Source organism: Loxodonta africana, chromosome 3 (genome assembly GCF_030014295.1).
Source record: "Loxodonta africana isolate mLoxAfr1 chromosome 3, mLoxAfr1.hap2, whole genome shotgun sequence".
Taxonomy (NCBI): domain Eukaryota; kingdom Metazoa; phylum Chordata; class Mammalia; order Proboscidea; family Elephantidae; genus Loxodonta; species Loxodonta africana.
In genome coordinates this window covers 90,579,331-90,640,278 of record NC_087344.1, presented here as the reverse complement: position 1 = coordinate 90,640,278, position 60,948 = coordinate 90,579,331, and the positions used below count along the sequence as shown (strand labels likewise).

Below are 60,948 nucleotides of genomic sequence, written 5' to 3'. Positions count from 1 at the left end.
TCAGTGGCTAGTGAGTCTCCTTGCTCATTGCCTTGCATTTCCAAGGCAAAGCCCAAAGCCATTATCAAAGTCAGGATGAGAAGAACAGCTAGGAGACAGGAGTGGCAGTTGGCATCCTGCCCTAAGTTTCCCTTGCTATCAGCTTAAAAAAAAAACAATAATAGCTAACACGTTGTGCTTTCCATTTGCCAACACTGTTCTAAATACTTCACATGCAGTAAGTAATTTAATCCTCCCCCAAACCCTGTGAGGTGATACTACTATTATCCCTGCTTGTAGGAATGAGAGATCGTCACTAGGCTATATTGACAACTCCCATCTGTAATTAACAATAAAAGTCTTTGTAGCACGTTCATGTTTATGAAGAGAGTTCATATCCATCACCTCATTGAACACTTACAATAATCCAGTGAGGGAGGATCAGAGAGAGACTTTATTAAGGCCCACAGAGTCAGGAATTGGCCAAGTCTACACTCTGGAGTCTGTGCTTGGATCGCTAACCATTAATTCTCAGTCATTCATTCATTCACTCTTTTATCCATCTAAGAAACTGAATGATATAAACATGGCTGGCCCCTGTGCACACTGCATTCCCTCCCATTCCATTCCTCAGAGCAGGAGAGGCTCACTTCAGGAACGGGGTCACCACCTTCTAGGTCCTGATCATTTCCCCAAAGCCAAAAACCCCAAACCCATTGCCATTGAGTCCATTCTAACTGATGGTGACCCCATGTGTGCAGAGTAGAACTGCTCCATAGGGTTTTCAAGGCTATCGTCTTTTGGAAGCAGATTGCCAGGCCTTTGGGTGGGTTCCAGTGGCCAACCTTTTGGTGAGTAGTTGAGCACTTAACTGTTTGCACCACCCAGGGGTTCCAATAATCTTCCCAGGGGCTCTGAAACACACCTGCTTTGAAGCAAGGAGACCAGATTGTAATTCTCTGACACCTCCAGACTAAGTTAGCCTCCTCTGAGCCCCTCACAGGGCCCAGGCTTCTCTCTATGACAGCCTTGCTTGCATGGGGTCCCCAGTAAGTCAGGCAGAGCAGTATAGCTGAGTCCACAGCAGGACCTGGGCAGGTTTGCTGGGAAAAGCCCTAATTTACCTTGCTCTGCTCCAAAGCCCTTTTGATTATACCTTACCCCACCTTTCACCACACAGAGACTCTAAAAGAGGACGGTGTGGAGACATTTATTGAATGTTTATGGCGCTGGTCCATGTGAGTCTGAGGTGGGGACAGGGGCCTCCTCAGGACTTCCTGGAATGTCACTGGCGGTCACTGTGGCCATGAAGCAGTGCTGTAGGAGGTGCTTGGGATCCGGAGCCTACTCCTCATTGCAGTCCAGTGGTCGGTTCAGGAAAGGGTAATTTTGCCCAAGGGGGTGCATTCCTGTCACCTCCATGGCGATGCCTGCGTTCCCATCTTGGTGGTCAGGGTGTGCCTCCTCAGAGCCTGTAAAACAGCAAGCTGAAGACATGGGGCTTTCTCCTGCAGCCCCTTCCTCCCCCAGCAGGTTCACACACCCCAGCTAATTTCACAGAGTTCTTACCTTGTGCATTCATGACTTATCTGATACAATTTACTTGTTTTCTGCCCCACTACACCTTAAAATTTTTTGTCACTAAATCCCAAGAACACTTCTAAATCCTCATCTCACTTGACTTAGCAGGAGCATATGACAGAGTTGAGCATCCCTGCCTTATTGGATAAAAAAGTACATCAGGTGCTCAAGCCAGGAATTCGAGTCATCTCTCATACCTCCTCTCCTACACCTTCACAAAACCTAACACTTCACCAGGTCTTTGGTTTAGGGGTAAGCACATGACGTAAGGCAGTCCAGTCAGAGTAGAGCTCAGGCCTACCTCATCATCATCCACAAAATCTGCCTACTTCACTCCAGCCTCATGGCCACCGTCTTAGGTCTGACCTTCATCTTCTCCTGTCCAGACCCCAGGAACAGCCTCCTTTGGGGCCCCTTCCAACCCTTCCTGCATGCTGAGGTCAGAGAGATCTTTCTATGAACAAGCCAGTCTATATACTGTTCTTTCTCAAAAGCCTTCAGTGTCTTCTATTATCCGTGATCCTTGATGTGGCATTCAAGGCTCTTCATGAACTGGCCCCATCCCTTCTCTTCAGCTTCATCACTATCACTCTTCCCTCAGGAACTCTGTTTTTCCACACCAAAATTTTCACTGTTCCCAAGAAGACAAAAGATTCAATTAAAAAATGGGCAAAGAACATGAACACACAGTTCCACAAAGATATTTAGGCGGCTAACAAACACCTGAAGAGATGCTTGTAACTATTCGCCATTAAAAAAAAAAAACCAGATCAGCGCCTGATCTCTAAAATCTACATGATACTGCAAAAACTCAACTGCAAAAAGACAAATAACCCAATTAAAAAATGGGCAAAAGATATGAATAGACACTTCACTAAAGGAGACATTTAGGTAGCTAACAGATACATGAGGAAATGTACACGATCATTAGCCATTAGAGAAGTGCAGATCAAAACTACAATGAGATTTCATCTCACTCCAACAAGGCTGGCATTAATCCAAAAAGCACAAAATAATAAATGTTGGAGAGGCTGTGGAGAGATTGGAACACTTATACATGGCTGGTGGGAATGTGAAATAGTACAACCACTCTGGAAATCGATTTGGCGTTTCCTTAAAAAGCTAGAAATAGAACTACCATACGATCCAGCAATCCCACTCCTTGGAATGTATCCTAGAGAAATAAGAGCCTTTACACGAACAGATATATGCACACCCATGTTTACTGCAGCACTGTTTACAATAGCAAAAAGATGGAAGCAACCAAGGTGCCCATCAACAGATGAATTGATAAATAAATTATGGTATATTCACACAATGGAATACTACGCATCGATACAGAACAGTGAGGAATCTGGAAGACATTATGTTGAGTGAAATTAGTCAGTTGCAAAAGGACAAATATTGTATAAGACCACTATTATAAGAACTTGAGAAATAGTTTGAGAAGAAAACGTTCTTTTGTGGTTACGAGACGGGGAAGGGAGGGAGGGTGGGAGAGGGGTATTCACTAGTTAGATAGTGGATAAGAACTACTTTAGGTGAAGGGAAAGACAGGACACAATACAGGGGAGGTCAGCACAATTGGACTAAACCAAAAGCAAAGAAGTTTCCTGAATAAACTGAATGCTTCTAAGGCCAGCATAGCAGGGGCAGGGGTCTGGGGACCATGGTTTCAGGGGACATCTAAGTCAATTGGCATAATAAAATCTATTAAGAAGACATTCTGCATCCCACTTTGAAGAGTGGTGTCTGAGGTCTTCAACGCTAGCAAGCAGCCATCTAAGATGCATCAACTGGTCTCGATCCACCTGGATCAAAAGAGAATGGAGGACACCAAGGACACAAGGCGATTACGAGCCCAAGAGACAGAAAGGGCCACATGAACCAGAGTATACATCATCCTGAGACCAGAAGAAGTAGATGGTGCCCGGCTACAACCAATGACTGCCCTGACAGGGAACACCACGTAGAACCCCTGAGGGAGCAGGAGAGCAGTGGGATGCAGACCCGAAATTCTCATAACACCAGACTTAATGGTCTGACTGAGACTAGAAGGACCCTGGTGGTCATGACCCCAGACCTTCTGTTGGCCCAGGACAGGAACCAATCCTGAAGCCAACTCTTAGACATGGATTGGGCTGGACAATGGGCTGGAGAGGGATGCTGGTGAGGAGTGAGCTTCTTGGATCAGGTGGACACTTGAGACTATGTTGGCATCTCCTGCCTGGATGGGAGATGAGAGGGTAGAGGGGGTTAGAAGCTGGTGAAATGGACACGAAAAGAGAGAGTGGAGGGAGAGAGCCAGCTGTCTCACTAGGGGGAGAGTAATTGGGAGTGTGTAGCAAGGTGTATATGGGTTTTTGTGTGAGAGACTGACTTGATTTGTAAACTTTCACTTAAAGCAGGATAAAAATTATATTAAAAAAAAAAACAACAACCAAACCAGACCCACTGCCGCCGAGTCAATTCCGACTCATAGCAACCCTATAGGACAGAGTAGAACTTCCCCATAGGGTTTCCAAGGGGCCCCTGGAAACCAGGGTTAGCAGCTGAATGCTTAACCACTATGTCACTAGGGTATCCCATTACCCATTAGCCATTAGAGAGATGCAAATCAAAACTACAATGAGATACTATCTGACCCCAGCAAGAATGGCACTGATCAAAAAACAACAAATGCTGGTGGGGTTGTAGGGAGATTGGAATTCTTATACACTGCTGGTGGGAATGTAAAAATAGTACAACCACTATGGAAAATGTTATGGCACTTCCTTAAAAAGCTGGAAATAGAAATACCATACGATCCAGCAATCCCACCCCTAGGAATATATCCTAGGGAAATAAGAGACATGATACGGATAGACATATGCGCACCCATGTTCATTCCAGCATTATTCACCATAGCAAAAAAGATGGAAACAGCCTAAATGCCCATCAACAGATGAATGGATAAACAAACTGTAGTACATAACACACAATGGAATACCATGCAATGATAAAAAATAATGATGAATCTGTGAAACATCTCACAACATGGATGAATCTGGAGGGCCTTATGCTTGCTGAGTGAAATAAGTCAACCAAAGGACAAATATTGTATGAGACCACTATTATAAAAGGTCAAGAAAAGATTTACACACAGAAAGAAACATTCTTTGATGGTTACCAGGGGTGGGAGAGGGAGGACGGGAAAACGCTAACTGGATAGTTGATACATGTTAACTTTGGTGAAGGGAAAGGCAATACAGAATAAGGGGGACATCAGCACAACGTGACCAAGGCAAGGGAAGACACTGAGAGGTATGCAAGAATAAAGGCAACTATGGTAAATAACATATATAATCCTGTAAGGTATAGGAGGGTAGATGGGAGTACACCACATATGTATTTGTATGTGCTGCATGTATATTCATATATATAATAGAGCACACATGGGCACAGTCATGGAAACTTCCTAGACATAACCAAATACCTCACTTTACTGGGCTTGAAGGCTGAGAACCATAATCTCGGGGGATGTCTAGGTCAATAGGTATAATGCAGTTCATAAAGATAATGTCCTGCATCCTACTTTGGTGAGTAGCATCTGGGGTCTTAAAAGCTTGTGGGCAACCATCTAAGATACAATTATTGGTCTCTGTCATGGATTGAATTGTGTCAACTTGGTTAGGCCATGATTCCCAGTATTGTGTGGTTGTTCTCCATTTTGTGACTGTAATTTTATGTTAAAGAGGATTAGGGTGGGATTGTAACATCCTTACCAGGTCACATCCCTGATCCAATATAAAGGGAGTTTCCCTTTATATCCCTTATCAAGAGATAAAAGGAAAGGGAAGTAAGCAGAGAGTTGGGGACCTCATACCACCAAGAAAGCAGTGCCAGGAGCACAGAGAGCGTGTCCTTTGGACCTGAGGTTCCTGCACTGAGGTGCTCCCAAACCAAGAGAAAACTGATGACAAGGACCTTCCTCCAGAGCTGTCAGACAGACAAAGCCTTCCCTTGGAGCCAGTGCCCTGAATTCGGACTTGTAGCCCACTGGACTATGAGTGAGTAAACTTCTCTTTGTTAAAGCCATCCACTTGTGGTATTTCTGTTATAGCAGCATTAGATGACTAAGACAGTCTCCTTCCATACAGAGCAAAGGAGAGTGAAGAAAACCAAAGACTCAAGGAAGCAATCAGTCCAAAGGACTAATGGACCACAGGAACTACAGCCTCCACTAGCCCGAGACCAGAAGAACTAGATGGTGCCCAACTACCGGTACTGACCTTTTTGACTAGGATCACAATAGAAGGCCCCTATTAGAGTGGGGAAAAAAATGTAGAACAAAACTCAAATACATAAAATAGACTAAACTTACTGGTTTGATAGAGACTGGAGGAACCCCCAAGATTATGGCCCTTACACACCCTTCTAACTTGGAACTAAAGCCATTCCCAGAGATAACCCTTCACCCAAAATAGGCCTATAAAATAAATAACACCCATAAAGAAAGTACTCCCTAGAACAATTATCGATATGAAACCAAAAGGGCAACATCTGCCCAAAAAGAAAGATGAGAAGGCAGGAAGTGCAGGAAAACCAGACAAATGGAAACGGGGAACTCAAGGTGGTAATGGAGAAAGTGCTGATACATCACAAGGATTGCAACCAACATCACAGAATAATTTGTATATAAATTATTGATTGGGAGACTCATATGCCCTGTTAACCTTCATGTAAAGCACAGTAAAATGTTCAAAAAAAATTTTACTGTTCCCCAAATGGGTACATTCCTTCACATCTCTGGGCCTTTCCTGATCTTTCTTCTTGGAATGACATTTTACACCTTCTTTGCATAGCAAACTCCTATAATTTAATATACATTGATGGAGAGTATTCAAGAAGAACGGTGCTTCTGAAACGAAGGGAAGAATGAATTTCAAGAAGGAAGTTGTATAGGACATTGGGGTTCGCACCCCAACATTCATTCCATCCCTTCTCACCTTGCATGGGATTGACCCCATCCCAGCTCTAGGAGTGAGGCAAGATTGATCTGAGCCAATCAGGTAATACCATTCCTCTGCTACATTGATGGGCAATCCCAGAAACCCAGTGCCGTTGAAATCAGTGCACAGTATTCCCTGGTCACAATAATTGGTTTAGGGGTGGGCACATGCCCTAAGATGGTCCAATCAGAGTAGAGCTCAGGCTTTTTTTTTCCCCCTTTCTGGTAGAAGGAATAGACAGCGCCCTCTTTCTCTTCTTGGCTAGATAGGGAAAAGAAAGCATATAGTTCCAGGGACTGCTGGCAGACAACTTACTACCATGAGAAAAGCCAGCCTGAAAAGAAACCCAACACAATATAGAGGGCGGAGCTGAGAGGACCTCAGAGAATAGAACTATAAGTCTGAGGGCATTGTGAATTTTATTCAAGCCATGCCTTAAGACCATCTTACTCCTGCACTTTTCACCTACTAAGCCAATACATTTCCTTGTTCGTTTGCTTTTATTTTTAACTTTTTATTTGGAAACAATTTAGTACTCAGAAGACATTACAAAAATAGTACAGAGAATTTCTGTGTACCTTTCACCTAGCTTTCCCCAGTGATAATGTCTTACATAGCCACAGTACACTTTCAAAACCAGGAAATTGACATTGATAGAATACTATTAACTAAACTACATATCTTATTCAATTTTACCAGTTTTTACATGCATCTTTAGGGATGGAGGTATATGTACTATGAAATTTTATCACATGTATAATTTTATACAAACGTTGCCACAGAACTGTTCCATCACCACAAAGAACTTACTCATGCCACCCCTTTATGGTCAGACCTTCCCCCTAACCTAATTTCTGGCAACCACTGATCTGTTCTCCATTTCTATAATTTTGTCATTTTGAGAGTGTTATGTAAATACAATTATACAGCATTATGACCTTTTGAGATTGGCAACATAATACCTTTAAGATCCATCGAAATCGTTGTGTGTATCAATAGTTCATTTCTTTTAATGGCTGCATAACATTCCGTTGTACGGATGCACCATTTGCATATTGAAGGACTTTTGGATTATTTTCAGTTTTTTCCAATACAAACAAAGCTGCCATGTACATTCATGTACAGGTTTTTGTGCCGACATATACTCCATTTCTCTAGGATAATTACCTGGGAGTGTGATTGTTGGTTTGTAAGGTAAATGTATGTTTAACTTTTACGAGAAACTCCTACACTGTTTTCCAGAGTGGCTGTACCATTTTACATTGCCACCAGCAAGGTATGAGATTCTGTTGTCCCACATTCTCATCAGCACTTGGTATTGTTAGTATTTTTTACTTTAGCATTCTGACAGCTGTGTATTGGGAGCTCAGTGAGGCTTTAATTTGCATTTCCTTAATGGCAATAATATTGAACATATTTTCATGTACTTACTTGCCATTCATATATCTTCTTTGGTGAAGTGTCAGTTCAAGTCTTTTGCCTATTTTCTAACGGTATTGTTTGTTCTTTGTCAGATATGTATTTTGTGAATATTTTCTTCCAGCCTGGGGCTTGTCTTTTCATCCTCTTAACAGAGTCTTTTGCTGCACAAAAATTTTGAATTTTGATGAAGATCCATCTATCAATTTTTTTCATTTGGGGTCATGTTTTTGGTTTTTTACCTAAGAACACTGCCTAACCACAGATCACAAACATTTTCTCCTACAAGTTTTTTTTATAGTTTATGGTTTACATTTAGATCTATGATTTATTTTGAATTAATTTTCATTTAAGGTTTGAGGTTTAGGGAAAGGTTTATTATTTGCCCAAGGAAGTCCAATTGTTTCAGCATCATTTATTGAAAAGTCTATTCTTTCTCCATTGAATTCCTCTGTACCTTTATAAAAAATATGATGGGCATACTTATGATGTGAGTCTGTTGCTGGGGTGTCTATCCTGATCTGGGTGTTTGTCCTGATTACTGTAGCTATATAAACCAAAAATGAAACCTGTTGTTGTCGAGTCGATTCTGACTCATGTTATACAAAATCAAGTAGTGTGATTTCCTCCAACTTTATACAGTTCAAAGTTCAATGTATATAGGAGCCCTGGTGGTGCAGTGGTTAAGAGTTTGGGTGCTAACCAAAAGGCTGGCAGTTTGAATCCACCAGCCGCTCCTTAGAAACCCTATGGGGCGGTTCTACTCTGTCCTATAGGGTCACTATGAGTCAGAATCAACGCAACTAGCTATTCTAGTTACTTTGTCTTTCCATATAAATTTTAGAATCAACTTGTCTGTACATACTAAAAAGCTGCTGTGATTTTGATAAGAATTTTGTTACATCTATAGATCAATACAGGAAAATTGACACCTTTACTATCTGAGTCTTCCAATCCATGAGCACGGTATACTTCTCCATTTATTTAGGTCTCTCTCTCTTTTTTTTTAATTTCCTTCACCAGGAAGCAATTTCTGAAAATTTCCTAATGTGTAATTTTCAGTATACAGATCCTGTACATGTTTTGTTAGATTTATGCCTAAGTATTTCTTTCTTTTTTTTTGGAACCACTGTAAATAGTACTGTGTTTTTAATTTTGATTTCTAACCATTCATTACTAGCACATATAAATGCTATTGCTGTTTGGCTCTGCCTTTATACACTGTGACCTTGCTGAACTCACTTATTAGTTCTAGAAGATTGTTTATTGGTTGGTTTTGTAGATTCCTTAGGATCTTTTGTTATTTTAACTTGTGTTTTAAGGCATCCAACTAGTACAGAGGAAGAGTTTAATCTTCTATTCAGTGCAAGAATCCCCTCAGCTGAATCCCATATTTAGTCTTTTTCTGATGACCCTAGAGGGATGGGGCACTCTTTACAAGAGTATTTCAGGTCACATTGTAGGAAAAGTATACCTTTATTGAATCAAAGTCTGCCTCCCTGTGGCTTCCTCCACTGATCCCAGCTCTGCTCTCTTGTTGCTCACAAAATGTCTGCTCCTTCTGCCCCAGGACACCCTTGCAGAAATTTGGGGCCCTAGCTGTGAGCTCTGAGTCTCCTCTGCTCCAGGCCAAACATCCCCAGCTCCTCAGCTGGCCCTCATATGACCTGGTTTCCAGACTTGACCTGGTCACCTGCCTCTGGTCACCTACTGGTTGATCAAAGTCCCTGTTAACGTATGGGAAAACCATTTGGCTTCCAGGAGCTTCAAGACCCAGGATTCAGTCTTCATTATGCTACTAAATCATTGTGTTAACTTGGGCTAACCCCTTTCCCTCTCTGAATCTCAGTTACCATTCTATAAAATGGGGTAGAATAGTAGGGCCGGCCTCGTTTTTCTATTTCTTCTCCCTTGAGCTTCATGTTTTAAAGGATTCAGTCAACATAATGTACTACATTTATTAAGTACTAATTTTTCCCTATTTTGTATTAATCAAAGAGCTCTGATCAGCAGGAGAGAGCCCCTGCTAATTACCACGCTGAGGTGATATTCTAGTTCAAAGCAAAGAAATTGATCCCAGTAAAACCTTTGAAATGTTGGAAATTGCTTGAGAATTACAAACTGCTATATTTGGGGCTCTCAGGTGACTCATGTTCTGGACCCCACTCAAAACTAGTAGTTTTTTGAGTTGCTTGATAAATAGGCTGGAGTAGCACACCCAAATGAGGGATATGTTACCTCCAAAATCCAAGGAGGCCCACCAGGCACTGTGCCTCCTTTTTAGTTGTGGGAGGGGCCAGATGCAATAACTTATCCTTCACTTTAGAAGGAATATCTCAACATTCGCCACACCACTGGATAACTAGAAATTTCACTGAGGTGGAAGGTCACTGAATTTTTGTGGAATTCATTTTCTACCCTCTAGCATGCAAATGTTTTACCAGTAAGTCCAGAGTCATTGACACTTCTTCCTTACTTGGTCCAGTCTGCATAATGTCACCAATGTAATGGACCAGTGTGACATCTTGTGGAAGGGAAAGATGATCAGGGTCCCTGCGGACTAAATTATCACATAGGGCTGGAGAGTTAATATACCCCTGAAGTAGGGCACTGAAGGTAGTATTGCTGGCCTTGCCAGCTGAAGGCAAACTGCTTCTGGTGGTCCTTCAAAACAGATATGGAGAAAAAGGTATTAGCCACATCAGTAGCTGCTTACCAGGTATAAGGAAATTTATTAATTTGCTCCAGCAATGAAATCACATCTGGAACAGCATCTGCAATTGGAGTCACTGGCTGGTTAAGTTTTTGATAATCCACCGTCATTCTCCAAGATCCACCAGTTTTTTACACAGGCCAAATAGGTGAGTTGAATGGGGATGTGGTGGGAATCAACACTCTTGCATTCTTCAAGTCCTTGATGGTGGCAGTAATCTCTGCAATCCCTCCAGGAATGTGGTATTGATTCTGGTTTATTATTTTTCAAGATAGGGGCAGTTCTAATGGCATCCGCTTGGCTTTTTCTATGATAATAACCTTACTCCACTTTTCAAGGATCCAATGTGGGAGTTCTGCAAATTGCTAAGTATATCTATTCCAATTATACATTCTGGAACTAGGTAAACCATTACAGAATAGGTTCAGGGACCCAGTGGACCTACTGTGAGATGAACCTGAGCTAAGACTCCATTAATAATCTGACCTCCATATGCCCCCACTCTGAATGGTGGCCATAGTGATGTTTTGGGTCTCCTGGAATTAGTATCAGTTCAGAGCTAGTATCCAGTAATCTCTGAAAAGTCTGATTATTTCTTTTTCCCCAATGAACAGTCACACTTGTAAAAGGCTCTACATACCCTTGAGGAAGGCTGGGAGAAAAATTAACAGTATAAATTTTTGGCAGTGTAGCAGGGTTCTTCCTCAAGGGAACCTGGCCTCCCTTTCATTCAAGGGTTGTGAGTCTGTAAACTGGCTCAAGTCTGGAAATTGATTGAGAGGCCATGACTCTATTCTGGTGATTCAAGTTAGACTGCTGTTCACTTGACCTAGAATTCGTCTGCTTGCACAGATCAAGTAAATATTTAGTAGACTTCCCATCCATTTCACTGTGACTAAATAGCTCAAGCCATAAGTCCACAAGAGTCAGACTATTCTGATTACTGCTTTGACTCTGTTGTCAATTATGGTAACCATGCCCAACTTGTCTTTGTCAATTGAGTGACACCACTTAGCCCCTTCCACCACAGGGTTCAATCAGCCCCATTGTAGTTAGGTGTCTTAATTCAGTTAGGGCAGTTTCCACTGTCAGATCTGACTTACATAAAATAGCAATCACGGAAGTCTTCAAGGATGCTGGGGCTCCCTTCACAAATTTGTTCCACACAGTGTGGTAAAAGACGTATCCTCTAGTCACTCTATGTGTGGGTCTATGGGTCTACCTTGATAAATCCGCTGTAACATGCCAATTTCCCCAAGCCTTTGGATACCTTCTTCTACAGTATAGCAAGGTAGGTCTGGTTACTTCAACTTGATTTAGTGTAGGCCACTGCATAATCCATGCTTCAGCTAATCGACCAAAGAAATTATTAGATCTTTTCCTAACCTCTTGAGCTGAAATACTGAATGAAGAATCTGTGCTTAGTGGGCCCATATCAATAAGCTCAGACTGTTCCACCTTTATGTTCCTTGTACCATTATCCCACACCCTTAACAGCCATTCCCACATACATTCCCCAGGTTTCTGTTTGTACATGTTAGAAAAGTCAAGCAGTACTTTTGGAGTGTATTATACCTCCTCCTGGGTCAAACTTTGTGCTTGACCTTTTGGGTCTTGCTGGGACTTAAGCCTAGTTATAGGTCTAGAAGCAAAAACGGGTAGTGGGGATGTGTTCTAAGAACATTCAGCAAAGTTTTAGAAGGCATCTGCCTCACTCAATGCCCCAGGCACTGACTCAGATGCCTCCCCAGGCAATGACTCAGACTCTATTCCAGGTGATAGACAAAAGCTCTTCAGACACAGCTGGTTTAATCTCATCAGATAGGGGTGGAGGGGCTAATAGTTTTATTGGGGGAGTGACTTAGCAGACAAAAATGAAGTAATCTCTTCAGATGGAGTGGGAGAGCTGGTTCTGTTGACAAGAGTGATTCAATGGAATTTAGAGGCTCAGCTTCCTGATGAAATGCCCAAAGGTCTCCATCCCAAGTTTCAGGATCCCATATCTTCCCAATCAATGCCTTCAATTTAACTTCAGATACCATTCAAGGTTGGAAATTCATTCACATTGTAATTCAGCCACTGTTATGATAACACTCTGGATTTGGTTTTCAGCAACATCAGCTCTGATACTACAAGAAATAAGGCTTTCTTTCTGGTACAAGTGGAAACTTTGAGGTCATTCATGTGGCACTTGAGTTGTGACTCTGAAGTCCTGAGCTCATCTCTTTCTTTCACCACTTTGTCTAATGAAGAAAGGACCCAACCAACCAGCTTCCTTATACTTCTCATTCTCACAAAATTGTAGGAAAATACCAAATATGTGATTACCTAGAGCCTCACCTCTCACCAACACTTGATCTATTGGTGGTGGTATTTTACGTATTTCTTTCACCATCTCACACCATGGATTAGCAGTGCCTTCTTTACTACTGGAAGCAGAGTCATCAACATCTTTAAGACTAACCGGACTTGAAAACCAATTTAGAAATCACATTCTTACAATTTTGTTTCTCTAGAACCACTCTCGGTATGAAATATCTTAGGCTGGATTCTCTAGAGAAGCAAAACCAGTAACGCGTATCTGTCAGTTTGTTGTACGGTGGGGGCTTGTGTGTTGCTGTGATGCTGGAGGCTATGTCACCAGTATTCACATACCAGCAGGGTCAAGCATGGCAGACAGGTTTCAGCTGAGCTTCCAGACTAAGACAGACTAGGAAGAAGGACCTTGCAGGCTACTTCTAAAGAGAATTAGCCAGTAGAAACCTTATGAATAGCAGTGGAACATTGTTTGATATAGTGCTGAAAGATGAGCCCCTCAGGTTGGAAGGCACTCAAAATACGACTGGGGAAGAGCTGCCTCCTCAAAGTGGAGTTGACCTTAATGACATGGACAGAGTCAAGCTTTCAGGACCTTCATTTGCTGATGTGGCACAACTCAAAATGAGAAGAAACAGCTGCAAACATCCATTAATAATTGGAACATGGAATGTATGAAGTATGAATCTAGGAAAATTGGAAATCATCAAAAATGAAATGGAATACATAAACATTGATATCCTAGGCACTGGTATTGGCCATTTTGAATCAGGCAATCATATGGTCTGCTATGCTTGGAATGACAAATTGAAGAGGAATGGCGTTGCATTCATCATCAAAAAGAACATTTCAAGATCTATCCTGAAGAACAACAGAAGGGGATGTGGAACCAGGGATATCATTGCTGATGTCAGATGGATCCTGGCTGAAAGCAGAGAATACCAGAAAGATGTTTACTTGAGTTTTATTGACTATACAAAGGCATTTGACTGTGTGGATTGTAACAAATTGTGGATAACATTTCGAAGAATGGGAATTCCAGAACACTTAATAGTGCTCATGAGGAACTTGTACATACATCAAGAAGCAGTCATTCGAACAGAACAAGAGGATACTGTGTGGTTTAAAGTCAGGAAAGGTGTGTATCAGGGTTATATCATTTCACCATTTTTTTCTGGGTAATCTGTATGCTAAGCAAATAATCCAAGAGGCTGGACTATATGAAGAAGAACAGGGCATGAGGACTGAAGGAAGACTCATTAACAACCTGCATTATGCAGATGACACAACCTTGCTTGCTGAAAGTGAAGAGGACTTGAAGCACTTACTGATGAAGATCAAAGACTATAGCCTTCAGTATGGATTACACCTCAACGTAAAAAAACAAAAACAAAAGTCCTCACTACTGGACCAATAAGCAACTTCATGATGAACAGGAAAAAGATTGAAGTTGTCGAGGATTTCATTTTACTTGGATCTACAATCAATGCCCATGGAAGCAGCAGTCAAGAAATCCAAGAATGCACTGCACTGGGCAAATCTGCTGCAAAAGACCTCTTTAAAGTGTTCAAAAGCAAAGATGTCACTTTAAAGACTAAGGTGCATCTGACTCAAGCCATGGTGTTTTCAATCACCTCATATGCATGGGAAAGCTGGGCAATGAATAATGAAGACCGAAGAATTGACATCTTTGAGTTATGGTGTTTGCAAAGAATGTTGAATATACCATGGATTGCAAAAAGAACGAACAAATCTGCCTTGGAGGAAGTACAGCCAGAATGCTCCTTAGAGGCGAGGATGACAAAACTTCGTCTCACATACTTTGGACATGTTTGCAGGAAGGACCAGTCCCTGGAGAAAGATATCATGCTTGGTAAAGTAGAGGGTCAGTGAAGAAGAGCAAGACTCTCAACAAGATGGATTGACACAGTGGCTGCAACAGTGGGCTGAAGCATAACAACCATCATAAAGGTGGCATAGGACCGGGCAGTGTTTCGGAACCGACTTGACAGCACCTAACAACAACATATCTGTATCTACCTATATGTATATATATATAGAGAGAGATTTATCTCAAGGAAATGGCTCATGCAGTTGTAAAGGCTGGCAAGTCCCAAGACTGTGGGTCAGGTGTCAGGCCTGAGGCTTCTCCTGACTCACATAGTTGCATAGGCTGAGGAACCCAAGATTGGCAGGTTAGACAGCAGGCTGCTGGTTCACAGGCTGTGGAGGCTGACAAATCCCAAGATTGGCAAGTAAGCTGGTAGCTCAAGTCCCACGAACTGGAAGTCAGATGATAACAAGCTGGGTGTAGGATCCAGAGCAAGAGCCTTGTTGGAACATCCATTTATATACTGGAGGCAGGCCAAACCCCAAGGAAACTCCCTTTCAACTGATTGGCTGCTCATAGCAGATCTCATCATGGAATTATCATTACATAACCACCAAACTACATCATAATTGCCAAACCACTGAGAATCATGGCCCAGTCAAGTTGACACACAACCTTAACCATTGGGAGTAGGTATAATTGTCCACATTTTATGGATTAAGTTAGCCTTGGAGAGAAGTGACTTGCCTAAGGCCACACAATGGAGTGACAAAGCCAGGACAGAGCCAGGTTCTCTGGTGTTTTAGCCCAGGGCTGTGCCTACCCCTTCTCACCCTTCACCAAGGACATACTTGTCAGCTTCTGTGGACAATCTCCCCGCCGCCCTTTGTCTGGGGCCATCAACTCATAGGTCCTGGGCAAACAGGTGGATCCCATTTCTAGAAACTGCTTTTCCATCCCCACTCTGCTCTTGCCAATGCACTCCCTGCTCCACCCTTGCCCCCAATTCAAGATCCTTAATTACAGTACCATGAGTACAGGCTTTAGGGTCTGGGAGACCTGGGTTGACATGGAAGCAACATGCCCTCACTAGCTGTATGGGCTTAGCCAGTTCAGTTCCCCTGGTATAAAATGGGGGTGATGATCTCTTCTCTCCATGCTTCCTAGGAGTGTTCTACTGAAGACCAAGAGAGAACAAGTAGAAATGAAAGTCTCAGTAAGGGACAAAGTTCTGATGAAGGAAAGATAATGGGTCTGTAAAGTGTCTCAGATGCAAGAGGAGGGGAAGGAGGCTCTAGGGATGCTACCGTGGGTTCAGAAGGAAAAAAAGAAAATGAAGAGGGAGAACTAGGAACTGAGTTTGAGCCAAAAGCAGAGAGAGCTAAAAACTATCTTTTAGTGAAAGGTCAGGAAATACATTTTCCATCTTAAAAACAAGAAGCAAAGAGCAAGAGCACAAGCTGCCTCAAACCCTGTCTACTGAAAAATCCTGCTGGCGACTAAACAGTGAAAAGCAGAAGGGTGGCTTTCATTCATGGGACCAAGGGATGCACTGAACTCTCCTTGAAGCCAGAAAGGCTGTGTGGAGGTGAAGGGGAAGGCACAGGAGGGCAGGACACAAGCCAGAGCATCCCACAGACCTGGCCTGGTGAAATGAAAAGAGTAGGGCTTGAAGGTAGAAAGAAATGGGCTTGAATTTCAGCTCCACAAGCTGTGACCCTTTGGGCAAGTTACATAACCTTTTGGAAACTTGGTTTTTGTATCTGTAAATGGGTCATAATAATTGGTACCTCACCAGGGTGGCGTGGTGATTAAGAACTACAGCTACTAACCAAAAAGGGTGGCAATTTGAATCCACCAGGTGGTCCTTGGAAACTCTATGGGGCAGTTCTACTCTGTCCTATAGGGTCACCATGAATTGGAATCGATTCGACGGCAAAGGGTTTGGGTCTTTTTTTTTTCTTTTTCACCAGGGTAGTTGGAAAAATTAGATGAGATAGTGCATAATGTAAAGTTTCAAACCACATAGTAAGAATTCCCCTTTCACAGCAATAGGCATAAGAGAAGAGGTGAAGCTGGCGCTGTCACTTATGCTTCAGATGACTTTCGGCCTCAGTTTCCTCATTTGTAAAATGTGGCAGTAATAAGATCTACCCTGACTATTGTGACAAGCAAAGGAGAGGAAACATTTAGAGCTGATTCATTTCAACTGCTGTATAGTATTTCATTATTATGCTCTACAACATTTTACTTATCCGTTCTTCTACTGATGGGCATTTAGTTTGTTTCCTATAGGATAAGCAATGCCATTTAGATGGGAATTACTGAGTCATAGGGTATATACATTTTTGGCTTAAATAGATGCTGCCAAATTGCTCCACTAAGGGGCTGTACCAATGTATACTCTTCACCAGCAGTGTGTGACAATATGCATTTCCCCCCAACCTTCTCACTTTTAATATAATCCCTTTTTGGATTTTTGCCAATGTAAAAAAAAAAAAAGGTACATCATTCGTAAACTGCATTCTCTGATTATTAGTGAGGTTGAATATCTTTTCATGTGCACTGGTTATTTGTGTTTCTTCTTTTTGGATTACCTTTTTTTCCATTTGCTTAAACGTATACTTACATATTCTAGGTATCAATTCAAGACTCTAACATATACAGATATATATCTTTGATGTTCATCACCTGTCTTTTAATTTTACTTATGATGTATTTTGCATTAGAGATATAGACAAAATTTGTATTTGGTGCAGGCAAATTTGCCAATTTTTTTCTTTTTAAAAATGAAACATTTTATTTTGAGATAATTGTAGGTTTGTGTAAAAATGGTGTCACAGTGGCGTCTGACCTCCTCTAATTTTACTAGGGGGAAGGAGAATCAAGATCAACAGCCCAAGGCTGATTCCTATGAGGCAGAGGTCAGACATGCCTCCACCCTCCAACCCTTTCACCAATTCTGACACCAACCATCCCTCCCAGGGTACTCTCTACTTCTTTGCTTGGTTTTATAATTTGTTGCAATGGCACACAGAACTCACACACAATACTCACCATTATGGAGTTTATTAGGGAAGTAACAAGTTACAATTCAGGCTCAACGCTCAGGATACAGTTCTTCGATCAGGACAGCTGCTTCTCAGCCATGCCCACAGGCATGCCTCTCTCTGGTCCCTGGACTCTGCCCTGCTCGGGCAAGTGTTACAAAGCTTTTTTAGCTCTGCCGTTAAGTGCCCACAGGCACCCCATTCCACCAGTAAGCCTCATCCCGAAGCTCTCAGCTCTCTATCTGTGGGTTGGCAAGCCTAGCTCCACCACGTGCTCAGAGGCACCCCTCTCTGCCAGCAAGCCTCTGCCTGAAGGCACTTAGCTTTCTCACTCTGTGGGCTGGGAAGCTCACAAGGCTGTCTCCTGCCAGTGTCCTGCCATTCTCATTGTTCTGCTGCCTTGCTGCTGCCATTTCTCTGCCACTGCTTCTTGCTGTCTCACTGTCTTCAGTGTTACAGCTCTCTCTCTGTGTCTCTTGGATCTAGGAGGGTCTCAATGCAGGAATTCCCGGTCTAAAGGATGTGCTCCACTCCTATCTCCTTCTGGTGGTAGTCAGGTCCCCCCCTGCTCTGGGATTAAAAAAAAAAAAAGGATTGGCTCTCTTTTAATCCTAGCAGGATGGCAAAACTGACCAATCATTAGAGTTCCAAACACCTTATTTGCGTGGCCCCACCCTCGCAGGGTTTCATGCACCTTATTTGCATTATTAGTAAGCTATCCAATCTCCCTTGGTGGCCCACAAGCATCTTATTTGCATAATCCCACCCAATCATTGTGTGGGAGTCACAAAGACTATGGCTAGAAGGGCCATATTAAGTAACTTATTGCATCACAATTCACATGTAGTTGTAAGAAATAACATAGAGTGATCCCATGCACCCTTTACCTAGTTTTTCCCAAGGTAAATATCTTTCAAGATTAAAGTACAATATCATAACCAGAATATTCACATTAATACAGTCAAGATACAGAGCTTTTCCATCACTACCAGAACCCCTCATGTTGCCCTCTTATAGCCACACCCAACTCCTTCATGCCCCCACAACACACACACCAGACCATCTTTATACCCCAGCAACCACTAATCTGTTCTCCATTTCTATAATTTCGTCATTTTGAGAATGTTACATAAATAGAATCATTTGTATGTAACGTTTTGGAATTGGCTTTTTTTTTTTTGCTTTGCTCAGCATAATTCTCTGGAGATTTATTCAAGTTGTTGTATGTATCAATAGGTAGTTCCTTTTTATTGCTGAGTAGTAACTGTATTCCGTGGTACGGATGTGCCATAGTTTGTTTAGTCATTTATTTGTGGATGGAAATCTGGGTTGTTTCCAGTTTTGTCTATAATGAATGAAGCTTCTATGAACATTTGTATACAGGTTTCTCTGGGATAAGCCTAGGAAGGCAACTGCTGGGTCATTTCTTTATGGTAGTTGCATGCTTAGTTTTTAAGAAGCTACCAAACTGTTTTTCAGAGTTACTGTACCATTTTACATTCCCACCAGCAATGTATGAGTAACCTAGCTTCTCCACATCCTTGCCAGCATTTGGTGTTGTCACTATTTTTAATTTTAGCTATTCTGATAGATGAGTAGTTTTAATTTGCATTTCCCTGCTAGCTATTGATGTTGAATACCTTTTCATGTACTTATTTGCTATCTCTATATCCTCTTCGGTGAAATATCTGTTCATGTCTTTTGTCCATTTTTTTAATTGAATAGGTTTTTTTTGTTTATTTATTTGTGTTTTTACTTTTGAGTTTTGAGAGTTCTTTATATATTCTAGATACTAGTCCTTTGTCAGATACATGGTGTGTCAATATTTTCTCCCAATCTGTGACTTTTCATCCTCTTAACAGTGCCTTTTGTGGAGCAAAAGTTTTAAATTTTAGATGAAATCTAATTTATCATTTTTTCCTTTATGGATCATGCTTTTGGTGGCAAGTTTAAAAACCCTTTGCCTAGGCCTAGGTTCCAAAGATTTTCTCATTTTTTTTTCTAAAAGTCTTATAGTTTTATGTTTTACATTTAAGTCCATAATCCATTTTGAGTTAATTTTTGCGTAAGTCGTGAGACTTAGATCAGGGTTCATTATTTTGCCTATGTATGTCCAATTGCTCCAGCATCATTCGTTGAAAAGGCTATCCTTCCTTCATTGAATTGCCTTTGTACCTTTGTCGAAAATCAGTTGGGCATATTTCTGTGAGTCTACCTATGGGTTTTCTATACTATTCCATTGATCTTTATCTATCCTTTCACCAGTACCACACAGTCTTGATTACTATAGCTATACAAAAACTCTTGAACTCTGGTAGAGTGATTCCTTCCACTTTATTCTTGATTTTCAAAATGAACTTAGCTGTTCTAGTTCCTTTGCCTTTCCATATATATTTTACAATAATAACCTTGTCTATATCTACCAAAAAAAAAAAATTCTTGCTGAGATTTTGATAGGAATTGCTTTAAACCTATATATCAATTTGGAAATAATTGACATCTTTACTATGTTGAATCTTCTATCCATGAACATGTATGTCTCTCCATTTATTTAGATCTCTTTTATTTATTCAGTGTTTTATAGTTTTTGGGTTTGTAGTTTTCAGCATGCACGTCCTGTACATATTTTGTTCAATTTATGTCTATTTCATTTTTTTTAGTGATTTTATATGGTATGTATTTTTAATTTTGGTGTCCATATGTTCATTGCTAGCAGTTAGAAATAGAGTTGTGTGTTTATTTTGTATCCTGTGACCTTGCTGAACTCACTTATTCTAGGAGTTTTGTTTTTGTTTTATTAGATTCCTTGGGGTTTTTACTTTATAATGAATGATGTTGAATTTTGTGAAATGTTTTTTCGGCATTCATAGGCCATCGTATAATCTGCAAATAGAGACAGTTTTATTTCTTCCTTCCTAATAGGTATGGCTTTTATTTCCTTTTCTTGCTTTATTGCACTGGCTAGAACTTCTACCATTATGTTGAATTAAAAGTGGTGAAAGCAGACATCCTTTCCCTTGTTCCTGATCTTAGGGGGAAAGCATTAAGTCTTTCACCATTAAGTACAATGTTAGCTGTAGGTTTTTTGTAGACGACCTTTGTCAGTTTAAGGGAGTTCTCCTCTATTCCTAATTTTCTGAGAGTTTTGATCATGAATGGGTGTTGAATTTCATCATATGCTTTTTCTGCATTTATTGATATGATCATGTCATGTGATTTTTCTTCTTTAGCCTGCTAATATAGTAGATCATATTGATTGATTCTCAAATACTGAACCAGCCTTGCACCCCTAGAATAAACCCTACTTGATTGTGGTATATAATTCTTTTTTTATATTGCTGACTTACATTTGCTAATATTCTGTTAAGGATTTTTATGTGTGTATTTTTTTATTCATGATGGATATTGTTCTGTAGTTTTCTCTCTGTCTTTTTTTTTGTTGTTGTTCTATCCTTGTCTGGTTTTTGGTATCAGAGTAATAACAGCTTCATACAATTAATTGAGAAGTGTTGTCTCCTCTTTTATTTTCTGGAAGAGACTATATAGAATTGGTATTAATATTTTTTTAAACGTGTGGTAGAATTCTCCACTGAAACCATCTGTGCCTGGATATCTCTTTTTGGAGACTTTCAAAATTACAAATTCTATTTATTTAATAGTTATTAAAAAAAAAAAAAAAACCCGTTGCCATCAAGTCGATTCTGACTCATAGCAACCCTATAGGACAGAGGAGAACTGCCCCATAGAGTTTCTAAGTAGCACCTGGTGGATTCGAACTGCCAACCTTTGTTAGCAACTGTAGCTCTTAATCACTACACCACCAGGGTTTCCATCAGCCCTATAAACCAAAAAATCAAACCCGCTGCCATCAAGTCTATTCTGACTCATAGCGACCCTATAAGGGCAGAGTAGAACTGCCCCATAGAGTTTCCAAGGAGCACCTGGCGGATTCGAACTGCTGATCTTTTGGTTAGCAGCCATAGCACTTAACCACTACGCCATCAGGGTTTCCAACTGGCCCTATAGACCTGTCTAATCTTTGGCTGAAGGGTGAACCTCAGGAGTGACTTCAGTACTGAATCAAAAGTGTGTCATGGGGGGCATATTCTTAGGGTTTCTCCAGTCTCTGTCAGACCAGCAAGCCCGGATTTGTGTGTGTGTGTATTTGAATTTTGTTCTACATTTTTCTCCTGCTGCATAGGACCCTCTATTGTGATCCCTGCCAGAGCAGTCGGTAACCCAGCACCATCTAGTTGTTCTGGGCTCAGTCTGGTGGAGGTTGTGATAGTTGTGGTCCATTAGTCCTTTGGACTAATCTTTCCCATGTGTCTTTGGTCCTCATTCTCCTTTGCTCCAGCAGAATAGGACCAGTAGATGTAACTTAGATTGCTGCTCGCAGGCTTTTTTTTGTGTGTGTGTGCTTTAAGTGAAAGCTTACAAATCAAGTCAGTCTCTCATACAAAAATTTATATACACCTTGCTATAAACTCCTAATTGCCCCCCCCCCAATGAGACAGCACACTCCTTCCCTCCATAATCTCTTTCCGTATCCTTTAGGCCAGCTTCTGACCCCCTCCGCCCTCTCATCTCCCCTAGCTCACAGGCTTTTAAGACCCCAGTCGCTACTCACCACAGTCAGATGTAGAACATTTACTTTATAAACTATGTTATGCTAAGTGAGCTAGATGTCCCCCAAGACCATGGTCTCTAGTCCTCAGCCCCATAGCTCAGTCCCTCAGGGCATTTGAATGTGTCTGTGAAGCTTCTATAACTTTGCCCTGGTCAAGTTGTGCTGACTTCCCCAGTATTGTGTACTGTATTACCCTTCACCAAAGTTACCACTTACCTACTATCTAGTGTGTTTCTCTACCCTACCCTCCCATTCCTCATAGCCATCAAAGATTGTCTCTTTCTGTGTGGAAACATTTTCATGTGTTTTTAGAATAGTGGTCTCATATGGTAGTTGTCCTTTTGTGATTGCTTATTTCACTTAGCATAATGCCCTCCATATTCATCCATGTTGTGAGATGTTTCACAGATTCATCATTGTTCTTTATCATTGTGTAGTATTTCATACCAGAGTTTATTCATTCATCTGTTGATGGGCACTTCGATTGTTTCCATTGTTTTGTTATAGTGAATAATGCTCAGTGAACATGGGTATGCATATGTCTATTCCTGTGATTGCTCTTATTTCTCTAGGATATATTCCTAGGAGTGGGATTGCTGGATCGTATGATATTTCTATTTCTACCTTTTTAAGGAAACACCATATCATATTCCAAAATGGTCACACCATTTTGCATACCCACCAGCAGTGCATAAGAGTTACAATCTCTTTGCAGCCTCTCCAACCAACACATGCTATTTTCTGCTTTTTTTTTTTTAATTCATGTTGGTAATGTCAGGGTGAAATGGTATCTCATTGTAGTTTTGATTTGCTTTTCTCTAATGGCTAGTGATTGCAAGCATTTCCTCATGAGTCTGTCAGCTGCCTGAATGTCTTCTTTGGTGAAGTGTCTGTTCATAACCTTTGCCCATTTTTAAATTGGATTATTTGTCTTTTTATTGTAGAGGTGTTGGATTTTCCTATAGGTTTTACAGATTAGAACTTTTTTGAATATGTCATAGCCAAAATTTTCTTCCCAGTCTGTAGGGTCTCTTTTCCTCTTTGGTGAAGTCTTTTGATGAGCATATGTGTTTAATTTTTAGGAGATCTCATTTGTCTAGCTAATCGTGTTAATCTTGGTTTGTATCCTGTTTGTGCTATACATTACAGCTTCTAGTGTTGACCCTATTTTTTCTTCCATAATCTTTATAGTTTTTGGTTTTTATATTTAGGTCTTTGATCCATTTTTAATTAGTTTTTGTGTGTGGTGTGAGGTATGGGTCCTGTTTCATTTTTTTACAGATGGAGATCTAGTTTTGCCAGCACCATTTGTTAAAAAGGCTATCTTTTCCCCCATTTAATGAACTTGAGGCCTTTGTCAAAGATCAGGTCGCCACAGGTAAATGGATTTACATCTGGGTTCTTGATTCTGTTCCATTGGTCAGTGTGTCTGTCATTGTACCAGTACCAGGCTGTTTTGACTACTGTAGCTGTATAGTTGGTTCTTAGGTCAGGTAGTGCGAGGTCTCCTACTTTGTTCTTTCTCTTCAGTAATGCTTTACTTATCCAAAGCCTCTTTCTCTTCCTTATAAAGTTAATGATTAGTTTTCCCAACTCATTAAAGAATGCTGCGGGTATTCAGACTGGGATTAAATTGTATGTGTAGATTGCTAATTGTTGTATTTAGACAGTTTATATTTAATGCAATTATTGATACAGTGGGGCTTAACTCTGTCATTAAAATATTTGTTTTCTCTTTGTTTTTCATTTCTGTTTTCTTCTTCCTGCCTTTGTGTGGGTTAGTTGAACATATTTTTTAGAATTTCTGATTTATACATAGTATTTCTGAGTGTATCTCTTCATATAACTTTTTTAGTGGTTGCTGTAGGTATTACATTATATATACATAACTCATCATAGCCTATTGGTATTGACATTTTCCCAGTTTGAGTAAAGTATAGCTACCTTATCTCCCTTGATCCTCACTGGCTATAATACAATTGTCTTAAATATTTCCCCTACATTCATTTAGAACTGCATCAGACAGTGTTGCAATATTTGTTTTACCCATCAAACATTATTTAGAAAATTCAAGAGGAGAAGGAAAATGTATTTACCCATATTTTTACTCTTTCTGTTGTTCTTCCTTCCTGCTGTTACAAAATTCCTTCTTTTTTTTTTCAATTATTAACTTTTATTAAGCTTCAAGTGAACATTTACAAATCCAATCAGTCTATCACATATAAGTTTACATACATCTTACTCCATACTCCCACTTGCTCTCCCCCTATTGAGTCAGCCCTTTCAGTCTCTCCTTTCGTGACAATTTTGCCAGCTTCCAACTCTCTCTATCCTCCCATCCCCCCTCCAGACAAGAGTTGCCAACACACTCTCAAGTGACCACCTGATATAATTAGCTCACTCTTCATCAGCATCTCTCTCCCACCCGCTGACCAGTCCCTTTCATGTCTGATGAGTTGTCTTCGGGGATGGTTCCCGTCCTGAGCCAACAGAAGGTCTGGGGAGCATGGCCACCGGGATTCCTCTAGTCTCAGTCAGACCATTAAGTATGGTCTTTTTATGAGAATTTGGGGTCTGCATCCCACTGATCTCCTGCTCCCTCAGGAGTTCTCTGTTGTGCTCCCTGTCAGGGCAGTCATCGATTGTGGCTGGGCACCAACTAGTTCTTCTGGTCTCAGGATGATGTAGGTCTCTGGTTCACGTGGCCCTTTCTGTCTCTTGGGCTCTTAGTTGTCGTGTGACCTTGGTGTTCTTCATTTTCCTTTGCTCCAGGTGGGTTGAGACCAATTGATGCATCTTAGATGGCTGCTTGTTAGCATTTAAGACCCCAGACACCACATTTCAAAGTGGGATGCAGAATGTTTTCATACTAGAATTATTTTGCCAATTGACTTAGAAGTCCCTTCAAATCATGTTCCCCAGACCCCCGCCCCTGCTCCGCTGACCCTTGAAGCATTCATTTTATCCCGGAAACTTCTTTGCTTCAAAATTCCTTCTTTTATTGTTTCCTTTCTGTTTAGAGAACTTTCGTTAGTCATTTTTTTAGGGTAGGTCTACTGGCAATAAATTCCCTTAGCTTTCCTCTGACAATGTCTTCATTTCCCTTTTATTCCTGATAGTCATTTTTGCTGGATATAGAATTCTGGGGTGGCAGCTTTTTTTCTTTCAGCACTTTAAAAAATATTATGTCACTTCCTTCTGACCTCCATGGTTTCTGATCCCTACTCTGCCTTCTCTGATATACCCCAGTCTGTGGCTATGGGAATGGGGCAGCTCGTTATAGTCTGCTGAGGATGCAAGCTAGGGTCCTCACTTGGCCTTTCCTGGTATGAGTGGGGGCAAAGTTACTGTTTTTTTCTGTAGTGTTTGTGTGGTATAGAGCAGTCATTGTGTAAAAGTCTTCTGTCTTACTAGGGTGTCTCTCCCCTGGTTGTTTGGCTAACTGAGGAGCTTTTGTCATCTATGCCTGTTTGCGTTTCCAGGTTGCCGGCTTCTTCAGCTCCAAGTCTGGGATATATGAGGCACAAAGAAAATGCAGGATGCTTACCACTGTCATACCTTAGGACTCAAGTGCTTATCCAGTCTGCCTTCTTCTCTCCACCTTCCAGAGTCGTTTTATCTTTGTTTTATGTATAATGTTTTGGATCTTAGTTGTACTTAGGAAGAAGAATAAAGAAAACTACGTCTACGCCATCTGCCTGGAAGTGAAAGTCTTTTATGTTTTATTTTCATTTTTGAATTTTTATAAAGAAATTCTTCTTTATGCTGAGGTCATAAAAGATATTTTTTATTTTCTTCTTGGCTTGCATTATTTGCATAAAATATGGTAATGTATATATATGTACAGATAGATAGATATGTGTGTGTATACGATTTTTTTCTCTTTCACATATAAGTCTTTGACTTTCCTGGATTTTATTTTTGTGTGGTATGAGTAGCATAAGAAATCCAATTTTATATCTTTCGTATGGATATTGCTTGTCACAGTACAATTTTTTAAGTCTGTCCCCTTCCTACTGACATGAAATGCTGCCTTTATCATTAATCAAATTCCTATATTTTCATCAGTCTGTTTCTGGACTGTCTGTCTATTTTTGAGTTTCTCGATCTTGGCACTATTGACATTTTGTGCCAAATAATTCTTTGTTGTCAGGGGATGTTTATTTTAGGATGTTTCCCCAATTGTGAAAATAAGAAATGTCTCTAGATGTGGTCAAATGTCCCTTGGGGCAAATTTGCACCTGACTGAGGACAACTGCATTTCCTGATTGTATCTATCAATTTTTGTGCCACTATCACACTGACAGATTCTTACAGCTTTATAAAATATCCTGTTACCTCTTGACGAAGGCCTGGTGGCACAATAGTTAAGCTAACTGAGAGGGTGATGGTTCAAATCCACCCAGTAGCTCTGCGGGAGAAAGACCTGGCTATCTGCTCCCATAAAGATAACAGCCTAGACAAACTTATGGGGCAGTTCTGCTCTGTCACATGGGCTTACTATGAGTCAAAATCTACTTGACAGCACCTAACAACAATAGAGGCTTTTGGTGGCCTATACTAATGATGGACTTGGTAGTCCAAAATATGCATTATCAAAAAATATCGTATTTAGTTTCTGAATTAACGGAATTTTGGGAGCAGCACATTTTCTTTTTAATTCTATATTGTTTGGGGTAATATTACGAAAAAAAAAAAAGTAAGACCTTAAGTATATCCCACCTGAATTTAGAGACCATCTCAAGAATAGATTTGGCCCGTTGAAGACTAATGACCGAAGACCAGATGAATCGTGGAATGACATCAAGGACATCAAACATGAAGAAAGCAAGAGGCCATTAAAAAGACAGGAAGGAAAGAAAGAAAAGACCAAAATGATGTCAGAAGAAACTCTGAAACATGCTCTTGAACGTCGAGTAGCTAAAGCAAATGGAAGAAATCATGAAGTAAAAGAGCTGAACAGAAGATTTCAAAGGGTGGCTAGAGAAGACAAAGTATTATAATGACATGTGCAAAGACCTGGAGATAGAAAACCAAAAGGGAAGAACATGCTCAGCATTTCTCAAGCTGAAAGAACTGAAGAAAAAATTCAAGCCTTGAGTTGCAATATTGAAGGATTCTATGGGGAAAATATTAAACAATGCAAGAAGCATCAAAAAAAGACGGAAGGAACATCCACAGTCACTATACCAAAAAGAATTGGTCGAAGTTCAACCATTTCAGGAGGTAGCGTACAATCAGGAACTGATGGTACTGAAAGAAGAGGTCCAAGCTGCACTACAGGCACTGGCAAAAAAAGAATGCTCCAGGAATTTATGGAATGCCAATTGAGATGTTTCAACAAATGGATGCATTGCTGGAAGTGCTCACTTGTCTATGCCAAGAAATTTGGAAGACAGCTACCTGGCCAACTGACTAGAAGAGATCCATATTTATGCCCATTCCCAAGAAAGGTGATCCCACTGAATGCAGAGATTATCGAAAATATCATTAATACCACCAAACCAAAAACCAAACCAAACCCAGTGCCATCGAGTCGAGTCCGACTCATAGCGACCCTATAGGACAGAGTAGAACTGCCCCATAGAGTTTCCAAGGAGCACCTGGTGGATTTGAACTGCTGACCCTTTGGTTAGCAGCCATAGCACTTAACCACTCTGCTACCAGGGTTTCCATTAATATCACACACAAGTAAAATTTTGCTGAAGATCATTCAAAAGCGGATGCAGCAGTACATCAACAGGGAGCTGCCAGAAATTCAAGCTGGATCCAGAAGAAGATGTGGAACCAGGGATATCATTTCTGATGTCAAATGGATCCTGGCTGAAAGCAGAGAATACCAGGAAGATGTTTACCCATGTTTTATTGACTATGCAAAGGCATTCAACTGTGTGGATCATAATAAATTATAGATAACATTTTGAAGGGTGGGAATTCCAGAGCACTTGTGTTCATGAGGAACCTGTACACAGATCAAGAGGCAGTCATTCAACAGAACAAGGGGACACTGTGATTTAAAGTCAGGAAAGGTGTGCATCAGGGTCGTATCCTTTCACCATACCTATTCAATCTGTATGCTGAACAAATAATCTGAGAAGCTGGACTATATGAAGAAGAATGGGGGCATCAGGATTGGAGGAAGACTCATTAACAACCTACATTACACTGATGATACAAACTTGCTTGCTGGAAGTGAAGAGGACTTGAAGCACTTACTGATGAAGATCAAAGACCACAGTCTTCAGTATGGATTGTACCTCAACATAACGAAAACAAAAATCTTCACAACTGGACCAATAAGCAACATCATGATAAATGGAGAAAAGACTGAAGTTGTCAAGGATTTCATTTTACTTGGATCCACAATCAACACTCATGGAAGCAGCAGTCAAGAAATCAAAAGACGCATTGCATTGGGCAAATCTGCTGCAAAAAACCTTTTAAAGTGTTGAAAAGAAATGATGTCACCTTGGAGACTGAAGTGCTCCTGAACCAAGCCTTGGTGTTTTCAGTCACCTCATATGCATGTGAAAGCTGGATGATTAATAAGGAAGACCGAAGAAGAACTGATGCCTTTGAATTGAGGTGTTGGCGAAGAATATTGAATATACCACGGACTGCTAAAAACACAGACAAATCTGTCTTGGAAGAAGTACAACCAGAATGCTCCTCAGAAGCAACGATGGTGAGACTACGTCCCACATACTTTGGACATGTTGTCAGGAGGGATCAGTCCCTGGAGAAGGACATCATGCTGGGTAAAGTAAATGGTCAGTGAAAAAAAGGAAGACCCTCAACAAGATGGATCAACACAGTGGCTGCCACAATGGGCACGAGCATGACAACAATTGTGAGGATGGTGCAGGACCGGGCAGTGTTTCCTTCTGTTGTATATGGGTCGCTATGAGTCAGAACTGACTCGACGGCACCTAACAACAACGATATTAGAAATAATTTGTATCCCTAAGTACTAACCAGGGTAGAATTAACGTGTTGTCTTAAAAAGTCACAACATGGATTAGTCCTTGTGTGACATGTGGAGGGCTGACTACATCAAATTATTTCAATAAACACTGAACACATGAAGAGTTTGGGATGGAAATGTTCAGACAATGAACTTCCTGAGAAATGTGCTGCTGTTTCTGAATATTCCAGGAACACTTGTCAGGCAAATGCCCTGAATATTATTTCTAAATATCTCCCCTCTAAAGATGCTAGCCTGCTGAATACACAAAAGAAACGAAGTGGCCTCTTTCTTACCTGTTGCCTGTAAGCTTAAGCCTGGATCCAGCTTTGCATGGGGTTTGGAGCTGACGAACAGGTAACAAAGCACACAGGCAGTGATGATGAAGGCCAGGAGGACCATCGCTGCTATGGACAGGCCCACCAGAGCACCAATACTGGGGAGAGAAAACCGTATGGGAGCTGACTGTCAGGAAGAATTGAGAGGCAGTGTGGTGTAGTAGACACGTTGTAGGTGCTGTAGGAATGAGCTGACTTTGACTCTTGTTGTATCCTTACCTGTCTTAGGAGGCCTGGTGGCACAGTGGTTAAGAGCTAGGCTACTAATGAAAAGGTTGGCAGTTCGAATCCACCAGCTGCTTCTTGGAAACCCTATGGGGCAGTTCTATTCTGTCCTATAGGGTCGCTATGAGTCACAATTGACTTGAGGGCAATAAGTTTGGTGTTGGGTTTTGGTTACCTGTCTTGAGGATTCCCTGGGTGGTGCAAACAGTTAACTCGCTAACTGAAAGGTTAGAGGTTCGAGTTCACTTAGAGTATCCTCTGAAGGAAGGACTGGCAATCTACTTCCAAAAAATCAGCCATTGAAAATACTATGGAGCACAGTCCTACTCTGACACACATGAGGTCGCACGAGTCAGAATTGACTCATTAGCAACTGGTTTTTACCTATCTTGAACAGACTTTCTGGGCCTAAGCATGGGAAAGAGCACCAACTATGTACCAAGAACTTATCACATATGTAACATGACATCACTCAGAGCCCACCATGTAGTAGGGACTCAGTACGTGTGTTCCCTTTCTTCTTCCCTCTTTCTCTCCCTCCCTCTTCCTGCCCCCATCCCAGAGAGCTGGAGATGATTTCCCAGTACTGCTGTTTTTGTTTTTTTTTTAAACCAAGACACACAGGAGGCCTGTGATAAAAACCAGCGGTCCTTCCAGCCTCACAGTAATCTCTGACCCAACCTCCAGTGAGTCATCATGCCCTGTTGGCTCCACGTCTGACATATTTCCCTCAGCGTCCTCCAACCTCACTGCCTCTGCTTCAAGTCAGGCCTTGGTTACCTGGTCTCCAGACAATTGTTTCCTGGCTCATTTGGAGGCACAGTCTTTTCTGCTCCACGTGATCCTTCCCCATCAGTTCCCCATGTCTGAATTTTGCCTAACTAGAAGGCCCATCTCAAAGGTCCTCTTCATGATAATGCTTCCTTGGTCATCCTTCTCCTCCTTCCCATGACAGGCCAGTCTTCCCAGAACACTTTATTCAAGGCCTTTGGCACTTCCCACTTGGTGAGGCAGCCTGATGTGGCAGACAATAAACAAAGGGCTTTGGAATCGGATTGATCTGGGTTTGGACCCAAGTCTGTAAGTAGCCCACTGTGAGACCTCAGTGAAGTTATTTAACCTCTTTGAGCCTCTGTTTCCATATCTGAAGAAAAATTGAATGATCAGATCATGGTACCACTCAGTGTCCTAAAACACGTGATATGCTTGGTACACAGTGGGTATTCAACATACTCCTCATTTGTTCCTTGAAAGCAAAGTCAGACCATGCTTAATTAGCTTTGTCCTCACCTTGTACAGGGCCTGGCACATAGCAGGCAGTTGATAAATGTTATCAAGTGCCTGCTATGTGTCAGGCACTATGAGATCCTCTCCCATTAGAAAGAGATAGGGAGGCACAGAACTGATGCATTTGAATTATGGTGTTGGAGAAGAGTATTGAATATACCATGGACTGCCAAAAGAAGGAACAAATCTGTCTTGGAAGAAGACAAACAGAATGCTCCTTAGAAGTGAGGATGGCGAGACTTCGTCTCATGTACTTTGGACATGTTATCAGGAGGGATCAGTCTCTGGAGAATGACATCATGCTTGGTAAGGTAAAGGATAGCGAAAGAGAGGAAGACCCCTAACGAGATGGATTGACACAGTGGCTGCAACAATGGCTCAAATACAGGGATTGGACTGGACTATAAGATAGAAAATGATACTAGTGAGGAGTGAGCTTCTTGGCTCAAGTAGACACATGAGACTATGTGGGCAGCTCCTGTCTGGAGGGCAGATGACAAGGCAGAGGGGGACAGAAGCTGGCTGAAAGGACACAGGGAATACACAGTGGAGAGAAGGAGTGTGCTATCTCATTAGTGGGGAGAGCAACTAGGAGTACATAGCAAGGTACATATAAATTTTTGCATGAGAGACTCACTTGACTTGTAAACTTTCACTTAAAGCACAATAAAAAATTAAGACACAAAACAATGGGCTTAAACATAGCAATGATCATGAGGATGGCACCAGACTGGGCAGTGCTTCATTCTGTTGTACATAGGGTCGCTATGAGCCAGAACTAATTCGAGGGTATCTAACAACAACAACAGGCTTTGTTTGTGTGCCCTCCCTGACCACCACTCCTTCCCCTGCTTTTCTGCCTCTTCTCACACTCCAGCACCAGCCTCTTGCCCTTGCCACTTAATACAGAATTAGTCGATAGCTAATTTCCGCTAAACACAAGCACCTATAATTGTGGAGTCTGCCTTCCTATGGCTAAATAAATTGCAGGATATCCCTGCAATGGAATAGTATAGAGCCATTAAAAACATGTTTTCAAATAATATTTAAGGCCATAGATAAATTCTTTCTTATGAGATATGTTAAGTGAAAAGAGCAGGATGCACTATTGAATATATAGCATAATTCCAACTTAAACATAAATATCTATATATAAAAGGTTGGAAGGAAATACACCAAAATGTGAACAGGCTGGACATAGCACATGCTGTGTATGTTCTGTCCATGTCCCACTGAGTCTTATCATTATGGAATATTCTGGCCAGAATTTCAACTGCTGGCATTTGAATCTCTTTGCCTGAGGCCTTATTTGGGGCCAAAGCAGACTCTGTCTACACATTGGACAGGCCAGAGTGCAGGAGAATTAATGCCTCCCTCCCCTCAACAACCCACAACCAACGATTGACAGGAGCTGGTATGTAAATACCACAGCTATCTCACCCTCAGGTGGGATAACTGTAAGGTGCACATTCTATGCTGGCTGGCAGAGTTCAGCAAGCTTAAGCTGTGGTTACCCTCAGTGGTGGCTTGCTTGGTAATATACCCTTTATTTTTATACCTCCTTCCTTTCCCTTTCTCACTACCCGTGTTTTCTGGGGTCATCTTCCATATGAACAATGTGCCTTCAAACTCGTGTCTCAAGGTCTTCTTCTGGGGAACCCAAACCAAGGCCTTGGATTACCCATGATTTCTTTTTCCTTTTTGTTTGTCCTGTCCTTTCCACATTGAGGATGTAGTACTTTGTAGGTCTTTTAAGTACTTTAATTAAACATTGTTTTCTTTTTTAAGATATACTTACTGCTTATAGGGCCGTTTTCTGGGAGAAATGTGCACAGGTTGGGACCCTAGCCTTTAAAAAGGATATCTAATACCAGAAGAACTAGATGGTACCCGGCTACCACCAATGACTGCCCTGACAGGGAACATAACGGAGAATCCCTGATGGAGCAGGAGAAAAGGGGGTTGCAGACCTCAAATTCTAGTAAAAAGACCAGACTTAATGGTCGGACTGAGACTGTAGGGACCTCAAAACTAAAACCATTCTCAAAGCCAACTCTTCAGAAAAAGATTAGACTGGGCTACAAGATAGAAAATGATACTGGTGAGGAGTGAGCTTCTTGGCCCAAGTAGACACCTGAGACTATGTGGGCAGCTCCTGTCTGGAGGTGAGATGAAAGGCAGTGGGGAACAGGAGCTGGTTGAATGGACACAAGGAATACAGGGTGGAGAGAAGGAGTGCACTGTTAAATTATAGGAAGAGCAAGTAGGGTCACATAATAATGTGTGTATAAGTTTTTGTATGAGAAACTGACTTGAATTGTAAACTTTCACCTAAAGCACAATAAAAAAAAAAGGATACCTATAGGCACTTGGATAGAAATGGGCCTCAAAATGGGATAATTGAAGGTGTAGGTAAGAGAACTGGGGGAATATGCCATGGATCGAAGGACAATTAGGGAGCAGCACATCTCTATCTACAGTCTCTGCTGGTCTGTATGGGGACAGAACCAATCCTGAGGACGGAGCTGGCAACAAAAGTAAAGGTTCAAAGAGGGCAAATCCGTGCTTAGTATAAGAGGAACTTTAAATAATCAGAGTTGGCCCACGGTGAATGCACAGCCTCAAGAGGTGGTGAGTACCCTGTCATTGGAGAGGTTTTGGCAGAACACCTAGATGAATGTATCTGTCAGTGAAGTTAGACATCCCTGCCCTGGGTGGGAAACTGGATTAGAGTGCCGCCAGCCTTTTAGGATTGCAATGATCTATGACTATGAAGGAGTCTCTGGGTGATGCAGTTAACGTGCTGGGCTGCTAACCAAAAGGATGGAGGCTGAATGAGACTAAAGGGGCATACCAGCCCAGGGGTAAGGACTAGAAGGCAGGAGAGGACAGGAAAGCTGGTAATAGGGAACCCAAGGTTGGGAAGGGAGAGTGTTTACATGTCGTGGGGTTGTTAACCAATGTCATAAAACAACTTGTATACTAACTGTTTAATGAGAAACATCTAAAGTATCATTTTTTGAAAAAGGCTGGAGGTTGGAGACCACCCAGAGGTACCTTGGAAGAAAGACCTAGAGATCTACTTCCAAAAAATCAGCCATTGAAAACCCTATGAAGTACAGTTCTACTGTGACACACATGGTGTCACCATGAGTCAGAATCGATTTGACAGCAACTGTCAAGATTTTTATGATTATGAAAGATAGAAAACTCACTGTGACCCCTTAGAAAGAACTGGAAGGGCAGCCAAACAAACATGGGCTTTGGAGTCGGGCAGTTCTAAGTTCGTTTCCTGGCTCTGCAACATATAAGCTGAAAAATCACTTCTCTGAACTTCATTTTCTTCATTTGTGAAGACATAGAGTATATACCTGACCACCAAATCTGCCCTCCAGCAAGGCTGCTGCCTTATGGCTCTTTCCTGGAAAAAACCAGAACTGCATATGGAGGCTGTTTGGAAACTGGACCAGACAGTGTAATAGTACCAGTTGCTTCTTCACAGGGAAGCTTTACTTCCTGAGACACATTTTAAAGACAGTAATTCTCCTTGAGTACTCTCATTCCAAGGAAATGGTGCTTACCTGGAGATTTTTATTTTTTAAAGCATAGTTTTCATGAAAAGGGGCCATTGTGGGACAGTGGTTAAGAGCTCAGCTGCTAATGAAAAGGTCTCTCGCCGCTCCTTGGAAACCCTGTGGGGCAGTTCTACTCTGTCCCATAGGGTCGCTATGAGTCGGAATTGACTAGATGACAACAGGTTTAGTTTAGTTTTTTTTCTTCCCATGAAAAGGGCCAAATGGAGTCTAGGACAAAGCTAGGTCTCCACCATCCAAGGGTTGGGCTGTCAGAAGTATGACAAAAGAATCATTTCAGGGTTTGGAACACACTGACCACCCAGATGTCCAAGGGCACTCAGTTCCCCTAATCCACTTTGCAATTGTCTGTGATCTTTATGGGCCACATTACATATGTCCTGTACCCAGAAAGTGTCGGCCCTGAATGCTGAAACCTTCCAGCTGCCTTTGGGGGTCACATAATGAAGGTACACTGACATGGGAAGTCACCCATCCAACACTCTACCCCATTGTCTGAAACACTAAGCACTCCATGTATTAAGAGGGTTTCCAAGGCAACAGAAGAACCCAGAAGAGGCAGAGATCTATGCAGGGAAGGGAGTGGTGGAAAAGGAATTGGGCCCTGGTTGAGTGCTAAGGGGATTACTCAACTCTGTATCCTCAAGGGCCAGCACAGTAAAGAAGAGAGTAAAGGGCCAGTGAGCATGTTTTCAGATGATCTGAGTAGAGTAGGTTATGAAAGAATAAGGTTAGATGTAGACAGTAACAGAGCAGAACAAGCCCTGGCTTGGGATCAGACACACCTGAGATCTTTTCCCAGCTCTGCCACTTCCCCTCACTGGGAGGCTCCCTGATAGTAATTTAACCTCTCTCAAGTTTTCTTATGCGTAAAATGGAGAGAACTCATGCCAGGGTTGTGAGTGTGTGAAAGCATCTAGCACTTAGATGGTCCTAGGCAATGTTCTTTAAATCTCAATCTGCTATGACACTGCTAAAGAATCTTGGACAAGCCACTTTCATACTCTGAGCTTCACTTTCCCCACCTATGACCCAGAGAAAGGGAACTCATTTTTACTGAGCACTTACCATATGCGCTAGTCACTTTCACATGTATTATTTCACCTAATCCTCACAATTCCACAAGACAAGTATTACTATCTCCATTTTAAGGGTGAAAAAGAGGCTCTGAGATTAAATAACTTGCCCATATCCATAGAGCTTGACAGAGCTAAGGTTTGGACCAGGTTGTAACTAGCCCAAAAGCTCCACAGTGTCTCTGTACCTCAAAAGGAGGGCAGAACCATCATACTTCAATAAGTAAGTACTGGGTCTTAGCACTCAGTGCTAAGTACACAGTCTGTCTTCCAACAAATACTCCATTGCTCTACTTTAGGTGCATATCGTAGCTCTCTAAGTGGACTGTGAGCTCTTCAGCAGTAGAGAATAACAGATTTCTGTGTCCCCAGTGTCTGGCACAAACCTAAGGCTGTAATAATTTAACGAATATATGAATGAACAGGGAATAAGTTAATATGATTCTTTGAGTTACAGGTAGCCATCAAATATACACCTGAAAAACCTTTACAGTTATGGATTGAGCAGCTTAGAAAAAGCAACAGTATCTGTAATTGTCAGTGGCACGGGCCGAGGTGATTTCACCTCTGTTATCTTATTTGATCCTTACCACTGCCCTGGTTGGGAATCAGGGCAGTGACTGATCATCATCCCCATCTGATAGGTGAAAAAAGAGAGGCTCAGAGAGGTTTTCATAGCATATGGTGCTGTCCTTTCCCACCCAGTGCGTATGTGGCCTCTGTGCACACCCCTCCAGGGACAGGAAGTTCACTACCTACTGAGATGGCTCGCTCCAGTTTTGCTGGTGTTTGTTTCCCAGAGCAGGCTCAGCCTCAAGCCCTGTTTATTGGGTGAAGCCTTTGGAGGCCCAGTGGTACTGAGATCTGTTGCCCTCTCAGCCCCAAAGGTTCCAGGATTGTTACAGCTGATCTTGCCAACTCCTTCCTGGAACAAGTGGGGGAAACTGAGGTCCTGTGGGTGGGAATTCACCCAAACTGCACTTCTATTGATATTGCCTGAGGTGGCATCTGCTGTGGCATTATGCCATCAACTCATGATTATCTTGGAGTCAGCTCTGACCCCCAGGTCTCCTGCCTTGGCACATGGTCAGTGCTCCGTAAGGGGTGGCTGAAAGAATGACTGAGAGGAAAGGATAGAGTTGAGGCTGGGCCTCAGGCTAGTCTTGGGTTGGTAGCATTGGGTGAAGGTTCTGGCTTAGGGTTGAGGTTTGGCTATAACCCAAAAAACCAAACCCTTTGCTGTTGAGTTAATTCTGACTCCTAGCGACCCTGTAGGACAGAGTAGAACTGCCCTATAGAGCTTCCAAGGAGTGCCTGGTGGATTGGAACTGCCAACCTTTTGGTTAGCACCTGTACCACTTAACCACTACCCACCAGGGTTTCCATTTTGGTTATAGGTCTGGATAATGTTAGGAGTCAGGATGCGGGGATGGAGCTGAGATGAGGCTGCAGGGAGGGTTGAGGAGGAGAAAGAGTGAGAGAGCTGGGGTCATCACTGGGGGGTTGGGTAAGAGTAGGGGTGAGGTTAGTATTGATATTAGAACAGGGGCCCTGGTGGGCAATAGGATGACGGCTGGGATGGAGTTTGAGTTTCTCGTGAAGTTTGGAAGATGGTAATTTGCTGTTAGGGGGAGGGTAGGTATTGATTTAGGGTTGGGTTGAGGGTGATGGTAGAGTGAAGTTTGGAGTGTGGATGGAGTGAGGGTTGTTCTGGGATCAAATTGTGGTGAGGTTCAAGCATGTATCTGGATAATAGCTGGAGTCAGGATGAGGGAATGGAATGTGAAGGGGTACAGTAACACCTCAGAGGATGGTTGGCTTGGTGATAGGGTGAGAACTGGGGTCAGTACTCGGTATGAAGGGGTAAGGGGGATGGGGGTGCTGATGTTGCAATAGACATTTGGAAAAGGATTAAGGTGTGGCTTGGGTTTAGCACTGGGCTGGGCTGAGGTAGGGTGAGGGGACTGAGATTAGAGTGGGGTTCAAGCTGGGATTAGACCGGGGCTGGTACCTGAGCCACCACATGTAGCTGTGCTCGTAGGGGAAGAAGCTGTGCGGGTCGTCGCAGCAGTACTTGTGGTCGCGGAAGCCGCAGCAGAAGACGGCGGCCGCCTCGCCCCCCGGCCGCGGGCAGCTGAAGCCGCGCACCACCTCCTGCTCCGCGCTCACGTAGCTCGTGCAGGCGCCGCTCATCGCGCCCCGTGCCGGCCCGCCAGCGCCGCCACCTTGGGCCATCGGACGGACGGGCGGACGGACGGACGGACGGCGGGAGGAAGGCACGGGCGGCCGGGCGTGCACCGAGGCCCGGGAGAGCCGGGACGGACACAGAACTGAGGCTGAGAGAGAGAGACTGAGATAGTCGAGCAGAGACAGAAACAGAGAGGCAGAGATAAGCAAGAAGACAGAGACAAAGAGGGGCAGAGAGATAGAGACAGAGGGAAAACCTGCGAGAGGCGCGGAGACTCGCAGGTGAGTCCTAGAGCTCCGCAGGGCGGAGAGAGGCGCCCCGGTACGCGGACCCGGGGAGGAGCAGGGGGAAGAGGAGCGGCAGGAGGCGGGCGGAGAGGCTCCAGGAGAGCAGAGCCGCGGGGAGCGGGGAGCGGGGCGGGGGCCGGAGCTCGGGGGCGGGCTGGGGCGGGGGCGACCCGCGGGGCGACGAGGAGGGAGCGCCCTTCCCACTCGCGCCTCTGCTTTCCCAGTGTGTGCACAAGGGCTCTGGGGCTCAGAGACACATGGTCATGGTGGCAGGGCGATAATAGCCACATGTGGGTTCCACATCTGCATTGAGCGCTGGCACAGTGCTAGGCACTGTGTTGGGTGCTGGGAATCTCAGGGGCGATCCAGGCTAGTGCAGGAGACAGACAAGCGACCACACAGTGGGATCAGTACGGAGGTGATTAACATACTACTTTACTTAACCGTCACAGGCCAGAGAGGCCAGGGATTTTCAAACCCGTTTTATAGATGAAAGCTGAGGGCCAGAGAGAAGTCACTTCGTTGGGCTCCTCAACCCGCCTGTGGGATTATAACCTGTATCTGGTCAGTTCTGAAGCTCTTGCTCTACCTGCCGCCGCACACAATGCCTCTTTTCCAGTGGACTTTTTAAATGCCCTCGTCTTCTGGCTTCCTTGCCTCTGTCTTCCCTTTCCTGAGCAGCTAGCTGATGCACTGTCCTGTTCGCACTCCCACCACTGGCCTGGGACAGGGCAGGATGGGGTGGGGTTGTGGATTGTCCCAGATGGTAACACCACCCAGAGCAAAGCCAGCAGACCTCCTCGTTCTCAGAAATTATTTCCAGATCACACGCACAGTGTTCTCAGTAGGAGCAGAGAACCACAATCTGAAGGAGCTATATGAAGCCCTCAAAGATCACTTGTCTGTCCTCTCAGAGTACATTGGGGAAACTGAGATGCTGAGAGGGGCATAACTTGATTCAGTCACCCTGAGCCAGAGCTCTAGTTTGTCCATATTTATTTAGTCTGTCTATATTCATTCAGTCAATCATAGAGTGTTGGGGCTGAAAAGGACCTGTTACTGAGTCACAACCAGCATTTCAACAAAAATTAAATGGATTAGAAAAAATGTACTACAGATTTTAAAAAAGTTAAATATTCTTTTATAAAATTTTTGTTTTGGCTACATATGTATACATCATGTATGTATCATGAACTAGATTATGATATAAAATTTATTTCTTACTTTGGGACAGGTTGAAAAGGCGTGAGAGCCACTGTACGTGACACCTCCCGTTGTACGCATTGGGCAGAGGCTAGCTCAAGATCACAACATCTTTGGCTCTCCACAGTTTTCACAATGGTGGACAGAATAGAAATAGTTAATGTGATGCCTTGGGACCAACCCCCCATTCCTCCATCCCTTACTTTGGATGTGTGGGTGATGGATCATGGGCATTAGGAGATCTGGGCTCAGGTCCCAGCTTTGCCTGTTCCTGGCTTCATTTCTCTGTGCTTCAGATTCCTTGTCTTCATCCAGGTCAGCTCCTCAGATGCTGATGTGCAACTGTGCCTCTGACCTGTGTTGCACCCAGGGCTTGAACCAGTTCATTCCAATTCCCACCTGTGTGAAGCACCAACGTCTATCTGATAAAATAAAAATACCAAAGTGCACCTCCATTACAGTTTGCCACACAACTAGTTCGCAGGAATATGCGGCTCTGAGGAAGGATTTTCTGAGGGAAAATAACAATTCTCTTTAGTTTTCTTGGAAACCCCGGTGGTGTAGTGGTTAAGTGCTACCGCTGCTAACCAAAGGGTCGGCAGTTCGAATCTGCCAGGTGCTCCTTGGAAACTCTATGGGGCGGCTCTACTCTGTCCTATAGGGTCACTATGAGTTGGTATCGACTCGACGGCACTGGGTTTTGTTTGTTTTTTTTTTAGTTTTCTTATTTGATCTCACAATCACACTTGAGGCAGGTTTTATTATCTTCACCTTTCAGGCGAGGATACTACCCTCTCAAAACTCTTCCTTGCTCCCTCAGACGGAAACAGCCAGAGCCCCCTCTGAGCCCACAGCCCCTACATTTCCCTTTTCACCTCCCTGTACTGTGACCATCTGTCTGTGCTTCAAACTCCCCCACCGTGCCGTGTGTTTCTCAAGGGCAGACCCATATCTGACCCTCTTAGGGGCCCCAGTGCCCAGATTGTGAGGGTCATGAACAATACAAGATGGGTTCTGACGGCGTAGGACTCTGGGAGAGAACCAGAGTACCTTATTGAGCAAGTGACCCGGGCTGAGAAAAAACACACCGAACACCTGACTTCATGGTAATGCCAGTTGAAACCCATTAACTAATACAAAAACAACTCTATCCATTACAGATTAGACCTGTTTTTCCTGGTTCCCCTGCACATATCCTTGCACATAAGCACTAAGTTTTATATACTCGCTCCTGCACTGCCCTGCATGGACCTCTACCCGGGTGACTCTCAGTGCTTCAGGTGTCTGTCTCGAGAATCTTCACAACAACCTCTGCTTGTAAGTTCCCTAATAATGCTAGATCTGATTAATCAGGCTACTTCTGCCTCTTTTGTTTGGAATCAGAACTGTGCCCCTGGGAGCCACTCCTGCTGGTGGTCCGGTGGGGTACAACCAGGGCTTTGAACCAGTTTGTTCTGATTTGACCCCCTGGTGGTTCAGTGGTAGAATTCTCAGCTTACGTGCAGGAGACCTAGGTTGAATTCCTGGCCGATGCACCTCGTGTGCAGCCACCGCCTGTCTGTTGGTGGTGGTTTGTGTGTTGCTATGATGCTGAACAGGTTTCAGCAGAGCTTCCAGACTAAGATGAACTAGGAAGAAAGGCCTGGAGATCTACTCTGCAAATCAGCCAATGAAAACCCTATGCATCACAACAGTCAGATCTGCAACCCGTCATGGGATTGGTGCAGTACCAGGCAGCATTTTTGTCTGTTGTGCATGGGGTCCCCATGAGTTGGGGGCAGACTCTTGTGTGTGTGTATGTGCTTTAAGTGAAAGTGTATAAATCAAGTCAGTCTCTCATACAAAAATTCATATACACCTTGCTATAAACTCCTAATTGCTCCCCCCCAATAAGAGAGCACACTCCTTACCTCCACTGTCTTTTCGTGTCCATTCGGCCAGCCTCTGACCCCTCTGCCCTCTCATCTCCCCTCCAGATAGGGGATGCCAACATAGTCTCATGTGTCTACTTGATCCAAGAAGCTCATTCTTGACCAATATCATTTCCTATCCCATTGTCCAGTCCAATCCCTGTCTGAAGAGTTGGCTTTGGGAATGGTTCCTGTCTTGGGCTAACAGAAGGTCTGGGGACCATGACCTCCGGGGTCCTTCTAGTCTCAGTCAGACCATTAAGTCCGGTCTTTTTATGAGAATTTGGGATCTGCATCCCACTGCTCTCCTGCTCCCTCAGGGGTTCTCTGTTGTGTTCCCTATCAGGGCAGTCATTGGTGGTAGTCGGGCACCATCTAGTTCTTCTGGTCTCAGGCTGATGTAGTCCCTGGTTTGTGTGGCCCTTTCCGTCTCTTGGGCTCATAATTACCTGCGTCCTTGGTGTTCTTCATTCTCCTTTGCTCCAGGTGGGTTGAGACCAAATGATCCATCTTAGATGGCCTCTTGCTAGCGTTTAAGACAGCAGACACCACTGTCCAACATGGGATGCAGAATGTTTTCTTAGTAGATTTTATTATGCCAATTGACTTAGATGTCCCCTGAAACCATGGTCCCCAAACCCCTGCCGCTTCTACACTGGCCTTCAAAGCAGTCAGTTTATTCAGGAAACTTCTTTGCTTCTGGTTTAGTCCAGTTGTACTGACCTCTCCTGTACTGTGTGCTGTCTTTCCCTTCAGCTAAAATAGTTCTTATCTACTAATTAGTGAATACCCCCTTCTCTCCCTCCTCCCCCCGCCTCGTAACCATCAAAGAATATTTTCTTCTCTGTTTAAACTATTTCTTGAGTTCTTATAATAGTGGTCTTATACAGTATTTGTCCTTTGGAGGCAGACTCTTGAGTCAGCTAACAATATTTATCAGATGAAGAGCAAAGGGGGTGGGGAGACAGAATGCTGTGGGAAGGAGTGAATCCTCCCGAAGTTGTGGAGATCAGCTGGGAGGAAGGAAACACTCCGCCCTGGCTTTCGGCAAAATTGGGAAGCTGCAGACAGTTTCCAAAGCACCTTTCCAGCTAAAAATCTATTTGTTTCTCCCAACAACCCTGTGGAATGAGGCAAGCAGGGATAATTGTGCCTCTTAGCTTCTCAGTGCTGCTATAACAGAGATACCACAGTAGGTAGCTTTAAGAGCAAATCAATTTTCTCAAAGTTTAGGAGGCTAGCCTCTGAATTCAGAATGCTGGCTCTAGGGTGATGCTCTTTCAGGGCTTCAAACTGGCTTTTTCTGGTTCAAAGCCCTGCTGAGAATTTGAATTTCTCACAAGTTCCCAGGTAATGCTAATGGTGATGGTTAGGGACCAATTGCAAGAACCACCAGTAGAGCAGTGTTTCTCAAAATTTACGATACATAAGAATTACCTGGGGATCTTGTTAAAATGTAGATTCTCCTTTGCTCCAGATGGGAATAGACCAATAGTTGTACCTTAGATGGCTGCTCCCAAGCTTTTAAGACCCCAGATGCTACTCACCAAACTAGGATGTTGAACATTATCTTTATGAAATATGTTATGCCACTTGACCTAGATGTCCCCCAAGATTATGGTCCTTAAACTTCAAGCCTAGTAGCTTAGTCCCAAAAGGTGTTTGGTAATGTCTAAGAAGTTTCTACACTATGCCCCCATGTGCTCTATCATATATGTTTATAAATATACATGCAGCCCTTACAGATATATTTGTGTCTGAACAACCATACCTATATATGTATGCAGGTGTACTCCCGTATGTCCTCCCACACCTATTTTGAATGCGTATCTACCTATGTATCCACTCACAAATTATTACTTTTTTTTATTACTGTTGTTGCAGGATTGTACATGTTATAGCATTTACCATAAAAAAAAATAGTTGCCCTTTATTCTTGGGTACCTCTCAGTGTCTTCCTTTGCCTTGGTCATGTTGTGCTGACTTCCCCCATATTGTGTATTGCCTTTCTTTTCAGCAGAATTAACAAGTGTCTGCTATCTAGCGATTCACCCTCCTTTTCCCTCTTTTCCCTGGTAACCATCAAAGAATGTTTCTTGCTGTGTATAAACCTATTCTTGTCTTTTTATAATAGTGGTCTCAAACAACGTTTGTCTTTTTGTGATTGACTTATTTCACTCAGCATAATGTCCTCCAGCCTCTATGCACCCACATTATGGATAGGAAAACTGAGACCCAGAGAGTTTAGTTAACTTGCCCAATGTTATACAATAGTAAGTTCCAGTCACCTGCTCTGTAACCTCAGGCAGGTCGCTTTCCTCTCTGTGCATCAGGGCAGAAACTAAGATCACTGGAGATGGAAAAGCCTGAAGCCTGGCACGTGGGGAGCCATAACTGGAAGCACCCTCTCTGAGGCTTCAAAGCCAGTGCCCTCAAGACCTTGCTCCGGGAACAGGGGCTCTCAACTCCAGCACTGTGGCCTCAAGAAAGGTAGGGAAAGAAAGGCCCACTCCCTGTGATTGGCAGCGCCACTCGGTGACCTCAGATAACTGAGGTAGACACACAGACGTAACCCACTACGGGAGCAGCCCTTTCTGCTTTTTAGGCTCGGCCTCCAGTGCGGTTCGAGGCAGGTCCCTGGGATCAGGACACGGCGGGGGGACGGGGAGGGGGGGCGGGCAAGCAGCCCTTGCCATCTTCCCTTCCCTCCTGCCTCCAGCTGAGCAGTCCTGGTGGACGCGGCCACCTATGCTCCTTCCATCACCGGCCAGGCTTCCGCACCAGCTTGCAGTTCTCCGTCGGTGGAGAAACAAAGGAAGAATGGGGACAGGCATTAAGCTTCCTCTGGGTGCCAGCGCCTTTCAGGGGCTCTCATTTGATACTGAAGTGGGATTATTTTCCCTCTCTTCCAGAATGAGGCTCTGTCTCAGAGAGAAGTGATTTTGCCATGGTGGAACACCAAATCCTTGGACAAATTGGGACCATGACCAAGAGCTCCAAAAAACCAACCAGGTTCTTTCCCCAATTCACTGTTGTTGTTGTTAGGTGCCATCGAGTCGACTCCAACTCACAGTGACTTTATGTATAGCAGAACTAAACGTTCCCCCTGCCTATGCCATTCTCACAATCATTGCTATACTTTAGCCCCTTGTTGTAGCCACCCTCCGTAGCTCCCTTTTCGGTTGGGGTTTCCATTAGTTTGCTGTTTGTTTTATTACACAATCTTTAAAACCCATTGCTGTTGAGGCAATTCCGACTCATAGCGGCCCTATAGGACAGAGTAGAACTGCCCCATAGAGTTTCCAAGGAGCACCTGGTGGATTTGAACTGCTGACCTTTTGGTTAGCAACCATAGCACTTAACCACTGTGCCACCAGGGTTTCCATACAATCTTTAAGACACACAAAATGACATAAAGACTAATGCAAGGACTACCCGTGTACTCTCAGTGTAAGAAATAAAAAAATTGTGAATTCAGTTTGAAGTCCCCTGTGCAGTCCTCCCTGGCTCCCTCCTCCCAGGAGGTAATCACGCTCCTGGATTTGGCATTTATCATTGTCATGCTTCTGTTATTTATGGTTTTATCACATGTGTATGGATCTTGGAATTGTTTTGCATGTGATTAAATTTTAAATAAATGGCATCATACTGCATGTATTCATCTGGAACCTGGTTTTTTCAGTCTTATGTTTGTGAGTTTTGTCTGTGCTGGTGTGTATGTTCTATCTAATGCATTCATTTTTGCCACTATGTAATTTTCCATTTTGTGAATATATAAAACCCAATCTTTTGCCGTCAAGTTGATTCTGACTCATAGCAACCCTAACGGACAGAATAGAACTGTCCCATAGGGTTTCCAAGGAGTGCCTGGTGGATTCAAACTGCCCACCTTTTGGTTAGCAGCTGTAGCCGTTAACCACTGTGCCACCAGGGTTTCCTGTGAATATGTGATGAGCCATTATCTGTTTTCCTGAGTATCTGAGTTACTTCTAACTTTTTTTGCTGTTACAAACAATGATGCTCTCTTGAATGTTTTTCTTTTTAAATCAACTTTATTGAAGTATATTTTACAAACAATAAAATACACACATTTTAATTGTACAGTTTGTTGAGTTTTGACATGTGCGATACACTTATGTAACCACCACCACAGTCAAGATACAGGACATTTCCATCACCTGTCACCAACCCCTGTGCCCCTCTCCAGTTACCCTCCTGCCCGATCCTCTCCCCAGGCATCACTGCTCTGCTGTCTGTCGCGATAGGTTAGTTCTGCTGTTCTTGAGTTGTTTATTAATGGAACCATATAATATGGCCTCCTTTGTGTCAGGTGCAGTGTCAGGTGCGGTGGCTAAGAGTTTGACTGCTAACCAAAGGGTCGGCAGTTCGAATCCACCAGCCGCTCCTTGGAAACCCTATGGGGCAGTTCTACTCTGTCCCATAGGGTCACTATGAGTCAGAATCAACTTGACGGCAATGGGTTATTAGCCATTCGTCTATCTTCTCTGGCAAAATGTCTGTTTTGCCCATTTTGAAATTGTGTTTTCTTCTAATTGAGTTGTAATATTTCCTATACAGTGAAACCTGTAAGAGCCAGAACTCAGCTGGACGGCCTTGTTTTCCACTGTACCACTTTTCTATCACTCTCTTAGTGGAAATATTTGAGTTTTCCTTCTCTGACAAGAGAAGGAACATGGGTTCTGGCTTTCACAGGTTTTACTGTAGATCCTGGATACAAATTCTTTGTCAGATATGTATAAATATTTTTTCCCAGTCTGTGACTTGCCCTTTCATTTTCTTAAGGATGCTTTTGAAAAGCAGAAATTTTAAATTTTGATAAAAACCAATTTATCACTTTTTTCTATTATGGTCAGTGCTTTTTGTCTTCTATCTGAAAAATCTTTGCCTGCTCCAAGATCACAAATATTTTCTATGTTCTAGAAGTTTTGTGGTTTTGTTGTGCTCATCTTGTACTGTCAAGTCGATTCTGACTTATGGCGACCCGATGTGTTATAGATTAGAACTGCTTGATAGGGTTTTCTTGTCTGCAATCTTTGAGGAAGAAGATCACCAGGGCTTTTCTTCCATGGTGCCACTGGGAGGGTTCAAACAGCCAATCTTCTGGTTACCAGCTGGGTGCAAATCGTTTGCACCACCCAGGAATCTTTTTAGTTTTAGCTTCTACATTTAGGCTTAGTTTTTGTGTAAGGTATAAAGCAAAAGTCGAAGTTCATTTTTTACATACAGATATCTAGCTGCTCCAGAATCACCCTTTGAATGGTCTATCCTTTCACCACTGAATTAACTTGACACCTTTGATAAAGATCAATTAACCACAGATGTGTGAATTTATTTCTGGAAGCTCTATTCTATTTCATTGATCTGTGTCTATGCTTAAGCCAATGGCACTCCATCTTAATTACTGTGGCTTTATAAATAAAAGGTCCCTGGATGGCACAGTTAGTGCTTCACTACTAACCTAAAGGTTGGTGGTTCGAATCCACCCACTGGTGCTGTGAAAGAAAGTCCTGGCAATCTGCTTCTATAAAAATTACAGCCAAGAAAAACCTATAGAGTAGTTCTATTCTGTAATACATGGGGTCTCCATGAGTCAGCAGTGACTTGATGGCAACAGATTTGTGTTTTTTGTTTGTTTATAAGTCTTGAAATCAGGTGGTGTACATCTTCTAAATTTGTTTTTATTTTTTTTAATTGTTTTAATTATTCTAGGTCCTTTGCGTTTCCATATAAAATTTAGAATAAGCTTGTCAATTTCTACGAAGAAAAAACCCTGCTGGGATTTTGATTGGGATTGCATGAGTCAGCAGATCAGTTTGGGGAGAATGAATATCTTGAGTTTCCCAATCCATGAACATGATATATCTCTTCATTTATTTAGTACTTAAATTTCTCTCAGCAGTATTTTATAGCATTTAGCGTACAGGTGTTCTACATATTTTGTTAAATTTATCTCTAGGTATTTCTTTTTATTTTTAACTAGTGTAGGTGGGTTTTTTAAATGTGGTTTTCTGATTATTTGCTGCTAGTATATATAAATACAACTGATTTTTGTATATTCACCTTGAATCTTGCTAAATTCACTTATTAGTTCTAGTGGTTTTTCTTTTTTTGTAGATTTACTTAGGATCTTCTATGTACTTGATCATGTTGCCTGTGAATAAAGTCAATTTTCCTTTTTCCTTCATATCTGATGCCTTTTGTTTGTTTTTTGTTGTTTTATTACATTGTCTAGGATCTCCAGTATAATGTTGAATAGAATTCTTTTGAATTTTGAGGAAGAATCGTGCAGTTCTTTTTTCTTTGCACAATGGCAAAATTCTTCCCTTCCACAAACTTATCAACAGAGATATCTTCAAAAGGCTTGCTCTGAGCTGTTGAAGTAGCCCCAATAATTCCAGTTTGACCTCTAAAATCTGAACTCTCCCTATCTCTCCAGCTATACCTGTCTCTTTCCTAAAGGAGGCTCTGATTCAGCCAGTCTGACCTGGGGAAGAACCTCCTCTTTCCCAGGTTTTTGCCCATGTCTCTTAGCCTAGAGAGCCTCACTTCCTTCCTTCTGCCTATCTAAAGCCTCTCCACTCTTTACGGCCTTTTCTCTAGGAAGCCCTTCTGTGACCAATTCTCAGGGCACCATTCTTCCTGTCAGCACTCATTATCCTGGTTATACATGTACCACTAATTGAATGTGTCTTCTGTGTGTCATCACCTCACTTAGGAATCAGAGCCAGGCTTTAGGCTAAGTGCTGTGAAGCCAAGACTGAAGTGAGCACAATCTGCACTACTCCTCTAGCTGAGCTCTTAACCACTGCACCACCAAGGCTCCTTTTATACCACGAAGCCTTTGTTGTTTTTTTTTTATTTTTACGCCAAAGACAAGGACTGATAATTAGAGCTCAGAATAGATTTCAGCCCCCACTTGTCCCTTCCACTGGACGTACTTTGTCTCTTTTGCTGGACAACTTACATGGCTGTATGGGTCAATCCTGCTTGAAAGGAAGAATTAATAAATGAACAAATAATTCTGAAATATAGGCATTTTATGTATGAATAAATATGGGTATTTTATGTAGAAATAAACTGAGGGTCAAAGAGGTTAGATTACTCACCCAAGGGCCCAGCCAAGAGGCAGAAACTGGGATTTGTCCTGGGTCTGCCTGTCTACAAAGCTCAAGAGGACACTGCCTCTGCCTACCTCCTTCTCTGATCCAAGCACTTTACACATCATTAAGCATTTTTATTCCGTGGGTTCTTTTCCAGCTGGGAGTCAGCCACTTCTGGAACTCTCTCTGATACTTCGGAATATCTCGCCGTCCCCCGGGGTCAATGTCTCTAACTCTAAACCCTTCCTGTCCCTGCTGGAATGTTACCAGAGTGCAGGAAGCAGGGCATAGAGGAAAAGGTAAGGACGTTGGGACCAGACCAGGCTGGGTTCCAATCTCTACTTGGCAGCTGACTTGCTGGGTAATGTTGGACATCACACTTAGCCTCATCTGAAAAATAGAAATCATAATACCTACTTGTTAGAGACGAGATTTAGGTATGTGGGCTTCAATAAAGATTAGTTCTCTTTCCACTTAACCAGATATGTTCCACCAAGGACTATGTTCCATCTTTCATTTAGGTCCAAACACTAGAAAACTATAGTCTCTGCCTACAGATTCTTAGTGAAGTGTATTAACCCTATGACTAGAACTGTTTTTCTCTTGACCTTGGACGATCCTTTCCCTCTCTGAGCCTCAATTGCCTCATCTTTTAAATGGGGAGAATAGTATCTAAATAACCCCACCCCCCCAAAAAATGAACTATCATTTGCTGAATATTTATTATGTAGCAGGTACTGTTACAAAGTGCTTTATGGATAGGCTTATAAGGTGTGTGTGATGTGTGCCATCAAGTCGATTCTAATTTATATGTCCCAAGGAGGATGCTGACACCCAGAGATGTGAAGTACTTTGCACACACGTTACCCAGCTACTCAGTGGCAGAGCTGAGATACGAACCCTGCTCCATATACTCTGGACCAGGGTTTCTCAACTTGTTGACATTTTGGGGCAGATAATTATTTGCTGTGGGGAGCTGTCCTGTGCATTGTAGGACATTTAACAGCATTCCTGGCCTCTACCCACGATATTCCAGTAGCATCACCTAAATTCTGGTAACCAAAAATATCTCCAGACATTACCAAATGTTCTTTGGGTAACAAACACCCTTCTCCTCTCACTGAGAACCACTGCTCTGGACTCTAGAGTCCCAGATGATGTTTTTCATCTACAATATGGCAGGGCTAGGGAAGCTTCTTTCCTCCAAAAAGGTCAGTAAACGAAATTAATTGCAGACAACTACTATATTAATCCATCTACATCATTAGGGTTGACTCTACTTTGAGAAGGCAGCCCTTCCTCATTCGTCTTTTGAGTGTCTTCCAACCTGAGGGGCTCATCTTCTGGCACTATATCACACAATGTTCTGCTGTTATTTACAGGTTTTCACTGACTAATTTTTTTCAAAAGTAGACCACCAGGTCCTTCTTCTTAGCCTATCTCAGTCTGGAAGCTCAGATGAAACCTGTCTACCATGGGTGACCCTGCCAGTACTTCAATACCAGTGACGCATCTTCCAGCATGACAGCAATGTGCAAGCCCCCGCAGTATGACAAATTGACAGAAGCATGGAAGAGATCCATATTTCTATCCATTCCAAAGAAATGTGATCCAACAGAATGTGGAAATTATCAAACAACATCATTAATATTATATGCAAGTACAATTTTGCTGAAGATCATTCAAAACCAGTTGCAGCAGTACATTGACAGGGAACTGCCAAAAATTCAAGCCAGATTCTGAAGAGAACATGGAACAAGAGATATCATTGCTGATGTCAGCTGGATCCTGACTGAAAGCAGAGAATACCAGAAAGATATTTACCTGTGTTTTATTGAGTATGCAAAGGCATTCGACTGATTGAGAAGAATGGGAATTCCAGAACACTTAATTGTGCTCATGAGGAACCTGTACATAGATCAAGATACAGTTGTTTGAACAGAACAAAAGAATACTTTGTGGTTTAAAGTCAGGAAATGTGTACGTCAGGGTTGTATCCTTTCACCATACTTATTCAATCTGTATGCTGAGCAAATAATGCAAGAAGCCGGACAATATGGAGAACTCGGCATTAGAATTGGAGAAAGAGTCATTAACAACCTGGGATATGCAGATGACACAACTTTACTTATTGAAAATGAAGAGGACTTGAAGTACTTACTGATGAAGATCAAAGACTACAGCCTTCAGTATGGATTACACCTCAATAAAAAAAAAAAAAAAAAAAGATCCTCACAAGTAGACCAATAAGCAACATTATGGTAGAGAAAAGATTGAAGTTGTCAAGGATTTCATTTTACTTGGATCCACAATCAACACTCATGGAAGCAACAGTCAAGAAATCAAACGACACATTGCATTGGGCAAATCTGCTGCAGAAGATCTCTTTACCTGAGACCGGCTACCACCAACGACTGCCCTGACAGGGAACACAACAGAGAATCCATGACAAAGCAGGAGAAAAGTAGGATGCAGAACTCAAATTCTGGTAAAAAGATCAGACTTAATGGTCTGACTGAGACTGGAGGGACCCCAGAGGACATGGCCTCTGGACTCTCTGTTAGCCCAAAACTAAAACCATTCCTGAAGCCAACTCTTCAGACAAAGATTAGACAGGGCTATTATAAGACATAACATGATACTGGTGAGGAGTGTGCTTCTTAGCTCAAGTAGACACATGAAACTATGTGGGCAGCTCCTGTCCCGAGGCAAGGTGAGAAGGCAGAGGGGGATGGGAACTGGTTGAATGGACACAGGAAGTACAGGGTGGCGAGGAGGAGTGTGCTGTCACATTATAGGGAGAGCAACTAGGGTCACATAACAATGTGTGTATAAGTTTTTGTATGAGAAACTGACTTGAATTGTAAACTTAAAGCGCAATAAAAAAAAAAAGGAAAAAAAAGATCTCTTTAAAGTGTTCAAAAGCAGCCCTCATTCATTGCTGATAGGAATGTAAAATGGTGCAGTTGCCATCAAAGACAACTTGGTGGTTCCTATAAAACTATACAGAATTACCTTAAAACCCAGCGATGCCACTCCCAGGTATATAACCATTGGAATTGAAAGCTCTGCTGACACCTGTCTAGCACGGGTAACCCTGCTAGTAATTTTTTTTTTTTTTTAATTATTGTACTTTAGATGAAGGTTTACAGAACAAACAAGCTTCTCATTAAACAATTAGTACACATATTGTTTTGTGACATTGGTTACCAACCCCAGGACATGTCAGCACTCTCCCTTCTTGACCTTGGGTTCCGAATCACCAGCTTTCATATCCCCTTCAGTCTTCTAGTCCTTTTCCCTGGGCTGGTGTGCCCCTTTAGTTTCATTTTGTTTCATGGGCCTGTCTAATCCTTGGATGAAGGGTGAACCTCAGGAGCGACTTCATTTCTGAGCTATAAGGGTGTCCAGGGGCCAAACTCTCGGGGTTCCTGCAGTCACTGTCAGGCCAGTAAGTCTGGTCTTTTTTTGTGAGTTAGAATTTTGTTCTACATTTTTCTTCATCTCTGTCTAGGACCCTCTCTTATGATCCCTGTCAGAGCAGCTGGTGGTGGTAGCTGGGTACCACCTAGTTGTGCTGGACTCAGACTGGTGGATGCTGTGGTAGTTGTGGTCCATTAGTCCTTTGGACTAATCTTTTCCTTGTGTCTTAGCCATCTAGTGCCACTATAACAGAAAATACCACAAGTGGATGGATGGCTTTAACAAAGAGAAGTTTATCCTCTCACAGTCCAGTAGGCTAGAAGTCCGAATTCAGTACACTGGCTCCAGGGGAAGGCTTTCTCTCTCTATCTGCTCTGGAGAAAGATCCTTGCCATTAGCCTTCCCTTGGTTTGGGAGCATCTCAGTGCAGGAACCTCATGTCCAAAGGATGCGCTTTGCTTCCAGCACTGCTTTCTTGGTATGAGGTCCCCATGTCTCTCTCCTTGCGTCTCTCTTTCATATTTCAAAAGAGATTGGCTTAAGACACTATCTAAGCTTGTAGATATCATCAATATAACTGCCGCTAATCCATCTCATTACATGATAGTGATAGGTTTTACAACACATAGGGAAATCACATCAGATAACAAAATGGTAGACAATCATATAATACTGGGAATCATGATCTAGCCTAGTTGACAGATTTTTGGGGGGACACAATTCAATCCATGACACCTTGTATCTTTGCTTTTCTTCATTCTCCCTTGCTCCCGATGGGGTGAGACTAGTGGAGTATCTTCACTGGCCGCTCATAAGCTTTTAAGACTCCAGACGCTGCTCACCAAGGTAGAATGTAGAATATTTTCTTTATAAACTCTGTTATGCCAGATGAGCTCAATGTTCCTTGAGATCCTGGCCCCCACAGCCCTCAGCACAGCAATTCAGTCCCTCAGAGAGTTTCGGTGTGTCTATGGAGCTTCCATGACCTTGCCTTGGACAAGTTGTGCTGGCTTCCCCAATATTGTGTACTGTCTTACCCTTCACCAAAGTTTCCACTTATCTATTGTCTATTTAGTGTTTTTTAAAATATGGAACACTTCACGAATTTGCATGTCATTTCTGCTCACAGACCATGCTAATCTTCTCACCTGTATCATTCTAATTTTAGTATATGTACTACCAAAGCAAATACAACCCTGCTAGTATTTGAAATACTGGTAGCATAGCTTCCAGCATCATAACAACAACACACAGGACACCACAGCACAACAAACTGACAGATGGGTGATGGGTTTAAGGTTACTCAGCTGGTAAGGGGAGTATTGTCATTTGTTATGTTGATTAGCTTGTTAACTATTCTCTCAGCTCTTTTACTGTAACCCTGAGAAGAGTTTCTCCTTTCATTGGGAGGGTTAAGGGAAATCATAAGAGTCTTAGCATCTTTGTTTCCTAGAGTTGAAAAGGACCTAGAGGCCATATAGTTCAACTCCCACTTGCATGAGTCTCAATCCTGGATTAGGGTTCACAGATAAAGTAAAGTATGCCCAGTTAAATTTGAATTTCAGATAAACAACGAATAAAGTGTTGCAAAGCAAAGACGTCACTTTGAAGATCAACGTGCCCCTGACCCTAGCCACTGTATTTTCAATTGCCTCATATGCATGCAAAAACTAGGCAGTGAATAAGGAAGACTGAAGAAGAATTGATGCCTTTGAATTATGGTGTTGAAGAATATTGAATATGCCGTGGACTGCCAGAAGAATGAAAAAGTCTGTCTTGGAAGAAGTACAGCCAGAGTGTCCCTTGGAAGCAAGGATTGCAAGGCTTTGTCTTACTTACTTTGGATAAGGACAAGACTGTCTCACTTACTTTGGAGAAGGACATCATGCTTGGTAGAGTAGAGGGTCAGTGAAAAAGAGAAAGGCCCTTAACAAGATGGACTGACACAGTGGCTGCAACAATGGGCTCAGACATAGCAATAATTGTGAGGGTGGCGCAGGACCAGGCAGTGTTTGGTTCTGGTGTACATAGGGTCACTATGAGTTAGAACTAACTCAACAGCACCTAACAACAACAACAATAAAGTTTTAGTATAAGTATGATCTATGTAATTGTCATGAATACCAAGTCCCTTGTAGCCCTGGGACTCCCTCTGCAGAATGATGAGGAGGGTTCAATTGGTCATGTGATCAGAGGGGAGTATTCATATTCCAGGGAATTAAGGGGAAGGGATCTTCTGACTGGGCTCTCCCATCTCACTCAGAGTAGTCAATCCCTTCCCTGGGAGAATTTGAGTCTTTCAGGGAGAACCTAGCTGGTGCGAGGCTTAGACAGTTCCTGGAACATTCAAAAAGATCCCTGGGTGGCAGAAACAGACACAGATAATGACAATGAGGTCAGTCAGTGAACAAATGTTTTTTGAACACCAGATATTCTATCCTCAAGGAATACAAGGAGGTAAAGTGCACAGGAATATCAAGGAAAGGAAGAGAATTTCCACTTGTGCGATGGAAGAAAGCGTGAAAAAGAACACGGCAAGCAGTTTGGCGTTGCTGCAGCAACACCAAAGGTAGGGAATGGAGGAGAATGAGGCACAAGGACTTTTAATGACAGACTAAGGCACTGAGCTTGTATTCCAAGGTTAAATGGACACCACTGAGGCAGAGAGTGGTATGCTCAGATTTGCTTTTTACAACATCATTCAGCTTGCAATGTGGAAAGTTGATTAGAGGAGGGAGCTGGGGCCATGAAGATGAGCCAGAAGGGTGCTGAAGCTCAAGCTAGGATAATAGCAAGAAGGAGAGTTAAGAGATTTGAAAGATGTTTAGTGTGGCTCAAGGATTGTTACTTGTCCCTACCTACACCTAACATCTGTTCTCCCCTTCTTTTTTGTCAATGGAACTCCCAGTGTTTACCTGGGCACATGGCTACACATAATAGAAACTTTATCTGTGATCCTCATGGCTAGGTGTTGCCATGTGACTAAGTTTTTCTGATTTGTAAGATGTCATATTGTGCCATCAAAGGAGTATGTTTGAGGCTGTCCGCCATCTTGGATCACACAGATGGTGGCAACATCCTAGGAATGGCAGAACTACAAGCTGGGCACCTGACAAATTCATGGAGCAAAGTCTGACTTACTTTGGAATAGAAATAAACTTCTACTTTATTAGAGCTTGTGTTTACTTTGGGTTCCTATTACAGCAGCAAAATCTCTAACCTGATAATACAAAGTGGTAGAAGCCATGGGGAGGGCTAAGATGTAGGGGCTAAAGGAAATGTGGGAAGGAGAAGAGGCTGTGTAGAATTTTTGATAAACCCAAGGCAGTGTTTCTTTCTTAAAGTGTTGCCTTTGGACCACCTGTAATATAATTACTCAGGTTGGGGCCTAGAAATCTGCACAAGTAGCTTGGAGATTCGTAGGGAATCAAACATTTTCCTCAGGTCTCTGCAATTCCTTCTGATCCCTTCCCCAGCTAAACCCTCCCCCATGCCCAGCTCTGTTGGAGCCGGGAGGTTTCAGGTCTGTCTACATTCCACAAATGTCTCCATGGTTACCCACTCTCTGGGCAGCCTCCAGAACAATCTACAGCTCCTACAGTAGTTCAATATCTGCCTCTGCCCCAGGGGTTTTCTCTGGCCTTCAGATTTGGTACAGTAAGGAAGGTTTTCATGCCCCTACTAAAGCCAGGCTCTGCCATGCTAAGTCAGGCTACTATCCTTTCCCACCTGGATGCCAGAAGTTCCTGCATGATCTAGCCCCTACCTATCTCTCTACCTCTTCTCCTCCCACTTGGCTCTAGCCACAGTGGCTCCATTCTGTCAAGCATCTTCCTTCCCGAGGGCCTTTGCCTAAACCATTCCATTGCCTTAGGACTTCCCTCACCCCTTTCCCCTGATTAACTCTTTCTAAAATTTCACCTCTCAGCTTAAGTGTCATTTCCTCAGGGAAGTTATCTGTCCGTAAACCCCAGAATACATCCTCATAGTTTCCTGTATTTCTTTCTAGTGCTTATCATAACCACAATTATATAATAATTGGTATAATTATCTGTTTGGAGCCCCGATGGTGCAGTAGTTAAGAGTTCAGCTGCTAACCAAAAGGTCAGCAGTTTGAATTCAACAGCTGCTCCTTGAAAATCCTATGGGGCAGTTCTATCTGTCCTACATGGTCACTATGAGTTGGAATCAACTCAATGGCAATGGTGGTTTTTTGTTTTTAATTATTATTTGTTTAATGTTTGACCTTCTCACTATTCTCTAAGTGCCATAATGCAGGAAACATGCCTGTTTTGTTCACTGTTATATCCCTAGAACCTAGTGCAAAACCTGACATATAAGTTTTTGTTGTTAGTTGCTGTTGACTCAATTTTCAACTCATAGTGACATAGCACACAAAAATATTTGTTGATGAATGAGTGTTCTTTCCAACCCTAACTGTATAGGAAGTCCCTTCGAGTCTTACCCTTCTCCCTTCACCTTCCAACCCAGTTCAGGGAGCAAATAAGGGATTAGAGTGGGACTTCCCTTTCTTTGAGGACTTGGGACTAGTCGATGTTGAAGAGAATCACTTGGGTGTAAAAGGAGAACTCAGCAAAAGAAAAAGAACTGATCTGTGCCCAACCTTTTTCCTGATGATCTCTGGTCTGCTAACGTACTCTAAACTATGAGCAGATAGCTAAGGAGGCAGTAATAAGATCTAAGCAAATAACTGAAGTATTGATTAATAATTGTTGCTGTGTGCCGTCAAGTCAGTTCTGACTCATAGTGACCCTATAGGACAGAGTAGAAATGTTGCTGAGTGGAAACCCCAGGCTCTGCTTGGCATGACATGTCTCAGCCAAGAAATGACAGACCAAGGTAGGAGAGTAGAAAGGTTCCTTTATTTCACTTTGCATGGAAAGCAACAGTTGGGGCTGCTGCCGCCAAGACTGCTTGAGGAGGGCAAGGGGGAAAGTTACTTTTAAGAAGTTTACAAGTAGAAAGTTCATGCAAGTTCAATGGCAACATTGTTAATCGTACTACACAGGCACAATGTGGTTTACATATAAAGTCAAGCATCATGTGTTCAGAAAATGGCAGTTAAACTCCATCCAGAGGTGGGGAAGTTACTATGTATGAGGTACTTAACGAGCTAAAAGGTTATCCTGAATGTCAACATGGTGCCTAAACCAGTTTTCACCAATTTCCTCTAGTTTTGGGGAGCAGTTAAGGAGAGGGGACCAGAATTTTAACGTTTATCTATGGGGAGGAGGGGGAGGACGGTGCCAAGCAAGCTGCTTCAGGCAGCGGAATTTTCCACAGCCTGGGGACCTCTGTCTTATTACTGCCCCATAGGATTTTTTAGGCTGAAATCTTTATGGGAGCAGATCTCCAGGCCTTTACTACCAGTGGAACAGCTGATAGGTTTGAACTGCCGATTTTGCAGTTAGCAGCTGAGTGCTTAACCATTGTGCCACCAGGGCTCCTTTGATTAATAATTAAGGCTTTGCAAATAGCTAAACTACTAAGTGCTAAGATGTAACCTATTAAATAAAATATTTGGCTTATAAGTTACATGTTAAAAGATGATTAAGATGTTAGTAAAAAAAAAAAAACCAAACCCACTGCTGTCAAGTTGATTCTGACTCATAGCGACCCTATGGGACAGAGTAGGACTGCCCCGTAGAGTTTCCAAGGAACGCCTGGCGGATTCAAACCGCCGTCCTCTTGGTTAGCAGCTGTAGCATTTAACCACTACGCCACCAGGGTTTCCAAGATGTTAGTAGATAATCAAATATTAACTACTCAATTACTAGCTGATAACCAGGGTATTAATGTATTAATTTAAAACTAAGATGTGAGTAGATATTGGTTAACCAATGACTAAGCTGACAGTAAGGATTTAAAGTGAGATTTTTCCTAGGGGTCTCTGCATTTTAGAGGGGATTTGGGGACAGCAGCAAGTTGATAAAGCCTATAGGAATATAAATGGAGAAAATACTGAAGTTGACAAGGATTGCGTTTTACTTGGATCCACAATCAATACCCATGGAAGCAGCAGTCAAGGAATCAAACGACGTATTCCACTGGGCAAATCTGCTGCAAAAGACCTCTTTAAGGTGTTGAAAAGCAAAGAAGTCACTTTGAGGGCTAAAGTGCTCGCCTCATATGCATGCAAAAGATGGACAATGAATAAAGAAGACTGAAGAAGAATTGATGCCTTTGAATTATCGTGTTGGTGAAGAATATTGAATATACTTTGAACTGCACGAACCAACAAGTCTGTCTTGGAAGAAGTACAGCCAGAGTGCTCCTTGGAAGTGGAGATGATGAGACTTTGTCTCATGTACTTTGGACATGTTATTAGCAGGGATCAGTCCCTGGAGAAGGACATCATGCTTAGTAGAGTAGAGGTCAGTGAAAAAGAGGAAGACCCTCAAAGAGATGGATTGACACAGTGGCTGCAACAATGGGCTCAAGCATAACGATTGTGAGGATGGCACAGGACCAGGAGGTTTTTCGTTCCGTTGTACGTGGGGTCACTGTGAGCTGGAACCAACTCGGCAGCACCTAACAACAACATAAGAATGCAAGTCTAATTGGGAGTGTAAAATCCTCCGATGGACTATAAGCTTTTGAGGGGAATGTATTTGCTTATTTTTGGTCTCCAGATATGGTCTAGTCAGGGACAGGCATGGAGCTGGTGCTCAAAAATGGCTTTCTACATAATTCAATTTAGCCTGTTAAGGTCAATACACTGTACTGAAGGGTAAGGGGCCAGGTGCATAGACAATGAGAAAACAGAGTGTGGTGGGTGAGTCAATGAATGAGCGGTGCATGAGAGGGAAAGTCTGGGAGGGTTTCTCAAGGGCTAAGTGGAAAGGGAAGCAGGTGTACTAGGAAAAGATGAGTTTGGTTCTGGACATGTTGAGTTTGAGGTGACTGTAAAGATGCCCAATAACCAGGTGGATGTGAGTCTGGTATACACACAAGGTGGAGATTTGTTTGTCATCAAGGTAGGGATGGTGGTCAAAACCATGAGAAAAAAATGAGGTAGCTAAGGAAGAGTACATGGAGTGTACTGCCTAGAACTCCAAGGAAGACCAACAGTGTAGGGGTGGGCAGAAGAGGAAAAGCCCTCAGCAGAGACTGAGAAGGAAGAAGCAGTCGTAGAAGTGTTGTTGCTGCTAGGTGCCATCAAAGCAGTTCCAATCTATAATGACCCTATAGGACAGAGTAGAACTGCCCCGTAGGGTTTCCTAGGCTGTACTTTTTACAGGAGTAGATCACCAGGTCTTTCTCCCATAGAGCGGCTGATGGGTTCGAACCACCAACCTTTTGTATAGCACCAAGTGTTTAACCATTGTGCCACCAGGGCTCCTTAGCCATAGAGGTAGGAATGCTAAAAGAATATGGTGGCATGAAGGTTAAGGGGAGAGAACATGTCAGGGAGAAGAGCGTAATCAGCAATGTCAGATGAGGTTGAGAGGTCAAGTAGGATAAGGTCAGAGAAAAGTCCATTAACTTTAACAATAAAGAGGTCAGGGATAGTGCAGGGAACTGAGGAGCAAATGTGGCTGGTGAGAAGGTGGAGACAGTGGGTATAGAGGGAGTGAGGTAGCTGCAGGGAAATGTGGTTCCCAGATGTCCATTGTGAAAAATTCTGTGATAGCTCAGTTTCATTGCATGTGAGCACACACACACACACATCTGCACCCCTGGAGCTTGGAGTGGGGTATGTAATGGCAGGCTGGAGGCCACCACAGGGGGGCTTGTGGTCAGCCCACAGCCAGCCTTCATTTTACCCTGGCTGGCTTACAGGGACAACCATTAAGGGAGACAGAACTGTACAACACAGTTCAACTCCTTCATTGTCCAACTGGAAAATGGAGGACAGCAGAGAGCGAGCAATTTGCTCAGTCTGTGAGTAAAGGGCACAGCCAGGATTTGGATCTGATGTCTGGACTTCTAGAAGAGTGACCTCAGAAAAAGTAGACATCAAATTCTTATTTGTCAATGAATTATCAGTCAATGAGCACTGCCTACCTCCCCAATTTTTAACTGTTTCTTTTCAATTTGTATAAGTGAAATATGTATTTTATATACAAAATCCATACATGATAGAAAAACATAATAAAGTGAATGACTCCTTTTATTCCACTGCATCCCCTCAAGGACAACCACCATCAACAGTTTGGTCTACAACCCTCTATTTTTCTTCTCTCCATCTCACATAACATTGTTACCGTGAAATTTCATTAAAAATATTATCATACTTGCTCATTCTGTTTTACAACTAGCCCTTTTTTCACTTCTGGACAACTCCATGATAGTAGTACATAGAGATTTAACTCATTCATTTTAATAGGTGTATTAATTTATCATTTGGATTTGTACCATAATTTATTACCAGACCCGTATCAATGGACATAAGGGTTGCATCCAAAATTTCACTATTATAAACAATGTACATACATATTACAGTTACATGTGCACAGTTTGGGAAGTTTCTAGAAGAGAAAATGATGGGTCAAAGGGTATGAACACTTTGTTTTAAAAGATATTGCTAAATCACCCTCCAAAAAACTAGTATCAGTTTATTGTCCCACCAACTATGTATGTGAATGACCTTCTCCCTACATCTTACCAGCAATGAGCATTCTCATTTTAAAAATATTTCCAATTTGAATGAAGTTGACAATTTTTTCATATGCTTATTATCCATCTACATTCTTCTGTGAATTCTCTACTTATATTCTTTGCCTATTTGTTATTGTAGTATACTTTTGGGCAGTGAATTCTTATTGGGTTTTTATTAATTATTGGCCTGATAGGAAAAGG

General features: G+C 42.6%; 2 protein-coding genes and 1 non-coding gene across 3 annotated transcripts in view; all 3 read right to left on the bottom strand.

Moving 5' to 3' along the window:
• Nucleotides 1–872: 872 nt before the first annotated feature.
• On the bottom strand, nucleotides 873–38,186 carry SHISAL2A (shisa like 2A). Its single transcript, XM_064281979.1, is given in 3 exon segments — nucleotides 873–1,451; nucleotides 29,771–29,910; nucleotides 38,005–38,186. Coding segments are annotated over 3 exon segments (573 nt in total). The 3' UTR covers nucleotides 873–1,200.
• Nucleotides 38,187–53,207: 15,021 nt separating this feature from the next.
• LOC111751024 (U6 spliceosomal RNA) lies at nucleotides 53,208–53,317 on the bottom strand. The gene has a single exon (XR_002786089.1). It is a non-coding gene; the product is annotated as a U6 spliceosomal RNA (small nuclear RNA).
• A 6,924-nt stretch (nucleotides 53,318–60,241) lies between these two features.
• The window catches only part of GPX7 (glutathione peroxidase 7), a 9,373-nt gene continuing 8,666 nt past the window's right edge, over nucleotides 60,242–60,948 (bottom strand). Inside the window, exon 3 of the mRNA XM_064281978.1 lies at nucleotides 60,242–60,948. This exon is cut by the window's right edge and continues 1,079 nt beyond it. The gene's annotated coding sequence lies outside the window, so the exon portion shown is untranslated.